The sequence below is a fragment of the Scyliorhinus torazame genome, chromosome 1 (assembly GCF_047496885.1).
Source record: "Scyliorhinus torazame isolate Kashiwa2021f chromosome 1, sScyTor2.1, whole genome shotgun sequence".
Classification (NCBI taxonomy): Eukaryota; Metazoa; Chordata; class Chondrichthyes; order Carcharhiniformes; family Scyliorhinidae; genus Scyliorhinus; species Scyliorhinus torazame.
The window spans coordinates 277,382,500-277,454,588 of NC_092707.1; positions in this window are offsets into that span (position 1 = coordinate 277,382,500).

Below are 72,089 nucleotides of genomic sequence, written 5' to 3' on the forward strand. Positions count from 1 at the left end.
TTCTCACCTTCGATTTTATGGGAGTGGTGATCAGGGGAGAGATTATAGCAATTAAAGCGCATGCAGATATGGATGTGAGGGAGGAGCGATAGAAATTGGTGGATAAGATTTTAAGCTTGGATCGTAGGTATGTGAGGGATCCGACTCCTGAATTGTTGCTGTGCAGGAGGGAACTACAAATGCAGTTTGAACTGTTAACCGACAAAGCGGTATGGCAGTTGAGACGAGCAATAGGGGCAGTATACGAATATGGGGAGAAGGTGAGTCAGCTTTTGGCTTATTGAGTAAGGCGGCGGGAGGTGGATCGGGAGATCGTTCAGGTTGAGGACTGAGAGGGTAAGTTGGTCTCAAATCTGGAGGAGGTGAATGTGGTGTTCAAGGCTTTTTACGAGAAGTTATACTGGTCTGAACCATCTAAATATGGATGCAGGATGGCACAGTTTCTGGGGAGTCTGGGCTTCCCAGAGTGGGTGACAGGTGGCGGGAGGACCTGGAGGCCCTGCTTTATTTAGGGGAGATCCAGGGTGAGTTAAAGCAGAAACAATCAGGGAAGGCACCAGGGGATGGATGGCTTCCCGGTGGAGTTCTATAAAAAGTTCATGGATCAGTTGGGTCCATTGTTGCTGGACATGTTTAAGGACTCTTTGGAGCGGGGTGCTCTCCCAGGGACATTGGGGCATGAGTCCATTTCATTGCTTTTGAAGAAAGACAAAGACCCCAAAGAGTGTGGGTCATGCCGTTCGATCTCCCTGTTGAACACAAGGGCCAAATTGCTGGCCAAGGTGTTGGCTTTAAGACTGGAGTCAGTCCTCCCAGAGTTGATAAGAGAAGATCAGACGGGTTTGTGAAAGGGCGGAGGCTGTCGGCGAATGTGGGAGGCTGTCGGCGAATGTGCGGCAATTGCTAAATGTTGTGCTTTCCCCTGCAATCAGTCCAGTACCAGAGATTATTGTATCTCTGGATGCAGAGAAGGCGTTCGACCGGGTGAAGTGGGGATACCTCTTTACAGTATTGGAGACATTTGGGCTGGGTCCAGGATTTGTGTCCTGGGTGAGGCTGCTGTAAGCAGCTCCATTTGCGAGTGTTTGCACTAATAATAATAGTGTAGATGGGCTTTAGAGTAGTTTCACGGGTCGGCGCAACATCGAGGGCCAAAGGGCATGTACTGCGCTGTAATGTTCTATATTCTAATGATATGACCTCTGAGTCCCTTCATTGACATCGAGGCATTATGCAGGGATGTCCGCTGTCTCCTTTGCTGTTTGTAATGGCAATTGAGCTGTTGGCCATGGGCAATGAGGGCCTCAATGGAATGGAATGGGATAGTTAGAGGGGGTATGGATCATAGGGTATTGTTATATGCTGATGATTTGCTGCTATACGTAAGGGATCCAGAGATATCTACTGGAACATCATGGAGATTTTGCAGTGATTTGGGGCTTTCTCTGGCTATAAGCAGAATATAGGGAAAAGTGAATATTTTGTGGTAGGAACAGCGGGAGGGGGAAGCAGACCAAGGGGGTTGCCATTTTGATTGGAAGGGACCAACTTCTGGTACTTGGAGGTATTGGTGGTGGGGGAGTGGGGACAGTTACAGAAGCGGGATTATACGAGGTTCAATAGAGCTACAGAGGTGGGACAGTCTCCCTTGATCGCTGGCGGGTCTAGTTCAGTTGGTTAGAATGAATATACTGCCTAGATTCCTATTCCTGTTCCAGTGCCTCCCAGTATTTCTACCCAAATTGTTTTTTCAAGACGTAGACTTATTACAGGATTTATCTGGGCAGGCAAGGTCCCAAAGATTCGAAGGGGGTGCTTCAGAGGTAGAGACAGGTGGAGGGCCTCACTCTGCCAAATCTATTAAATTATAATTGAGCAGCTAACGCGGAGAAGGCGTTGAGGAGGGTGAATGGGACATCATCTTGCATGAGGCTGAGCCTCATTCATATAAAGGTAGTTTCTCAAGCTCACCTCACTAAAGTGAGGATGAGCCGCTTTTTTGAAGGGAAGTAAGATGGGTGCGAGCGTTGTTCAAGGGGGCCCGCACATCACACACACATGTTCTGGTCGTGCCCCAGGTTGGTGGAGGTTTGGGGATCCATTTTTGACACCATGTCGACGGTCCTGAATGTGAATGAAACCCTGCCCACTGGTGGCGATTCTTGGGTTCTCCGAAGTGCCGGACCTGCAGATGGGAGCAGGGGCTGATGTCCTGGCCTTGGCTTCATTGGTGGCTCGGAGGCGTATCTTGTTGGGCTGGAGGATGGCAGCACCACTGAAGGCTTCAGCCTGGCTAGGTGATTTGATGGAGATGTGTGCCTCGAGAAGGTCAAGTACACCTTGAGATGGTCGATTGAGGGGTTTTATCGAAGATGGCAACCATTCATAGTGTATTTAAAAGAATTGTTCACTGCTGGAGTTTAAGGGGGGAGGGGGGGCTTACTTATTAACTGGGAGGGTAGCCCAGGTGGGGCGGAGGGGAGGCGGGGTGGAGGTGAGAGTCTTTGGAAAAAGTATTTATTGATGGAATCTTGTTAAAGAGCATTTATTATGGTTCATGTATTTTATATTCTTTTGTATGAAAGGTTAACAATGTATTAGAAATCATTAAAAAACAAAAAGATGAAGGAGCTGCGCTCCAAAAGCTAGTGATTCCAAACAAACCTGTTGGACTTTAACCTGGTGGTGTAACACTTCTTACAGTGCTGTTAAGGAGGGAGTTCCAGGATTTTGACCCAATGATATATTTCCAAGTCAGGATGGTATGTGGCTTGGAGCTTGGAGAGTGATGGTGTTCCCATGCACCTTCTGCTCTTCTCCTTCTAGGTGGGAGAGGTCACATGTTATGATGCTGTTGAAGCAGCATTGGTGAGTTGCTGGAGTGCTACATTACGTGATAGTTGGGGTGTTGTCCTGAATGGTGTTGAGCTACTTGAGTATTGTTGGAGTACTGTGATGTACTTATCCAAGCAAGTATTCCGTCACACTTCTGACTTGAGCCTTGGGGAGTCAGGAGTTACTCGCCACAGAGTTCTCAGCCTCGGACCATATTTGTTGATGGGATGTGGGCATGTTGCACAAGTGAGTAGTGCCAGGTAAGGATGGCAGATTTCCTTCCCTAAAGGGCAGTAGTGAAGTGAAGCAGATGTTTTTTTTCCGATAATGGTTTCATGGTCATCATTAACCTTTGCATTCCAGATTTTCATTGAATTCAAATTTCACCAACTGCAGTGGCAGAGCAGGATTTGAACCTAGAACCCCAGAGCATTACTCTGAGTCTCTGGTTTACTAGTCCAGTGACAACACCACTATGCCACCACCTCCCCACGTATAGGGCTGGTCCAATTCAGTTTATGGTCAATAGGGGCTAAGGCCTGGGGAAATTCTCTTTGAAAGTTGCAGTTGGGATGTCACAACAGGAATGGGATCCCGTCTGGCATATTTAGGCAGCATCCCACCCATTTTGGAAACATTGCCCCAATTAAAGGCATGTCTGAATGGTGATTCAGGTGATACCAACGCTCACAACAACAACATTGCCTTTGAGTAGGTGGTGGTGAGCCATAGGGCGTGATTCTGTGGAAAAGTGTCTAAGCGTGGTAGCGAGCAGGAACTGCCGGGAGCTTCCCGGCGCTTGGCCTAGCAAGCCCGGCAACGCTATTCAATATTAATCAGTTCACTTAACGAGGTCCACAAGCTTCTTGCCGCAAATGACGGCTCACCAACTGATTTGCCGGCACACCACTCGCCAGCCCTCCCGCTAACAAGGTCGAGCAACACTTAAGCAGCATTGGCTCAGCCAATCCCAGAAGCTCGCAAAAATGGCGTCCAAGAGATTGGCCACAAGATTCGGGATGCAGAACTGTGGAGGCTGCTAGACGCAGTGGAGGTCAGTGGAGGGGTGTCCTGTTCCCCCAAGGGTCCAGGAGGGTCAGCGATAGGGCAACCAGTGCTGCTTGGGATGAGGTGGCAGCCGCTGTGAGCGCCGGGAGTGTGACCAGGAGACTGGCCTCCAATGGAGAAAAAATGACTTACACTGGGCAGCACGAGCGAGTACACTCCAACACCCACCGCCCCCGACCCCCAAGACATTTCTGCCCCCATGCGAGCATCCACCCTCATCTCTCCATGTGACCCCCCCAACCCACCTCCACCCCCTTCAACCCTCCCCACCCTTAAGTCGCACTCCCCTCCCACCACTGTGAACCACGTGTGTGTCTAATGATGTTCTCTCCGTGTCTCCGCAGGAAAATCTCTCCCACAATCGCCGGGAGAAGGCCCAGACTGGCAGTGGGATGCCGGACATAAGAATGCTCATCTCCATCGAGGAGCGTGCCCTGTTGGTGACTGGGGCGGCCGAGGACAGGGCAGTCACCAACGAGGAGGCTACTGCTGATGATGCACATCAGGTGGAGGCAGGAGCCCCCAGACGAGGCAGCAGTCGGAGGTCTGTTGGATCCCAGGACCCAGCTGGGTCCCAGCCTGATGCTGAGCCTGTAGAAGAGGTCATCCCGGAGCTGATGGAGATGGTAAGGACCGGCCGGGACATTCAAAGGGAGATGTCAGCGACACTCCAGCAGATCCATAATCGACTGGAGGGGTCCCAGAGGCTACGGGCACAGGAGGTGTTGCCTGCAATGCGTGGCACCAAGACCAACACTGCTAGGGTGGCGACCGCTTGCAGCACCATTAGCGAAGTTGTCCAAGCTGCCGCACAGTCGGTGACAGCCATCGCTGAGGGTCTCAGCAGTATGTCTGCCTCACGAGGAGATGTCACCCAGCACCAGGCTGACCTTGATGATGTTCTGCGGGACATGTCCCGCTCTCAGGTGGGAGTGGCTGAGGTGCTGCGGAGCTTGTCCCAGTCGCAGGTGGACATGGCTGAGACGCTGCAGAGCATGTCCCAGTCCCTGAGGAGCATCGCCAAGGACGTCGACATAATGGTGCCGACCATGGGGGGCCACCAGGGTTGGCAGAGCCAGATGATACAGGGGCATCCAGGGCTTGAACCAGTTGCCCTCCGTCCCAAGGCGAACCCCAGGTCCCTATGGGCACAGACTGGGTTTGGGGGGGGTGGAGGGGGTTGGTGAGGGGTTGGGAGGATGGGGGGTGCGGCCCCTTCGAGAGAGTGGGGAATTATAAAACACAGTAAACAGCCTTGAACACAACCATTATGACGCCTCCGTCACTTTCATCCGCAATGCGGGCCGACATCGAAAACCTTTGCCCATTTCCCCAGGCATCAGCCCCAGAGGACACGCGCCAAGGGCATCGAAGGCCACAGGACGAGGCAGGCAGCTGGCTGCCTCCACCTCAGATGTGCATCCTGGGGAAGCACCAAGACGTAGTAGTAGAGCTAGGAAGGCCAATCATGTTGAGGTAGGTAGGAGGTGGGGGGGTTGGGGATGGGGGGGCGCACCAATGGGAGTGGGGTATCGTACAGCACATTAAACGCCTTTTTGCACAACCATTATGATGCCTCTGTCACTTTCTTCTACAATGCAGGCTGACCTCCGACCCCTTTGCCCACCTCTCCAGTCATCTCCCCCTCCCCGTGGCACCCACCGACCCTCCTGCGGTGGACATGTTCCTGGAGCTGTGTCCTATCCCCTGGATGTTCAGATGTTGTGTGTGTGGTGTTGCCTCCCGCAGTGTTCAAGCACAGTGTCCAGGCATCAAGGTGTAATGGGGATGCTAGGCAATGACTCCCACATGCTACATGGCCCGCCCACCCACGGGAAGCCACTTGGGATGTGAGAAGTACCTACTTAACTACGATTGCCAATTCTCTATCAATAGTAGCCTTCAACCGCGCAGCCAGAGGCCTCCTTAGTTGGTGGGCTTTATGAGTGATCGGTGGGGCCGACAGGCAGGGACAAGAGTTGCCCCAGGAATGGGTAAACACAATCCAGGGGTTGACATCGTGGTACTGCGAATGGTTACCCCCCCCCCCCCCACCAGCGACCCCCCCACCCCCCCCACCCCGCCATGGCGGCCCATCCCGGTGGAGGGTTCCCCACCCCCCACCGAGCATTGGGGTGGGAAACCCAGCGCTCCCGGGATCTTTGCCTGTGAGCAAAGATGGCTACTCACCTCCTCGGCTTCCCACAGAAGCCCTTCCACCAGGTTCACGCTTTTCGAAAGGAGTACTAATCGGCGCCAGCGTGACCACTTGCTGGGGAGGCCGCTGAATGGCGGCAGGCCGCTGGATATGGGGGCGTTCTCGTTAATTGTATAGAAATGGGGCTTAAGCGGCGACAATTGGTTTCTCGCCAAGCTGTGGCGAGATCCTGATTTTGCCTACGGGAGCCAGCCGTTGCATCGCAAACTGTTTGCCGTCTGGCACAGATCTCGTTTTCGGCCTCTCGCTATTCACCGGCTTCATGCTTGAGAGAGAGCGCAACGATATCACTTTCAGGACATCCTGAAACATTTTGCACCCAATGCACCACATCGTGTAGTGCAGTCGCTGTTTGTAGGTGGGTCACACAGTTGGCAGTTTTGTATTTAGGAATCGCGCCCATAGTTTCAAGTCAGAACAATGTGAGGATGGGAATTAGCCTTGCAGGCGGTGGTGTTCCCATGTGTCTGCAGCCCTTGTCCTTCTAGGTGGGAGACGTCATGTGCTAGGAACAACAACAGCAACAATAATAACTTGCATTTATGTAGCACCTTTCAGACAATAAAACATTAACTCCTGATTCTCCATTCACTCTTCAGTAAGTTGGAGAAGAATGAATCTTGTGATATGATTACATTTACAGCTATGTGAGAACGTCACAGGTTAAGCAGATGGAGTGAAAATTGGCAGATGGAATTAAATGCAAATAAATGTAAAGTAAAACATATTGAAACCTGAAGGAAGCAACAAGCGAATAGAAGCAAACTGTTTCTTTGAGCAAAGAGGAAGAATTTGAGTGCAATTATTAATCACATTCCAAAGGTTTACAGTCATTGTGAAGCTGTTATCAACAAAACTATTCAAATACTGCAAAGCGTTTCAAGCATGTTTGACTGTAAGTTAACATTTTAAACAGAACTCAATTGATACAGTTCTTTATTATGTCACGCTCAGAACATCCAGAAACATTTTGCATCCAATGCACCACATTGTGTAGTGTAGTCACTGTTTGTAAGTGGGCCACACAGTTGTCAGTTTTGTATTTGGCAATGGTGTTCTGCAGCGCTCAGCACAGGGCTCCTTGTTCATGGCACATGACAATGATTTAGTCCTCAATATAGGGGGTATGATTAAGAGGTTTGCAGGCAATTGCTGTGTGGTTGGTAGGCAGGAAGGAAGTTGTAATCGGTAGAGACCAGAAATGTTGATGTTTTTCTTTTCAAATTCCAAAACTCCAGTATTTACTGAAAAAAAATGCAAGCACAAGGGTCAGCGGCTGTCTCCCAGTTGTCGGTGTCAATGTCTACCATCTTCATCTCTCGCTCACAGATGTTCGTGTAGCAGAGGTATAAACACCCAGGAAGCCGTGACCCAGTGACCAGTTCACCGTCCAGAAAGTTTCTACCGAATGCAGCTGTCATCCATTGATGAACATGGCTGAACCAGAGCAGATGTCATTGGTTTAAGAATGAATGCATACTGATGGCATTAGCACACTCTTGTCCTGACAAGAGATGTCAAGGAGACATCTAAAGGGACAAGAGTTGCCCCAGGAATGGGTAAACACAATCCAGGGGTTGACATCGTGGTACTGCGAATGGTTACCCCCCCCACCAGCGACCCCCCCCCCCCCCCTGCCATGGCGGCCCATCCTGGTGGAGGGTTCCCCAAATTGAGACGGTCAGGGTAGAAATTGTTCAGCCTTTCCTCCAACCTTCCTTATGTTGTCTCGGTCACACCAATGCAGATGAATGCAGTGAGGGTGCAGGCTTTGTAGATTTGCAGTTTAATGGTTTTTTTTACAGTGCAGAAGTAGGCCATTCGGTCCATGGTGTCTGCACTGCCCCTCCGAAAGAGCACCTTCCCTTGGCCCAATCCCCCCACCCTATCCCCGTAACCCCAGCTAACCTTTAGATACTAGGGAGCAATTTAGCATGGCCAATCCACCTAACCTGCATATCTTTGGACTGTGGGAGCAAACCGGAGCACCTGAAGGAAACCTATGCAGACACGGGGAGAATGTGCAAAATCCACAGACTGTCACCCAAGATCTCAGACAGGTTGCTGTTGTTCCACAGCTGTAGGTTTTGTGATAGGTGTGTTAATATCAGGATCAAGGGTCAGATTGCTGGTGATTGTGGAGTCTAAATATGTGAAGCTATCAAGAATTCCCAGTATTGTAGCCACCTAAAATGGCTGATTCCCGATTAATTTGGCCAAAACCCGATATAAAATGGCTAACCGAAAAGGCTGATGGGAAAAGCAGCCAACAGGACACAAACGGACAGCTGCAGACAGAATAGCGTATTCGGCTCTGGGGAAGTCGGCCCAGATCGATACCTGCAACTATCAGCAGCACATCAACACAGACATTTGCAGTTTACTCGGCTATCCCCGGGAACAATTGCAACATATTAGCAATTGAATGCCGGGCCAGACCTCTTGGCGCCTGCAGTGGCCAAAACAAAGACAGGTGAACGACCACCCCCCGATCGAGGAATCGCCCCATTATTGGAGCATATCGAACCCAGTGATTGGGAACAAGTCCAATCACTTGGGACTCAGGGTCAAGGGCCGCCCCGAGAGGCGGGAAGCTCCTGGGCCCTATAAATCGATGGGCCAAGTTCAGAGCTCTCTCTCTCTGCCTTCTTCTCCTGCTCGCAACCTTCGCAAGAACATCGACCAGAAACAGTAAGTCTGACTCCAGCGATCGCTACTCGATAGAGACTCCTAGCCATCGACCCGTATCAGCCTTTAGAATCCCGCAGGCCAGACCCAATTCGATAAACCATTTGTTTCCCTGACCTGGTGGGCCCTTCCTAAAGTTAGGTATTGGCCAGTAGTGGTAGGTTTTGATATAGACAGTAGGATTATTGTGGAAGTATTTATTGCTGTACATAATAAATGACCGTTGATTTCAATCTTACTAAGCGGTGTGCTGACTTATTAATCATAACTCGAGCTTGAAACACGTGGCGGTATCCGAAAGATACCTGGCGACTCGTGAGCAAAGGTGACATAATCAGAGCTAATAAAACTAAGGCTAAAAAGAGCAGCAGTATCACATTATCAATGCTGATTGATGGCGGTATGACAACATTCTGGACCATGGCGTTTGTCATCCTGATGCTGATGATAAACCAAACTCTTTACAAGTGTGAGGGCACCTGTCCATTTGCCGCAGGAGGTATTCTTCAGTATGGTAAGCTTGTGCGGCATTGTCAGTATAGAGTAACTGTATGATGAGGACTTGGGGTCCCTTTGTCTTGTATCTCAGGCGAATAAGGCTGAACAGTTTTCCATCAGTTGTGGTATGCAAGTAGACACCCTCTGTGGTGACCTGAAGGCATATGACAGCTGCAAAGAGAAGAATATGTCAAAAACTATCAGTGCCAGAACACAACCCTGTTTGACCCCACAACACATCTCGAAGGGTTCCGATGTTGCTCCCAATCATAGCTGACCTTACCCATCATGTTGACATGGAATGAAGAAATCACAGTGAGCAGCTTTGGCAGACAACCAAAGTTTTCTCCAGCAGCTTAAATCAGCCACCTCTCATGCCTTGGTGAGATTGATGAAGCCAGTATGTAAGCCAGGTCTCCTCTGTGTGTGACATTTCCCGTGCAGTTGCTGGACTGAGGTTCAGGTTAATTGCCACCCTTCCAGCTCGGAAACCACCCTGGGATTCAGGTTGGATGTGTTCATCCAGTTGGATCTGCAGTCTGACAAGGGCAACCAAGGCAAATACTTTTCCTACGGAGCTCAGTAGGGAATTGCCTCAGTCGCTGTGATTGCCCTTGTTTCAAAGAATTCATTTGAATCCCCCCCCCCCCCCCCCCCCACAAACACACACACACACACAGACGATCAATTGTCAAGGAAAAACCCGCAGATATAAAGCTCCTTTCACAACCATCAGACATCCTAAAGAGCTTTACAGCCAATGAAGCTCTTTTGAGGTGCAGTCACGGTTGTACTGTGAGAAACACAGCAGTCAATTTGCACACAGCAAGCTCCCACACACAGCAATCTCATAATGTTGATAATGACCAGATAATCTGTTCTTTGTTGAAGTTGATTGAGGGATAAATATTGGCTGGGAGAACACCCCTGTCATAATATACACCAGTATATCATGGTGCAGACACACACACACACATACTGATGGACATGCAGTGGGACCAATCAGCACACACAACACCGCAGCCAATCACCAGTGAGAGCACACGCACTATAAAGACAGGGGACAGGAGAGTTCCCGCTCATTCTAGTAGCAGCCAGCTCGGAGCACAGAGCTCACAGCCTGCAACACAGACATTCATCATGTGCTGAGTGCATCACCTGGTTAGGACTAGGCAAGGGTCAACAGTTAAAGCTGGTATTGCATTTACCCACAGTTCAAGTATGTTAATATAGTTAACCTTATAATAAAATAGAGTTGCACCACTTCCAGTGTTGGTGACCTGTTTGTGATCCAGAACACCCAACACATCAACCCCTGCTTTTCAAAATAGTGCCATGGACCTTTTACATCCACCTCAGTGGGAAGATGGGGCCTCAGTTTAATGTCTCATCTGCTAGGCGTCCCCTCCGACAGTGCAGCACTCCCTCAGTACTGCACTACACTGGAGCGTCAGCCTTGATTTTTGTGCTCAAGCCCTGGAGTGGCCGTGAGACCTGAACCAAGTGACTTGGAGATGAGCAGCTGAGCCATGGCCAACTTTCTCAAGGGCACAGCAAGTTACTCCACTGAATTAGGCACCCATTTTCCTTCAGCCTAAGTCGGGTCTTCTCTGAGTGGCAGGGTGGCACTCCCTATTGCAGCTTCTCAGTCGGGCAGGCGCACAACAGGTTAGCTGGCGAGGACTTGGCGGGGGGGGCGGGGGGGGGGGGGGGGGGCGGGGGGGGGGTGTCTGAGGCAACGGAAGGTAGCCGGTGAAATTTGCCCCCCTGCGCCTCAAAACATTTCTCGTCTATCTTTTTCAATCTTTTTTCTACCCAAAACCCATTTCAGAGTGAGGAAGAAAGTTCTGGACCATACAGAAGCAAAGAAAAGCAGGGCAACCTGCCACGAATGGCTCTTCTGCTTAATCGCTTGGCTTTGTTTAACTCTTTTCATTAACAGCAACCAAAAATCGCTGGTTTAGCTCACTGGGCTAAATCGCTGGCTTTGAAAGCAGACCAAGGCAGGCCAGCAGCACAGTTCAATTCCCGTACCAGCCTCCCCGAACAGGTGCCGGAATGTGGCGACTAGGGGCTTTTCACAGTAACTTCATTGAAGCCTACTTGTGACAATAAGCGATTTTCATTTCATTTCATTTCAACTGGTGATGACATTTCAACTTCTGTGATAGTGTTCCACAGCTAAACTAATCTCATTCATTGAAAGGTCAGACTGCAACACTGGGAGTTAAATACCACTGTCCTCTTTGCCATTTGATTAAAACCTTCAGTGTAAAGCTTAGGCTATTAGTGTACGGTAGATTTGAAGTGTGTAAAAACATAGAAGTTCTTGAAATATTCGATATAGCTTATTATGAATACTAGATTGGGCGAGATTCACACTTCAAAGTTCACTCTCAATTACATCAACAAAGAAAGGTTAAAAGCAAGAATTGAATGTCAGCAAGGATCAATAAATAGAATTTAAGGAACAAGTAATTTCAGCTTAAGTAGGAAACACGGCCATGTGATTGGCCCAGTCGACTTTTCTTTCCGCCAGCTCTTCTTTGGGAAATGAATGCAGACGACTTGGAGGAGGGAAATTTCTTTGAGCAAACTGGAAGATGTGATCACATCAAATCGTAATGCCGAGATTAAATCAATAATATTCACAATTCTGGAAGTTACTAAAAATCGTAAGGAGCTTTTGAGCGCCACAGTAATGTAAAATGAATAGCTGTTTGAGTCGGTGACGATATAATGGCTCAGCTGTTCTGCTCTTCCCTTTAGGCTCCAGAGACTCTGCACCTAGAAAAGGAGATGAATATTCCCGTGTCCAAACACAGAAACCTCCAGCACCCACCACCCCCACACCCTACGTTGTCTTTTCAGGCAGCTTTGACCTTTCTGCCTGCTCCTCTCAAGTCACCTGATTGAGTAGCAGACAACGCCAACACATTCTGATCTCTCTGTGTTTGGCTGCTGACCCCAATATGACTACAGGGAATTTAGGGAGCAGGTCTCTTTAGGGCCCTTGCACCTTGTTTCTAAGACAGCCTCACATTTGTACCATGCTCCATGGTCAAACACTCTGCCTTCCCTTAAGGGGGTCCATGTAACATTCCTGAGCACTGGAAAGGGGAAAAAGAACCAGAATCTTTGACTCTTTTCATCCTTTGTTTGGGTGCAAATCAAAGGAGGGTTGAAGCCTACAATGCGTCTTTAAGAAAGGCAAGGGGAATCTGGCAAGTTAACAAAAGAAGACGTTTATTTACAAGAACAACTATTTATATCTAGCTATTTACACCGGGTCCTCTCTCTGTGTCGATTGGTTCCTGACTGGCCAACCTTTTATACAACCTGGGTATCAGCCTCGTAGTTAGCTGGGGAACTCATACGCCTCGAGCCTGCCCTGTGTGTCCTGTGCAGGTTATTACATCATCACAAATATTAAGAAGACAAATCTATCATGTACACTTGTTGGTTGTGTGACATTTTGACTTTAGTCACTATTCTAAACTTTTAAGTAAAATGGCATAATTGCCACACTTTTAGAAGCTAAGACCTTGGAGGTATTTGACCGACTGAACGCAACAGTTCATGAGAGACTGTCCAACATATGGCTGAGGGGTGATTTCTGTGTACATAATCAGCGAGATCTTCCAGTCCGCCAACGCCAACTCTTCACCTCTCCGCCCCCGGCACGGGTTTCCCGGCAGTGGAAGGTGTAAGCAATGGGAAAATCCGTTGACAGCGGCGGGATTGACAAATCCCACCATTAGCCAATCCCGCTGTTGTCAAGGGGTTTTCCCACCCATTGCTCACACCCTACTCCACCGGGGAACTCTCTGGCACGTGGTCGCCATTGGCGGGACTGGAAGATGTTACCAAATATGTGCACAGCTGTAATTGATTCTGTTCTACTTGTAATGCATGAGCTTTTCCATCATCATCTTACATTACATTATTTTTAAGTTTTCCAATTATGGGGCAATTTAGCGTGGCCAGTCCACCTAGCCTGCACATTTTTGGGTTGTGGGGGTGAGACCCACGCAGACGCGGGGAAAATGTGCAAACTCCACACGGACAGAGACCTGGGGCCGGGATCAAACCCGGGCCCTCGGTGCTGTGAGGCAGCAGTGCTAACCACTACACCACAGTCCCGCCCTTTCTTTCATTACTTTATAAATGGATAGAATTATTGTCAGATTGATGTTTTATATTTGTAATGCTGCAAGGAAGCTCCCGTGAAAATCTTTTTTTTAACTTGTTCCTGTCTGGAAAGATGTTACATGGGTTATGCAGCACATTGACAAGCATGGGTGGAATCTAATGGCAAGGTGTTAGGCACAGACTCGAAACCGCAGTGTAGCTCTCCAGTTGTACAGACCAGTTTTCCCTCGTGGGGCTGGATTCTCCGTTTCAGGGACTATGGGCGGGATTCTGTGATCCTGAGGCTAAGTGTTGACGCTGTCGGAAATGCCGTGGCGTTTCTCGACGGCGTCAACATGGCCTCAGGATCAGCGATTCTGGTCCCCACAGGGGGCCAGCACGGCACTGGAGCGGTTCACGTCGCTCCAGCTGCTGATCCTGTCGTGAACTGGGCGCCGTGGGATCCACGCATGCGCAGTGGCACCGGTGCCAACGCACGCATGCGCAGTGGCTCCCTTCAATGCGCCGGCACCGCGCAACATGGTGCAGGGCTACAGGGGCCGGCGCGGAAGAAAGGAGGCCACTGGCCAGAAAGGCCAACCCACCGATTGGTGGACTCCGATCGCGGGCCAGGCCACATCGGAGCCCCCCCCCCCCCCCCGGGCGTCGGACTCCCCTCTCCCCCACCCCCACCCCACACATGCCGCCCCCCGACCCTTCCACGCCGAGTTCCCGTTGGCTGAGAGCAGATGTGGACGGCGCTGGCGGGACTCGGGTTTTTACGACAGCCGCTCGGCCCAATCTGGGCCGAGAATCAGCGGGGGTCGCGTAGAGCCTGACCGGCGCCGCGTCAACCACGCCGGGGCCAATGGCGGCGATTCGCTGCTCTGCGGAGAATCGCGTGTCGGTGGCGTGGCACAATTTGCGCCAGTCGCAGGGATTCTCTGGCCCAGCCCCAGGCTGAGTGAATCCCACCCTATGTCCCCACGCATTCGTGAAAACTGTGGTCTTTTACACTGGAAAAACTGGCGTCAAAAGGCCACAGATTCACTGCCTTGCAGGGGGCTAGGAGGCAGCTGCCGCGCGCCCGATCCGGACCACCCGCTCAAAAATATCCCAGTCCCGAACGAGGCCCCCCTGTTGTCCGATCGGCCCGCCCCTGACGTGGGATTCCCGAACGGCTGGGACCACATTAGAAATACACCGTTGGGAATTCGGCCGGTCGGGGGTGGAGAATAGCGGGACGGGCCTTTGGCAATGGCCTCAGGTGGTGGATACTCTGCATGGCGTACTCCCCGAGTAAGCCGCTGTTCGGGGGGGTGGAGAATCGCCAAACCGGCGCCAGTCTCGATTTCATGCAGGAAACTGGACTCTCCACTCCATCGCCAAACACGATTTTGGCATCGCGGTGTGGAGAATTCAGCCCATGATCTTGAGCCTCTTTAAAGAAAAAAACGAGTGGGCATTGTTTACGCCATCACACTGGCAGAGCGGGGCCTGAAAGAGGCAGCACCTGGCTCCACAGAGATTGGGCGGCCATCTTTCAAGGGTGCCTCACTCAGCACTGAAACCTAACTGCTTCCAGCCTCCACCTAGGAAGTATCAGGGGCTCTCCTCGCTCCCCCAATAATCACAGACATTCCTGTACCCTGTCCCCACCGGCAATCATCACTGGCACTCCACCTCCCCCACCTCTGTGTCCGCGCTCCCCGCAACACCACAGATAAATTTAACCCCTCCCCACCATGAGGGTTCCATTAGGGCCTACCCCCTGGCCAAACCTGTTGTAAACCTCGGCATCATGAATATTTAGTGAGGGAGGGATCATAAATTAATTAAAATCTATCTAAATGAAGTTTTGCTCTTTGAGGGCATGACATTTATGACATTGCTGGCCAGGGGTGGGGAAAATCAGGAAATGAGATTTCTCTGGAGAGAATTGCGTTTCGCGATTCTCGTTTTGCAATTCTCTCCAATTTTGCGCCCATGTCGCCGATCCCGCGCACAGTTACTGTTGACTCAAAATCGCGCCCATTGTTTCTTAACTAAACCATAAACTGAAATGGCTGCTAAGGGGTTTAGGACAATTTTAAAAGGACCAGGAAACAATAGGCCTCTCTCTCCGTTTCTCATTCACTCTCTCCTGTCTCTCTGCTTAAGCTCTTTCTCCTTTTGATCCACCACACTCTGTTTCTCCATCACTCTCTTTCCCCATTGCTCTTTCATTCTCAGTCTCTCTCCCACCATCAGTCTCTCTCTTTCTCCACAACTCTCTCTTTCTCCATCGCTCTCTTTGTTCCTCCATGACCTCCACATCCATGGAACATTGTGAAATTGAACGTGTGTTCCTTCTGAAGACATTTATGATGCAGTTAGTGGGAGCACCTGATGAATTCTTCTTCCTTCAAAAGTACAGAGACACAAAGTTCCATTTTCCATTGAAGACTTCCTCTAGACATGGAAGGATTGAAGTCAGTGTCTGTTCAAACTTTGGATTACTGAGTTTGTGTACTATTTCAATGCAATGTACAAATGCATTTATTAACTGCATAGTAAGATCTCACAAACAAAAACGTGGAAATGAATAGTTAATCCATTTTAGTGAGGTTGGTGGAGGTAAACACAATGGCCAGGACAGTAGGGAGAAATCCATGGCTCTTTTTCACTTCAGTGCTGTGAAATCTTTTGCATCCGCCCGTGAGAGCAGATGAGGTCTGAGTTCTAATAGTTCATCCAAAAGGCAGCACCTCCAGCAATGCAGCACTCCCCTCAGTACTGCACTGAATTGTCAGCCTAGATTTTGTTCCCAGGGTGTGATTTGAACCGACAACCTCAACACAAAGGTGAGTGTGCTTCCAACTGAGCCACAGCTGGCAATTCATTTGTAATGCACAGCCTCACTCTACAGTTCCAATATGCCTCACACAGTTTCCCCACCTTGTCTAAATTGTGTATTCTACAGAGGCCAGGAAATCAGGCCCCTTATGTTTGTAAAATGCAAATGACTCCTTTTTGAAGATTGAAAAATGTGTGAACAGTAGACATAGCAGATTTATGTGATAATGAACTATTAGGGATTTAATTAAAATGAAGAGAATATTAACATTTTTCTTAAGAACCTTAAAGTGAGAAATCCTTTATCTCGCATTTAAAAACATTCTGGCACCTTCTTCAGAAAATGTATTCAGGATTTTCTCCACAATCCAAAATGGGGGCTTATAATCTGAAAGATCCTGGTGCTCCCAGCAACCATTAAACTCAAACCTGTCAGTATCTGTTTCCATCTGATACACAACTATTCTTAAAAGGTGGGCAGACACCTTGCAGGGGATTCTGATTCACCCAAAATTGAAAGAATACATTGTTCAAACTGCATTGAGAGATTATTCCTTAGCACAAGCTATAACTGCATGATAGAAATAAGACTTTCATACATCAGCTGAGTATAATCATCCTATGTACTGTTAGATTGGTTGAATTAATATGGTTAAGCAGAAATGGTAACAGATTCATCCTCAAACTGTCTGCAGTCTTGAGAACAAAAGTTGAATGTTGTTACTTTTTGAGTTATCTGCCTGTCTCCTCTAATGTCCTCAAACGTTTTAGTGTAGCACAGCTTGGAACTTTCAGCTACATTTCTCAAAGGTAACGTCAAGACAAACTCTGTGTATAAAACTAGTATAGTGCAATTGTTATATCTGCCACAGAGCTACATTTTCAGCACCTGAGTGGTTAATGAACACATTTCTGGCTCTCTACACTTCATCAAATGGTTTCATTTCCTCAAGAGTTAGCAAAATTGCCCATTTTGTTTTATAGAGCTCTACGCATGATCCAAAACTTGAAAGCATTGTGAACTGTGAAGAGGAATGTGTGGAGCTTCAAAAGGAGATAAACAAGTTGGTGGAGTGGACAAACAAGTGGCAGATAAAGTTCAATGCAGAGGAGTATGAAGTGATTCATTTTGGTAGGAAAAACATGAAGAGACAATATAAAATAAAGGGTGCAACTCTAAAGGGTGTGGACGAACAATGTATATGTGCATTTATCATTGAAGATCGCAGGACAGGTAGAGAGCAGTTCATAAAGCAAACAGTATCCAGGGCTTTATTAATAGGGGTATGGAGTAAAGGAACAAGGGGTCATGTTGAATTTGTATAAGTCAATAGTTCAGCCTCAGCTGGAGTAATGTGTCCAGTTCTGGGCACCGCACTTTAGGAAGGATTTGAAGGCTTTAGAGAGAGCACAGAAAGAATTCACGAGAATTATTCCAGGGATCAGAAACTTCAGTTATAAATATGGATTAGCGAAATTAGGACTGTTTTCTTTAGAGAAGAGAAGCTTGAGAGGAGATTCGATCGCGGATTTAAAAATTACGAGGAGGCTGGGCATAGTAGATAGGGGGAAGCTGTTCCCACTTGTGAAAGGATAGAGAACGAGAGGGCAGAGGTTGAATATAATTGGCAAAAGAAGCAAAGGCGATATGACGACTAACGTTTTCACACAGCGAGTGGTTAGGGTCTGGAATGCACTGCCTGGGCGTGTGATGGAGGGAGATTTAATAAAAACACTCAAAAGGGAATTAGATTATCAGAAAGGGAAGAATGTGCAGGGTTACGGGGAGAAGGCAGACGAATGGAACTTGGTGGGTTGCTCTTTCCGAGAGCTAGTGCAGACACGATGGGCTGAATGGCCACCTTCTGCAATTGAGTTGGAGCTCTCTGCTGAGATCCTTCATTTACTGACATACAGGCAGTATGAGAAGATACATCATGTCGGTCAAGTGGCCACTTACACGGATTAAGATCCTTGTGAGATTGACTTGATTCTGCAAAGTCTCAATTGGTTTATTGAAACAAGGGATTTAATTAAACTCTTGTAAAACACAGGTTGGCGACAGAAACTCGGCTGGGATACAGTAAGGTAATACATGGCTTTAAAAATGTATGAGAAGTAAATCAAGGCACATGGATATTCATAGGGTGATTATGAAAATTTTTGTAATATGAAATACCATCTGCAGAAGGATCAGATCTATGCCCACTCATTGGTCTTCTCAAATTGTTTTAAGTAAGCACTTATTATATCTCTTGATTGATTGGTTAGTCACATCTGAGTAGGTACCACGGTGAGCCCAACTGGATAATAAAATAAAAAAGCCTTGGGAAGACTTGCATTTATCTAGCGTCTTTCATGGCCACAGGACGTCTAAAAGTTCTTTGCAGCCAATGAAGTGCTTTTCAAGTGTTGGCACTGTTGCAATATAGGAAATGCAGCAGCCAATTCATGCACAGCAAGCTCCCATACACAGAAATGCGATAATAGCCAGAATTCTCCAGCCGTTGGGATTTTCTTTTCCCGTCAGCAAAGCATCCCCACCCGCGGGTTTCCTGGCGGCATGGGGTGTCTTCAATGGGAAATCCCATTGACAAGTGGCAGGAAGAAAGAATCCCTCCACCGGGACAGCGCGTCACCGAGAAACACATGGCTAGGGGACTGGAGAATCCTGCCCACAGACCGGATAATCTGTGTTTGTGATGATGGATAAATATTGTCCCTTGGGCACCGAGGCGAACACCCCTGCTCTTCCTTGAAATTGTGCCATGGGATCTTTCATATCCATCCGCGTGAGCAGACTGGGCCTCGATTAAAATAGCACTGGACATATTCTTTTACCAGTGTCCTGGTGTGAGACTGGCACCCTCAACCTTCGCAAAGCGAGGGGCATGAAGGCTACCAGTTGAACCACAGCTGACTAATGTGCAATGGTAGCCCCCAATAAACAATGCTGTACTGGGGACACAGTAAAAATAATGGAAACCAGTCCTTCAGAGCAGGCATAGTATGATAATTATGCATTAAACTGTAAATGCTGTGCAAAGAAGCATTTTTTAGACAGCAGTATTTGCAGCGCACAGAATGAAATAGAGAGGCTTGTAATCCATATTGTCAATATTCAGTCCACTGATCGGATGAGAAGCTTTAAATAGATTCAGCACCAGTAACAAAATGAGGATAAACTAATATAAACCCATTATATTAGCAGCTGCTGCATGAAATATAATCAGAGCTACATTAACTACCACTAAAGGACCAACATTTATAGTTCCTTCAAATATTTATGTAATATACAGGCTGACTTGGGTTTGCCTTCATACTGTTCATTTCATAACTTATAGATATAGGCATGTAATTGGTGTTTAAAATTAGATATGACAGGGTAGGTGCAGAAACCCTATTGCCTCTGGTGAGGAAATCCAGGACAGAGAGAGAATAACCTTAAAACATGGTGCGAGCCCATTCAGGGGTGATGCCAGGAATACTTCTTCACACCAAGGTTAGTGGAAATCTGCAACTTTCTCCAGGAGATAGTCATGGGTATTGGGTCAACTGACAATTCAGAATGGCTACTGACATTTTTTTTAGGTAAGGGTATTGAAGTTACAGAAACAAGGTGGGCAGATGGAGTTATCTTGTTGTGAGCTAATTGAATGGTGGAACAGTCTCAAGGGCCTCTCTTGTGGCTACTGTTCTATGTCCATTTAATGCTACCTGTAAATTGCATTAGGGCATTGGGCGCTGATTTCTTTTTCCAACTAAGGGGCGATTTTAGCCTGGCCAACCCACCTGCACTGCACATCTTTGGGTTGTGAGGGTGAGACCCACGCAGACACATGGAGAATGAGCAAACTCCATACGGACAATGCCCCGGGGCCGGAATTGAACCTGGGCCCTCGGCACCGTCAGGCAGTAGTGCAAACCAATGCCCCACTGTGGCTCCCTGGCGACACTGATTTAAATATTTAAATTACCTTCATTTCAGGAGTCAAGAGGGTGGACCGACCCCCCCCCCCCCCACTTTACAAATTAGTAATATCCTGTTGTACCCAGGTTCAGATGCAATGGCCGCGTTTCTCCGTTATCGCGGCCAAGTTCTGACGCCGACGTCAACCCGATCAAAAGTGTGCATATTCTGCGCCATGGAAGGGGCCAGCATGGGCGTCACGGGAAGCGCGACAGCGCGGCCCGGAACGGCGTCACAGATGCGCGTAGCATAATTGACGCCGCGCCGCGTCGCCCTGAAATAGATGCCACCCGCACAGACACAGGCCAACGCGAGAAGGTGGCCGCCCGCCGCGCAGCGCCGTGGTTCCAGGATCGTGACATGGCAATGCTCCTGGATGCCTTGGAGCAAAGGTGGGAGGTCCTGTACTCCGGGCGCGGCCGCAGATTCTCTGCCAACACCAGCCGGCACCTGTGGAGGGAGGTGGGAGAAGCTGTCAGCGCCGTGGGCATAACATGCAGGACAGGCAGCCAGTGCCACAAGAAGCTCAATGACCTAGTCAGGGCAGCCAGGGTGAGTACACCCCACTGTGCCCATGGCACCAACCCCTTACCGCCCACAGGTGACCCTGCCCCCCTTCCGCATGGGGGGGGTACAACCCTAGCTGAGACCCACATGGCTGCACCCACCCATGGAAGCTGCATTGGCAAGATGGCATGTGAACCTACGCCAACATACACCCAACCGCTGGGCTGCAAATATATGTCTGCCTAACACTGTTGATCTGTTTGTGCCCCCCACCAGGAAAAGTGTGCCCATAACAACCGGGAGTGTGCCAGGACCGGAGGGGGTCCACCTGAATTGCGCCCCCACACCGTGCATGAAGAAAGGGCCCTGGACCTCGCAGGCGGACCCGAGGAACGGGAGGTTGCGGATCCCGAGATCGGGGATGCACCACCAAGTGAGACCCCTCCTGCCTGCCCCCCTCCCCTTCCCAACTCCCTTCCTCCCCTCCTTCCATCCCCCCTTCTCCCTCCCATCCCCCATTCCCCCCTCCTCCCACCCTCATTCCCCCACCACCCTTCCTCCCCCCATCCCCCTTCTCTTGCCCCTCCCATCCCCCTTCTCCCACCATCCCCCATTCCCCCCTCCTCCCACCAACCCTCCTGCACCCTCCACCATTGCAGAGACTCTCACCTCGATTGGGCACTTTAGCGATGAGGCTTCTGGGACACTCACTGGTTCGCACCACACAGCCGTCCCGCTACAGCAGGTGGAGATAGGAGCAGCCGAGGGGCCGAACGGTCAGAGGGCAGCCCGGCCCCAGCAACCATCTGTCGCCCAGACGGGTCCCGGGTTCCTGGAGTTCACACACCCACCCATAGACCCGATGCAGTCACGGACCCAGGGACAAGTGAAGGGGATGACGGCCGGCTTGCGGCAGCTGCAGACGCAGGTGGAGGAGTCCACCAGCGTCCAGGAGCAGGGAATAGTGCCCGTCATGCGTGCCACCCAGGCCGACACCGCACGAGTGGCGTCCACGGTGGAGGCAATGGGGGCGACGGTGTCAGGCATGGGTCGCAGTATGCAAGGCCTGGGGCTTTCTGTGCAGGTGGCGTCCGTGGCCCAGGACATGACTGCCCTCTCACAGGAAGCCATGAGCCAGCTGCAGATCGCAGCGGTGCTCACCACCATGGCCCAGTCTCAGCAGGCCATCGCTGAGGGCATCGGAGCCATTGCCCAGGTGCTGGCCGGCATCACACGGACACAGACAAGGATGGCCAACTCCCTGAGCTCCATGGCTGCAAACTTGCAGACCCTTGTTGATACCAGGGCGCGCCTCCAGGACTGGCAGCACCAGGTGCTGGGGCCTCGGGTGCTGGATCCGTTCACATCCCAGTCCTATAGAGAATCCCGGGGGGCATCGGGCACCCCGAGGGAGGAGGAGGTGCTGGGGCCCGTTCCGGGTCTCCATGCAGGGGAGTTCCCAGAACACCGCGACACCTCGGATGCCCCCCCTCCCCCCCTTCCGTCCCAGGTGCATCTGGTGGGCAACGTGCAGAACAGGCTGGCACCACACCATCCTGCTCGCCCGAGGCGCAGCCTGGCCCATCCAGGCAGGGCCGCCCCAGAAAACGGCTGCCAAAGGGGACCCTAGTCACAGGGCAGGAATCACACGGGTCCGCCTCCAGTTCTGCTGTACCGTCTGGGGAACCACCTGGACGTAGTCATAGGGCCCGTAAGGCGAGAAAATTAGACACTGAGTAAGTTGGCACGGGTGCAGGGCACAGACTAGTTATACGAGTTAGGGCACGTGTCTGAACTGTTTGTCATTAAAGTCACTTTCACATCTACAGAAGCTACCCCTGTGCTCTGTCCAATGCGTGTGGGGGTGGGGTGGGAAGAGAGCGCCAGTGTGTGTGAGGGGTGATAGGAGGTCGAGCTCAGGTGAGTGTGGCATGCGCCCCTCCCCAACTCCCCGGGTCGCCCTCGCCGGGCAGACGACGGGTCCGCGCGCTGCAGTGTCCAGGCCGCATGCAAGGACCACCCAGATGGAGGGAGTTACTGTGGCCATGAGTCAGACATTGTCTAACGATGTAGAGCCCGGAGCTCATCGCAGAGCGGGTTGTCATCATCCTCCATGGCATGCAATAGACCCGCTTCCACTAGCGACCGTGTGAACCCTGCCCGTGTGCCGCAGGTGCCCCCTCCCCTCCACATCCTCCTCATCTGGGGAGGCCTGCCCTTTGTTGTGATCCACCCCCTCCCCTTCCTCCCCCTCCTCTGCCTGCAGTACATCGCCCCTCTGCTGGGCTATGTTGTGCAGGATGCAGCACACCACAATGATGCGGCCGACCCTCTCCGGCGGGTACTGGAGGGCCCCTCCAGAGCGGTCCAGGCACCTGAAGCGCATCTCAGTAGCCCAAAGCACCTTTTGACCACGCCCCTAGTCTCTGAATGGCCATCATTGTAGCGGTTCTCCGCATCAGTCCGTGGCCTCCGTATAAGCGTCATCACCCACGACCGCAATGGGTAACCCTTGTCGCCCAGCAACCAGCCCCGCAGTCGGGGGGTGTCCCTCGAACATGGCTGGGATGAATGATTGGGCCAATATGAACAAGTCATTTACACTGCCCGGGTACCGGGCGCAGACTTGCAGGATCTTCATCCTGTGGTCACAGACCACCTGCACGTTCATGGAGTAGGCCCCCTTCCTGGTCGTGAACACGGCCCTGTTATTCGCTGGTGGCCGCATGGCGATGTGCATCACATCGATCGCACCCTGGACCATGGGCATCCTGGCCATGGCAGTGAAGCCCGCTGCCTGGGCATCCTGGTGGGCGCGGTCCACAGGTAACTGAGGGACTGGTTTAGCACAGAGCTAAAGAGTTGGCTTTTAAAGCAGACCAAAGCAGGCCAGCAGCACGGTTCAATTCCCGTACCAGCCTCCCCGAACAGGCGCCGGAATGTGGTGACTAGGGGCTTTTCACAGTAACTTCATTTGAAGCCTACTTGTGACAATAAGCGATTTTCATTTCATTTTCATTCATTTCATGTAGCGCTCCGAGATGTCGTAAAGGGCGTCGGTCACTGCACGGATGTGCCGGTACACCGATGCCTGGGAAATGCCGGACAGGTCAGCACTCGGTGACTGGAACGATCCCGTCGCGTAGAAGTTGAGGGCGACCATCACCTTGATGGCCACCGGGAGAGGATGTCCATCCCAGTCCCACGCAGTGCCAGCTGTGCCATCAGGTGGCAGATATGGGCGACGGTTCCTCGGCTCATCCGGAGTCTCCTCCTGCATGCCCTGTCCGGGAGGTCCTGGTACGACGTGCGACGCCAGTACAGACGAGGCCTCATCAGGCGCCTCTGTCATCGTGGCACTGCCACCTCCTCCTCCTCCTCCTCGTCCTGTCGGGCAGCCGGACCTCCAGCCTGAGTGGCTGCCACCTGCCCTTCTGCGGCATGCTCCTCAGCGGCAGCCTCCGCCGCCTCCCTGGCACTCCCCTGCTCCAGCTCCCTTAGGGCTACATGCAGGGCAGCGGCCCCCACCACGGCGGCGGCAGGTGATGGCCAAACAGAACGGTCTGCAGGTGGTGGGGGTAGACGACATTTCAGCATTGCACATACTCCCCTCTGCAACCTGGTGCCATGGGCTGCATGGTCGCCACTGTTGCCAGCTGGCACCTATCCACACAAACCCCCCCACCAACCCCGACCCCCTCCCCGACACTCCCCACCACCCTGCCCGCACCCCTCCCCACCACCCTGCCCGCACCCCTCCCCGGCCCTCTCCCCGACACTCCCCACCAACCCCCCCCTCCCCGACACTCCCCACCACCCTGCCCGACCCCCTCCCCGACACTTCCCACCACCCCCCCTGACCCCCCCAACACTCCCCACCAACCCCCCCCTCCCCGACACTCCCCACCACCCTGCCCAACCCCCTCCCCAGCCCTCTCCCCGACACTCCCCCTCCCGACACTCCCCACCACCACCCCGCCCCCCCCCCGACACCTCCCCCCCCCCGACACTCCCCACCAACCCCCCCCTCCCCAACACCCTCCCCGACACTCCCCACCAACCCCCCCTCCCCGACACCAACAACGACAACTGCACACCCGGCCCTGGGCAGCCTCTGCCCCCGACAACCACACCTTCCGCAGCCACGGCTATGCCGTCCCGACATCTGTGGCGTCCCCCCCACGCCAACACCTACCTCCTCCAGCACGACTGGTTGACGCCGTCCAAAAGAATGTTTCATTCACGCCAGTGTGAGCTGCAGTCACGTCGGCGGGACTTCGGCCCATCCAGCCCGGAGATTCGCTGCAGGCCCAGGTACCAGCACGTCGCGGCAATTCTGGCGATTCTCCCACCCGCGCGGCGCTCTCCACATTGGTGTGGTTTTTCCTTGGTCGGAGCATCGGAGTTCCGCTGTCGGAGCGGCCGGTGGGATTCCCCCCCCCCCCCCAGCGATTCTCCGGCGCGGGATCGGAGAATCCCAGCCAATGTCGATTTACCCTGACATTGCTAACTTCTCCAGGTTGAGATGGAGAAGGTTGGGAGTGGAGAGAAGGGTGGAAGAGGTAGAAAAAACAGAGTAAACATTCCCAACACGCCACATATTGCCTTTATTTTTCACGCCGAGCAGCCAATCTTGTGTGACCTCTGCATCCCAAATCTCCCTGGTTGTTACCTGTCTGATATCCGGCTGCCAGGCAGAAAGTAGAGGAAAAGAAAATGATAATGAGGTTCCCGCCATTAGATTGGGCAGGACCCTTTGGCGTCCCAAATCATGGCAGGCTCCTTAGCCAGTCTTTGTTTCCCCTCTTCCCGTGTGAACCCCCCCCCCCCACAAAAAAAACATTGTAGCCTGAGCTTCTCAACGTTGTAATCATACCGTAAATTCAGACTGAATCCTGATCTATCAGGTATAGAGTGCGGAATATGAAGAAACGAGATACCAAAGATTAAACAGACTCACTCCATATTACTTTAATGATATTTTGGGTTGTGGCAACTGCTAGCACTTGTATCAATATATCATGTCTCTGAGATATTCTTCCTGTCTGTCAAAGTATATTTTTCTATTTTAAATCTCCAATGCCCAATATTGTACACAAGAACCCGATTGAGGATATTCATCTCCAGTTTTTATTTTTCTTTGGTAACCCTTATTATTAAATCAGCAGTGGTTCAGTAGGTAGCACTTTCATTTCTGAGTCTGAAGGCTTCATGTTCAAGTCTCTTTGCACAGGCTTGAGCACAACATTCAGGCTGGTACTCCAGTGCAGTACTGAAACAGTGCTTCACCGTCAGTGACCATGGGCGAGATTCTCCGACCCCCCGCCGGGTCGGAGAATCGCCGGGGGCTGGCGTGAATCCCGCCCCCGCCGGTTGCCGAATTCTCCGGCACCGGATATTCGGCGGGGCGGGAATCGCGCCGCGCCGGTTGGCGGCCCCCCCCCCCGGCGATTCTCCGGCCCGGATGGGCCGACGTCCCGCTGCTAGAATGTCTGTCCCGCCGGCGTGGATTAAACCACCTCTCTTACCGGCGGGACAAGGCGGCGCGGGTGGGCTCCTGGGGGGGCGCGGGGCGATCTGGCCCTGGGGGGTGCCCCCACGGTGGCCTGGCCCGCGATCGGGGCCCACCAATCCGCAGGCGGGCCTGTGCCGTGGGGGCACTCATAGATTATCAGAGAATTTACAGTGCAGAAGGAGGCCATTCGGCCCATCGAGTCTGCACCGGCTCTTGGAAAGAGCTCCCTACCCAAGGTCAACACCTCCACCCTATCCCCACAACCCAGCAACCCCACCCAACACTAAGGGCAATTTTGGACACTAAGGGCAATTTAGCATGGCCAATCCACCTAACCTGCACATCTTTGGACTGTGGGAGGAAACCGGAGCACCCGGAGGAAACCCACGCACACACGGGGAGGATGTGCAGACTCCGCACAGACAGCGACCCAAGCCGGAATCGAACCTGGGATCCTGGAGATGTGAAGCAATTGTGTTATCCACAATGCTACCGTGCTGCTCACTCTTTTCCTTCCGCTTTCACCACGGTCTCCACCATGGCAGAGGCGGAAGAGACCCCCTCCACTGCGCATGCGCGGGGATGCCGTGAACGGCCGCTAACGCTCCCGCACATGCGCCGCCCGGCAATGTAATTTCCACGCCAGCTGGCGGGGCGGAAATCAGTCCGGCGCGGGCCTAGCCCCTCAAGGTTAGGGCTCGGCCCCCCAAGATGCGGAGGATTCCCCACCTTTGGGGCGGCGCGATGCCGGACTGATTTGCGCCATTTTTGGCGCCGGTCGGCGGACATCGCGCCGATACTGGAGAATTTCGCCCCATAAGACATAGGAGCAGAATTAGGCCACTTGGTCCATCGAGTCTGCTCCGCCATTCAATCAGGTCTGATATTTTCTCATGCCCATTCTCCTGCCTCCTCCCCATAACCCCTGATCCCCTTATTAATCAAGAACCTATCTCTCTCTGTCTTAAAGACACTCAGTGAATTGGCCTCCACAGCCTTCTGTGGCAAAGAGTTCCACAGACTCACCTCCCTCTGGTTGAGGTGTAGGGCGTCATTCTCCGACCCCCCGCCGGGTCGGAGAATGGCCGTTGGCCGCCGTGAATCCCGCCCCTGCCGAAGTCTCCGGTACCGGAGATTGGGCGGGGGCGGGAATCGGGCCGCGCCGGTTGGCGGGACCCCCCGCTCAATTCTCCGGCCCGGATGGACTGAAGTCCCGCCCAGAAATTGCCTGTCCCGCCGGCGTAAATCAAAGCTGGTATATACCGGCGGGACCAGGCGGCGTGGGCGGGCTCCGGGGTCCTGGGGGGGCGCGGGGCGATCTGACCCCGGGGGGTGCCCCCACGGTGGTCTGGCCCGCGATCGGGGCCCACCGATCCGCGGGCGGGCCTGTGCCGTGGGGACACTCTTTCCCTTCCGCCTCCGCCACGGCCTCCACCATGGCGGAGGCGGAAGAGACTCTCCCCACTGCGCATGCGCGGGAAACTGTCGGCGGCCGCTGATGCTCCCGCGCATGCACCGCATTTCCGCGCCAGCTGGCGGGGCACCAAACGCCATTTCTGCCAGCTGGCGGGGCAACAAACGCCATTTCCGCCAGCTGGCGGGGCGGAAATCCCTCCGGCGTCGGCCTAGCCCCTCAATGTTGGGGCTCGGCCCCCAAAGATGCGGAGCATTCCGCACCTTTGGGCCGGCGCGATGCCCGTCTGATTGGCGCCGTTTTTGGCACCAGTCGGTGGACATCGCGCCGTTGGGGGAGAATTTCGCCCATTGTCTTTTAGATGAAATGTATGTTTTTTTAAAAATGTTAAAAATAAATTTAGAGTACCCAATTTTTTTTCCAATTAAGGGGCAATTTGGCGTGGCCAATCCACCTAGCCTGCACATCTTTGGGTTGTGGGGGCGAAACCCACACAAACACGGGTAGAATGTGCAAACTCCACACAGACAGTGACCGAGAGCCGGGATCGAAACTGGGACTTCAGCGCCGTGAGGCAGCAATGCTAACCACTGTGCCACCGTGCTGCCCCTTCGATGAAATGTTAATCCCTTTTGTCCTCTCAGGTGAACGTGAAGGTTCCCACGGTACTATTTCAAAAATGAATTGGGCGTTATAGCCGGTGCCATGGCCAATATTTATCATTCAATCAACATCGCAAAAAAAAAATATCTGGCTGTTATAACATTGCTGTCTGTGGGAGCATGCTGCGCACATAACTGGCCATGGTGTTTCTGACATTACAATGGTAACTACATTTTACAAGTACTTCATTGGCTGTAAGAGGTTTTGAGATAACCTGAGGTTGTGAAAGGCGCTACAGAAATGCAAGTCTTTTGTTGTATGTAGCTATGACCCTCCGAAGGGTAATTGGGGATGGAGAATGAATGCTGGCCTTGCCAGCGATGTTCATATCGCATGAGAGAAAAAATATCATTTGATATTTTATGGTCAGGTTCAAAGTCAGAGAGATCCCCTGGATTTGTTTTGATCATCGAGGTGGGGGTGTGGGCGTGGGCAGGGATGGGTTAGCATTTCTGGGGCTGTCGGTGGGCTTGTGGGAGGGGTGGGTTCGACATAGGGGGGTGTTGAAGCGAAATTTCTCAAAATACTTTCTCCAAATTTGCCTGGGGTTTTTACCTGTTTCTTCTCGTCCAGGAGAGGACATGGCTTTTGGGTGGGGGTGAGGAGTATATTTATTATAATAAACAAGTTATTGCCATTGAGTGAATGCAACAAAGGTGCGGTTCCTGATAGTCATTGTTTAACAAGGGCCTTTATGTGGGGCCTCCAAAGCCATTGGAAACTCGCAATTAAGATAAAAAGGGATGGTACAAAAGCTGAGAGACTACGAGCCGGATTCTCCGATTCGCCAGCTGCGTTTTCCTGGTTGGCATGCCCTCACCGACAGCGGGATTCTCTGTTCCCACCACTTGCAATAGGATTTCCCATTCTGGCCACCCCATACCACCAGGAAACCCGTGGGCATGGGTGCGCTGTCGGCGCAACGGAGAATCCAGTTGGCGGAGAATCCCACTGCACAGCTATCGGGAAAGGTTGAACAAGTTCTTTTTTGAAGAGAAGTGCTTAAGAGGTGAACGGGTTCGACATGGGAGATGTTGAGAGAATGTTTCCACCAGGTGGGAGAATCCAAAACTAGGGATTTAAATTTAATTTATTTCTTACTCAATGGGTTGATAATTTTGGAAAAATGGGGCGGGATTCTCCAATAATGGGGCTATGTCCCTACGCCGGCGTGAAAAGTGGCGCCAACCACTCCGGTGTCAACGGTCCCCGATAATGGGGAATGCTCCCCTTCCTAGGGAATTAGGTCGGCGCCGGAATGGTCCCTGCAGCTCCAGCCGGCGCGGAACAGCCGACGTGATCCCGTGCATGCGCGCTATGGCTGGCGTGATTCCACACATGCGCGGGGGTTCCCTTCTCCGCGCTGGCCCCCGGGCATTATGGCAGAGCCCCACAGGGGCCCGGCGCAGAGAAACATCGGCTCCCATGCAACCAGCCCACCCGCCGATCGGTAGGCCCCGATTGCGGGCCAGACCACCGTGGGCCCCTCCCCGGGGTTGGATCCCCCCCACCCCCTTCCAGGACGGCCCCCGCAGACACACCTTCCAGGTCCCACTGTGTGGGACCCGAGTAACCCACGCCGGCGGGACTCGGCCGCCGGCGGGACTCGGCCGAACTCGGCAGCCACTCGGCTCGTCGGGGCCCGGAGAATCGCCGGGGGGGGGGGTCCGCTTTCAACGTCCCCGACCGGCGCGGCGGGAATCCTGCGGGCAGCCGACAATTGACTGGGAAGAATCAGGAAGCAGGCGGCGGGGCGGTGGGGTGCGAGTCTCACATCCCCCCGGGGATTCTCCAACCCGGCGGGGGGTCGGAGAATCCCGGCCAAGATTTGGCACAACATTAACAGGAATTTATTTAAAAATAAATATCGTAGTCACAATTTTATCATTAAAAAAGTGTAATTAATAAAAATAACCATTAAAGAGTGGCAAGCAGGGATGGCACAGTGGTTAGCACTGCTGCCTACAGCGCTGAGGACCCGGGTTCGATACCGGCCCTGTGTCTCTTTCTATGTGGAGTTTCACCCCCACAAACCCAAAGATGGACGGATTAGGTAGATTGGCCACGCTAAATTGACCCTTAATTGGGAAACAAATGATTGGGTACTCTAAATTATAAAACAAAAAGTGCAAAGCAGCAGAGCCAACCAATAAAACCTTTTTCATCTTTTTACTTAAGAAGCAAAGCTAGAGATAGACAAGGCCCCAGGTCCTGGTCAGCAGGGATGGGAATGGGCAGGGCCGAGCTAAGGAGTTGGGTTTAACTAACATTGATCTATGACTCTGGCAGTGCACAGTCTGAGCTGGACTCGCCAAAATGCATAAGAAAATGAGGGTCAGAAGCAGTTTGCCTTTCAGCCTGGGTTTTTATTTCTCTCCTGATCTGCTTTCTCAATAGACGTTTGGGGAGAGAGAAAGACGGGGAAAGGTAAGTGTGTGTCCTGTTCACTCCAAGTCTGAGGGTTCTTGTTCTATCACACACACACACTCACACAGACCCATGCACACACTCACACAGACTCACTCAAACACTCACTCACACAGTCTCACTCACTCACACAGACTCACTCACTCACACAGTCCCACTCTCATAAACTCAAACAAACACACAGACTCACTCACACACACTGATGTACCATCAATAACGACAGAGGACGAGTTGAGAGTGAAACTGTGGCTTTAATTAAATATACCTGTTGGCAGCCGGCCCAGACTGAAGGCAGGGCCGGAGGTTGGTCACCTTTATACCCGAGCTTGAGGCTGAGGAGCCACAGGAGGAGCCAGCAGGGGCAAGCCCACCAATTCTGGAGCCCCAAAGTGCTACTTCTGTGGCCAGGGTAAGCATCCCAGACAACGCTGCCCAGCGAGAAGTGCGACCTGCAACGGGTGTTACATACAGCAGGTATAATACAATACAGTGGTTTACCACATTTACCCCCTGTTTAAAAAGGGGTACGGCGGGGGTGAAGCGGACGGGTTGAATTATATATCGAGTCTGTCAGGGGCTTTGACTTTCCGCTGTGACCGCCACAGTCCCGGCTGTGGTGTGGATACCGGTGTCGGATGAAGTGTTGAGGCCTGCGTGTCGGCTGGTTTAGCACACTGGGCTAAATCGCTGGCTTTTAAAGCAAACCAAGGCAGGCCAGCAGCACGGTTCGATTCCTGTACCAGCCTCCCCGAACAGGCGCCGGAATGTGGCGACTAGGGGCTTTTCACAGTAACTTCATTTGAAGCCTACTTGTGACAATAAGCGATTTTCATTTTCATGAAATGAAACTCGCTTATTGTCACAAGTAGGCTTCAAATGAAGTTACTGTGAAAAGCCCCTAGTCGCCACATTCCGGCGCCTGTTCGGGGAGGCTGTTACGGGAATCGAACCGTGCTGCTGGCCTGCCTTGGTTTGCTTTCAAAGCCAGCGATTTAGCCCTGTGCTAAACAGCCTCTAACAGCGTGTCATCTTCTGCGTCACCAAGTAGATGAGTGCCTGGCGGCGGACTCTGAGGCTCTGGTGTGCCATGCACTGGGACTAGCGGAGTATGCCGTGGCCCTGGTGCACCATGGGTAGCAATGGAGGGTGAAGGTGTAGGGTCGGGGGTAGTGGTGATGGTCGCTGGGTTTAAAAACAGATCGGGCCTGGCAGACTTTAGCGAAATGGCCCTTCTTTCCGCACCCGTTGCAGGTCGCACTTCTCGCTGGGCAGCGTTGTCTGGGGTGCTTACCCTGGCCACAGATGTAGCACTTTGGGGCTCCAGAATTGGTGGGTTGCTGCGCAGCACTGGCTTGTGGCGCCCCCGGGTCGGGTGATGGCGGCGCCTACGACGTTCACAAGGGTGCTGCGTGGTCGGAGGTGTAGGCATCCATATTGTGGAAAGCCACTTTTTAAAAAATATATATATTTATTAAAGTTTTTTAACACAATTCTTCTCCCTTACAAACAATAACCCCCCCCCCCCCCCCACCCCCCCCCGTAACAAAAAAAAACGAGAAATCGATCAGAGCAAGATATATACATGGCAAAATGATATATTTACACAGCTTTGGACACTGGCCCTCACCCGTACGTGCCAGTTTCCCCAACCCTTCATGTTATCTCTTGCTCATCCACCCTCCCAGGCAGTCCCCCCTTCCCCCCCCCCCTTCACCCCCCCCCCCCCCCGCCTCCCAGGACGTCCCCTCCACCCCCCGCCCCCCCCAAGGATGCTGCTGCTGACTGATCTTCCTCTAACGCTCCACGAGATAGTCTAGGAACGGTTGCCACCGCCTGTAGAACCCCTGCGCAGACCCTCTCAAGGCGAACTTAATCCTCTCCAACTTTATGAACCCAGCCATATCATTTATCCAGGCCTCCAGGCTGGGGGGCTTCGCCTCCTTCCACATTAGCAAGATCCTTCGCCGGGCTACCAGGGCCGCAAAGGCCAGAATGCCGGCCTCTTTCGCCTCCTGCACTCCCGGTTGGTCCACTACTCCAAATATAGCTAGCCCCCAGCTTGGCTTGACCCGGACTTTCACCACCTGAGATATTGCTCCCGCCACTCCTCTCCAGAACCCCTCCAGTGCCGGGCATGACCAAAACATATGGACATGGTTCGCCGGGCTCCCTGAGCACCTTCCACATCTGTCCTCTACCCCAAAGAACCTACTCAACCTCGCCCCCGTCAAGTGCGCTCTGTGGACCACCTTAAATTGTATCAGGTTGAGCCTGGCACACGAGGAGGAGGAATTAACCCTACCTGGGGTATCAGCCCACAGACCTTCCTCGATCTCCTCCCCCAGCTCCTCCTCCCATTTACCCTTCAACTCTTCTACCAGCGCTTCCCCCTCTTCTTTCAACTCCTGGTGTATTTCCGACACCTTGCCCTCCCCGACCCATACACCCGAGATCACCCTATCTTGAACTTCTTGTGCCGGGAGCAACGGGAATTCCCTCACCTGTCGCCTCACAAAAGCCCTCACCTGCATATATCTAAAGGCATTTCCCGGGGGAAACTCGAACTTCTCCTCCAGTGCCCCTAGGCTCGCAAACGTCCCGTCGATGAACAGGTCCCCCATTCTTCCAATCCCCGCCCGATGCCAGCTCTGGAACCCCTCTTCCCCCGCTGGGGGCTGGGGTCTGTACAGTTCTTCATAAAAGGCCTTGAATACCTTGTTTATTTTCGTCGCACTCCGAACCGTGGCTCCCCTTCCATCTTTGACTCCCCCTATTTCCCTCGCTTCCATCCTCTTACGGAGCTGGTGTGCCAGCATTCGACTAGCCTTTTCCCCATACTCGTAGGTCGCCCCCTGCGCTTTCCTCCACTGTGCCTCTGCCTTCCCTGTGGTCAACAGGTCAAACTCCGTCTGGAGCCGTCGTCTTTCCCCAAGTAATCTTTCCTCCGGGGCCTCTGCGTATCTCCTGTCCACTCTCAAAATCTCCCCCACTAACCTCTCCCTTTCCATACCCTCTGTCTTCTCCCTATGAGCCCTAATGGAAATTAGCTCTCCCCTGATCACCGCCTTCAACGCCTCCCACACCACCCCCGCCCACACCTCCCCGTTGTCGTTGGCCTCCAAGTACCTTTCGATACACCCCCTCACCTTCCCACACACCACCTCGTCCGCCACCAGTCCCACATCCAGCAGCCACAACGGGAGTTGGTCCCTCTCCTCTCCCAGCTCCCAGAAACAGCTATAGCCGAAGACTCCGTCCCCTCCATCCTCGGGATAAGCGCCCTACCCAGAACAAAGAAATCTATCCGGGAGTAGGCTTTGTGTACATGGGAGAAGAAAGAAAATTCCCTGGCCTGCGGCCTTGCAAACCGCCATGGGTCCACTCCCCCCATCTGATCCATAAACCCCCTAAGTACCTTGGCCGCCGCCGGCCTCTTTCCAGTCCTTGATTTGGAGCGGTCCAGTGCTCTATCCAACACTGTATTGAAGTCCCCTCCCATTATCAGGCCTCCTATCTCCAGGTCCGGAATGCGCCCCAACATGTGCTTCATGAATCCTGCATCATCCCAGTTCGGGGCGTATACGTTTACCAACACCACCCACGTCCCTTGCAGCTTACCGCTCACCATTACATATCGCCCTCCATTGTCCGCTACAATAGTCTTGGCCTCGAATGACACCCGCTTTCCCACCAATATTGCCACCCCTCTATTCTTCGCGTCCAGTCCCGAGTGGAATGCCTGTCCTACCCATCCATTTCTTAACCTGACCTGGTCCGCCACCTTCAGGTGTGTCTCTTGGAGCATGGCCACGTCCGCCTTCAGTCCCTTTAAGTGCGCGAACACTCGAGCCCTCTTCACTGGTCCATTCAGGCCCCTCATATTCCACGTTATCAGACGGATTGGAGGGGCTCTCACCCCCCCCACGCCCCGCCGACTAGCCATCTCCTTTTTTGGGCCAGTCCCGTGTCCATGCCTCCCTCACCCCCCCAGTCCCCCAGGGGGGGGACCCCCGTCCCGACCACCTCTTCTGTGTCCCATTCCCTTTCGGCCAGTGCAGCAGCAACCCTTTCCCCCCTTCCCCCCCTCCCCCCGCTAGACCCCTGTCTAGCTTTTTTGCTCCCCCCATGTCACTCCCGTAAGTCAGCTGACACCTGCTGACCCCGGCTTCCCCCGCTGTCCCATTGACCTCCACGCGTGGGAGTCTCCCAATCCATATGCATTCCTTTGTTCCCCTTCCTGCCTTTCCAAAGCCTGCTCCGCCCCCTCTGGCGCAGCTCCTGTCAATTTCCTGCGCGTGATTGACCCCCGAAATACAACAACCATCACACATCAGACCCCAAAACATCCCCCCACCCTCACAAACCCTCAGTTAGAGTCCAACTTTTCGGCTTGTACAAAGGTCCACGCCTCTTCAGGCGTTTCGAAGTAATAGTGTTGGCCCTTGTATGTGACCCATAGTCGCGCTGGCTGCAGCATTCCGAATTTCACTTCTTTCCGGTACAACGCCGCTTTGGCCCGGTTGAAACCCGCTCTCCGCTTTGCAACCTCCGTGCTCCAGTCCGGGTATATTCGGATCTCTGCATTGTCCCACTTACTGCTCCGCTCCTTCTTGGCCCATCTCAGGACCCACTCTCTGTCCGTGAACCGGTGGAACCTCACCACCATCGCCCTTGGCGGCTCATTTGCCTGGGGCTTCCTCGCCAGCACCCGATGTGCCCCGTCCAACTCCAGCGACCTCGAAGGGGCCTTCGTGCCCATCATCGCCTCGAGCATCGTGCTCGCGTATGCCCCGGCATCAGCCCCCTCCACTCCCTCAGGGAGACCCAGGATTCGCAGATTCTTTCTCCTCGACCTGTTCTCCAGGTCTTCGAGTCTTCCCGCCCACCTCTTGTGTAGCGCCTCGTTCTGCTCCACTCTCACCGCCAGGCCCACGAGCTCGTCTTCGTTCTGACTGACTCTTTTCTGTACCTCCTGGATCTTAGCTTCGTGGGCCTTCTGGGTGATCCCGAGTCCTTCAATTGCTGAAAGCATAGGCGCCAACATCTCCTTGCGCATCTCCTCGCGCTGCTCCTCGAAGCAGCGCTTGATGAACTCCTGCAGCTCCCCTTTGTCCCTGGCCGCCGCCATTTTGTTTTCTTTCCCTCGCTTCTCCCGTTGCTCCAGTGCCGCTCCTTTGGCCGTTACACTTCTGGTCCGTTTCATAGAAGTTGGAGGGGGACCTCTCTCTTCCCTTCCCCATGGGCTGCGTCGAAAAAAAGTTCCGTTGGGGCTCCCCTAACGAGCCTGAAAGTCCGTGGTAGCGGGAGCTGCCGAATCATGCGGCTTAGCTCCGCATAGCCGCAACCAGAAGTCGAGAGGGAATCCTTTTGGCAGTGTTCGCTTCACCAGTCTGCCCCAAAAAGTCTATGGAAACTCCTGAGAAAGGTCTGAGAGTCAGTTCCAGACGGGAGCTGCCGAATGCGCGACCTACTCCTCCATGGCCGCCACCGGAAGCCTCGTCCCTGCTTCTTCAATGGCCTTGGTAGATCTTTTCACAGTTGTTCCCTCTGCTGCTAGAATTCACCTTTGATAGAGTCAAGTCAGATTGCAGCTTTAAGTTTCCCTTCCCCCGCCTGCATGCTGGAAGAGGCCTTTGTCTACTGCTGCAGCTCAAGCCAAATCTTTTACTGTTTCTGCCAGGTCTGGTAGCCAAAAGACATAACATTCCTGGGGGACACTGTCAGGGGAATGCTGCAGTCTTCTTCCCACACCGGGAAATGTCAAACAAATGCCGTGGGGGCCCTGTAAAAGAGCCCAAAAGTCCGTTCCAAGCGGGAGCTACCGAATATGCGACCTAGCTCTGCATAGCCGCACCCGGATGTCTGGAAAGCCACTTCTAACGAGTCCAAAAGCTGTACTGTCTCTTGGAGGTCGAATGCACCCCTTTCTAGTAGGCGCTGGCGGGTGTAATTTGACTTTATGCCTGCGACATAGGCGTCCCGGATCAACAACTCTGTGTGCTCGACAACCGATACCGCCTTACAATTGCAGTTCTGGCCGAGTACCCGCAATAGGCGCAGAAATTCAGCTTGCGATTCTCTGGGGCGCTGTCACCTCGTGGCAAGGAGATGCCTAGCGTACACCTCGTTGACTTTCCTGACATACTGTCCTTTGAACAGCGTTATCGCATCCGTGTCTGAAGCAGCATCCCTGATAATAAGGTATACTTGCGGGCTCACCCGGGAGTTGAGAATTCGCAGCTTGTGGGTCTCGGCGACAGCGATGGCGGAGGATTCGATGTGGGATTCGAAGCAGCTTAGCCAGTGTTTGAACGTGGTAGTGGCATCGGCTGCTTGGGGTCCACTCCAGGCGACCAGGTTAGAGTGATTGATTCATCTTAAAACTTTAAGCTAATTAAATTGATGTACCATCAATAACGACAGAGGACGAGTTGAGAGTGAAACAGTGGCTTTAATTAGCTTAAAGATACCTGCTGGCAGCCGGCCCCAGATTGAAGGCAGAGCCGGAGATTGGCCACCTTTATACCCGAGCCCGAGGGGAGGAGCCACAGGCGGAGCCAGCAGGGGCAAGCCCAGGCATGTTAAATTCAGCAGGTATAATACAATACAGTGGTTTACCACACACACACACATACTCACTCACTAACTCATCCAGACTCTCAACACACACACACTCATACAGACTCACTCACACGCATTCACTTGCACACTTACTCACTCAAAAAAAAACACACACACACAAGCTCACACACACAAACTCACTCCCTCATTTACTCACACACATTCACTCACTCCCGCAGACTCCTCACGCAGACTCCCTCCCGCAGACTCCCCTCCCGCAGACTCCCTCCCGCAGACCCCTCCCGCAGACTCCCTCCCGCAGACTCCCTCACGCAGACTCCCTCCCCGCAGACTCCCTCCCGCAGGACTCCCTCACGCAGACTCCCTCACGCAGACTCCCTCACGCAGACTCCCTCACACAGCTCCCTCACAGACTCACTCTCACCTCACCTCACACACACACAGACTCACTTACACAGACTCACTCCCTCACACAGACTCACTCACTCACACAGACTCACTCACACACACAGACTCACTTACACAGACTCACTCACACACACTCACTCACACACACTCACGCATGGAGTCACTCACACTCACACAGACACACACACACAGACTCACACACACAGACTCACTCACTCACACAGACTCACTCACACAGGACTCACTCACTCACTCACACAGACTCACTCACTTACACAGACTCACTCCCTCACACAGACTCACTCACTCACACAGACTCACTCACACACCACAGACTCACTTACACAGACTCACTCACACACACTCACTCACACACACTCACGCATGGAGTCACTCACACTCACACAGACACACACACACAGACTCACACACACAGACTCACTCACTCACACAGACTCACTCACACAGACACACTCACACACACGGACTCACTCACACTCACTCATACAGACTCACTCACTCACACACTCATTCACACAAACCCATACACACAAGCTCACACTCAGACACTCACACTAACACTGACTCAGTCACTCACACAGACTCAGTCACTCTCACAGACCCACTCACTCACACACGGACTCACTCACACACACACATTCACACTAACCACACACACAAGCCTCACACTCAGACAGTCACTCACACTCACTCACTAACACTGACTCACACACACACACTCGGACTCACACACACACACACGGACTCACACACACACACACGGACTCACACACGGACTCACACACACACACACACACACTCACACGGACTCACACAACACACCCTCACACTCAGACTCATACACACACACGGACTCACACACACACACACATGGAATTACACGCACGCATGGACTCATACACACACACAGACTCACTGGACACTCACTCATACAGACTCACTCACTCACACACTCATTAACACATACCCATACACTCAAGCTCACACTCAGACACTCACACACTAACACTGACTCAGTCACTCACACAGACTCAGTCACTCACACAGACCTCACTCACTCACACAAGACTCACTCACTCACTCGGACTCACTCACACAGACTCACACACAGACTCACTCACACACACAGGACTCACTCACTCACACAGACTCACTCACACAGACTCACTCACTCACACAGACTCACTCACTCACACAGACTCACTCACTCACACAGGACTCACTCACACAAGACTCACTCACACAGACTCACTCACACAGACTCACTCACTCAGACTCACTCACACACACAGACTCACTCACACAGACTCACTCACACAGACTCACTCACACAGACTCACTCACACAGACACAGACTCACTCACACAGACTCACTCACACAGCCACTCACTCAAACAGACCACACACACAGACTCACTCACACACACAGACTCACTCACTCACACAGACTCACTCACACACACAGACTCAATCACACAGACTCACATCACTCACACAGACTCACTCACACAGACTCACTCACACAGACTCACTCACACAGACTCACTCACTCACACAGACTCACTCACTCAGACTCACTCACTCACACAGACTCACTCACACAGACTCACTTACACAGACTCACTCACTCACACACACAGACTCACTCACTTACACAGACTCACTCACTCACACAGACTCACTCACACAGACTCACTCACTCACACAGACTCACTCACACAGACTCACTCACACAGACACACTCACACACACAGACTCCACTCACACAGACTCACTCACTCACACAGACTCACTCACTCACACAGACTCACTCACTCACACAGACTCACTCACACACAAAGACTCACACACACAGACTCACTCACTCAGACTCACTCACTCACACAGACTCACACACACAGACTCACTCACACACACAGACTCACTCACTCACACAGACTCACTCACACAGACTCACTCACTCACACAGACTCACTCACTCACACAGACTCACTCACACAGACTCACTCACAACAGACTCACTCACACAGACTCACTCACACAGACTCACTCACACAGACTCACTCACTCACACAGACTCGCTTACTCACTCACACATACTCACTCACTCACACAGACTCCACTCACTCAGACTCACTCACTCACACAGACTCACTCACTCACACAGACTCACTCACTCAGACTCATTCACTCATACAGACTCACTCACACAGACTCACTCACTCACACAGACTCACTCACACAGACTCACTCACTCACACAGACTAACTCACTCAGACTCACTCACTCACACAGACTCACTCACTCACACAGACTCACTCACTCACACAGACTCACTCACACAGACTCACTCACTCACACAGACTCACTCACACAGGACTCACTCACACAGACTCACTCACTCACACAGACTCACTCACACAGACTCACTCACTCACACAGACTCACTCACACAGACTCACTCACTCACACAGACTCACTCACACACACAGACCTCACTCACTCACACAGACTCACTCACTCAGACTCATTCCACTCATACAGACTCACTCACACAGACTCACTCACTCACACCAGACTCACTCACTCACACAGACTCACTCACACACACAGACTCACTCACTCACACAGACTCACTCACTCACACAGACTCACTCACTCACAACAGACACTCACTCACACACAGACTCACTCACACAGACTCACTCACACACACAGACTCACTCACTCACACAGACTCACTCACTCAGACTCACTCACACAGACTCACTCACACAGACTCACTCACACACACAGACTCACTCACTCACACAGACTCACTCACACAGACCTCACTCACTCAGACTCACACACACAGACTCACTCACTCAGACTCACACATCACAGACTCACTCACACACCACAGACTCACTCACACACACAGACTCACTCACTCAGACTCACTCACACACACAGACTCACTCACACAGACTCACTCACTCACAGACTCACTCACACAGACTCACTCACTCACGCAGACTCACTCACACAGACTCACTCCACTCACACAGACTCACTCACTCACACAGACTCACTCACACAGACTCACTCACTCACACAGACTCACCTCACACAGACTCACTCACACAGACTCACTCACTCACACAGACGCACTCACTCACACGGACTCACTCACTCACACAGATCACTCACACACACAGACTCACTCACTCACACAGACTCACTCACTCACACAGACTCACTCACACAGACTCACTCACACAGACTCACTCACACAGACTCACTCACTCACACAGACTCACTCACTCACACAGACTCACTCACTCACACAGACTCACTCACACAGACTCACTCACTCACACAGACTCACTCACACAGACTCACTCACACAGACTCACTCACTCACACAGACTCACTCACACAGACTCACTCACGCAGACTCACTCACACACACAGACTCACTGACACAGACTCACTCACACAGACTCACTCACACACACAGACTCACTCACACAGACTCACTCACTCACACAGACTCACTCACACAGACTCACTCACTTACACAGACTCACTCACACAGACTCACTCACTCACACAGACTCACTCACTCACACAGACTCACCTCACACAGACTCACTCACTTACACAGACTCACTCACACAGACTCACTCACTCACTCAGACTCACTGACACACACAGACTCACTCACACAGACTCACTCACACAGACTCACTCACACACACAGACTCACTCACACAGACTCACTCACTCACACAGACTCACTCACACAGACTCACTCACTTACACAGACTCACACACAGACTCACTCACTCACACAGACTCACTCACTCACACAGACTCACTCACACAGACTCACTCACTCACACAGACTCACTCACTCACACAGACTCACTCACACACACAGACTCACTCACACAGAATCACTCACTCACACTGACTCACTCACGTCACACCGCCCTCACTCACACGGACTCACTCACTCACACAGACTCACTCACTCACACAGACTCACTCACTCACCACCAGACTCACTCACTACACAGACTCACTCACACAACTCACTCTCACCTCGACTCCACTCACTCACACAGACTCACTCACTCACACTAGACCACTCACTCACTCACTCACTCACTCACACGGACTCACTCACTCACACAGACTCACTCACTCACACAGACTCACTCACACAGACTCACTCACTCACACAGACTCACTCACTCACACAGACTCACTCACTCACACAGACTCACTCACACAGACTCACTCACTCACACAGACTCACTCACACAGACTCACTCACTCACACAGACTCACTCACACGGACTCACTCACTCACACAGACTCACTCACTCACACAGACTCACTCACACACACAGACTCACTCACACAGACTCACTCACTCACACAGACTCACTCACACGGACTCACTCACTCACACAGACTCACTCACTCACACAGACTCACTCACACAGACTCACTCACTCACACAGACTCACTCACACGGACTCACTCACTCACACAGACTCACTCACTCACACAGACTCACTCACACAGACTCACTCACACACACAGACTCACTCACACAGACTCACTCACTCACACAGACTCACTCACACGGACTCACTCACTCACACAGACTCACTCACTCACACAGACTCACTCACTCACACAGACTCACTCACTCACACAGACTCACTCACACAGACTCACTCACTCACACAGACTCACTCACACGGACTCACTCACTCACACAGACTCACTCACACAGACTCACTCACTCACACAGACTCACTCACACGGACTCACTCACTCACACAGACTCACTCACTCACATAGACTCACTCACACACACAGACTCACTCACTCACACAGACTCACTCACTCACACAGACTCACTCACACAGACTCACTCACACAGACTCACTCACTCACACAGACTCACTCACCCAGACTCACTCACACACTCAGACTCACTCACTCACACAGACTCACTCACTCACACAGACTCACTCACACAGACTCACTCACACAGACTCACTCACTCACACAGACTCACTCACTCACACAGACTCACTCACACAGACTCACTCACACAGACTCACTCACTCACACAGACTCACTCACTCACACAGACTCACTCACACAGACTCACTCACACACACAGACTCACTCACTCACACAGACTCACTCACTCACACAGACTCACTCACACAGACTCACTCACTCACACAGACTCACTCACACAGACTCACTCACACAGACTCACTCACTCACACAGACTCACTCACTCACACAGACTCACTCACTCACACAGACTCACTCACACAGACTCACTCACACAGACTCACTCACTCACACAGACTCACTCACACAGACTCACTCACACAGACTCACTCACTCACACAGACTCACTCACACAGACTCACACACACAGACTCACTCACTCACACAGACTCACTCACACAGACTCACTCACACAGACTCACTCACACACACAGACTCACTCACTCACACAGACTCACTCACACACACAGACTCACTCACACACACAGACTCACTCACACAGACTCACTCACACAGACTCACTCACACAGACTCACTCACACAGACTCACTCACACAGACTCACTCACACACACAGACTCACTCACTCAGACTCACTCACACAGACTCACTCACACACACAGACTCACTCACACAGACTCACTCACACAAACTCACTCACACAGACTCACACACACAGACTCACTCACTCAGACTCACTCACTCAGACTCACTCACACAGACTCACACACACAGACTCACTCACTCAGACTCACTCACACAGACTCACTCACACAGACTCACTCACACACACAGACTCACTCACACAGACTCACTCACACAGACTCACTCACACAGACTCACTCACACAGACTCACTCACACAGACTCACTAACACAGACTCACACACTCAGACTCACACAGACTCACTCACACAGACTCACTCACACAGACTCACTCACACAGACTCACACACACAGACTCACTCACTCAGACTCACTCACTCAGACTCACTCACACAGACTCACTCACACACACAGACTCACTCACACAGACTCACTCACACAGACTCACTCACACAGACTCACTCACTCACACAGACTCACTCACACACACAGACTCACTCACACACACAGACTCACTCACACAGACTCACTCACACAGACTCACTCACACAGACTCACTCACTCACACAGACTCACTCACTCACACAGACTCACTCACACAGACTCACTCACTCACACAGACTCACTCACACAGACTCACACACACAGACTCACACACACAGACTCACTCACACAGACTCACTCACTCACACAGACTCACTCACACAGACTCACTCACACAGACTCACTCACACACACAGACTCACTCACACAGACTCACTCACACAGACTCACTCACTCACACAGACTCACTCACACAGACTCACTCACTCACACAGACTCACTCACACACAGACTCACTCACTCACACAGACTCACTCACACTGACTCACTCACACTGACTCACTCACACAGACTCACTCACTCACACAGACTCACTCACTCACACAGACTCACTCACTCACACAGACTCACTCACTCAGACTCACTCACTCAGACTCACTCACTCACACAGACTCACTCACACAGACTCACTCACACACACAGACTCACTCACACAGACTCACTCACACAGACTCACTCACACACACAGACTCACTCACACAGACTCACTCACACAGACTCACTCACACAGACTCACTCACACACACAGACTCACTCACACAGACACACTCACTCAGACTCACTCACTCAGACTCACTCACTCACACAGACTCACTCACTCACACAGGCTCACTCACTCACACAGACTAACTCACTCACACAGACTCACTCACTCACACAGACTCACACACACAGACTCACTCACACAGACTCACTCACACAGACTCACTCACACACACAGACTCACTCACACAGACTCACTCACACAGACTCACTCACACAGACTCACTCACTCACACAGACTCACTCACACAGACTCACTCACACAGACTCACTCACTCACACAGACTCACTCACACACACAGACTCACTCACACAGACTCACTCACACAGACTCACTCACACACACAGACTCACTCACACAGACTCACTCACACAGACTCACTCACACAGACTCACTCACTCACACAGACTCACTCACACAGACTCACTCACACAGACTCACTCACTCACACAGACTCACTCACACACAGACTCACTCACTCACACAGACTCACTCACACACACAGACTCACTCACACAGACTCACTCACACACAGACTCACTCACTCACACAGACTCACTCACACACACAGACTCACTCACACAGACTCACTCACACAGACTCACTCACTCACACAGACTCACTCACACAGACTCACTCACACAGACTCACTCACACACACAGACTCACTCACACAGACTCACTCACTCACACAGACTCACTCACTCACACAGACTCACTCACTCACACAGACTCACTCACACACACAGACTCACTCACACAGACTCATTCACACAGACTCACTCACACAGACTCACTCACTCACACAGAATCACTCACACAGACTCACTCACACAGACTCACTCACACACACAGACTCACTCACACAGACTCACTCACTCACACAGACTCACTCACTCACACAGACTCACTCACTCACACAGACTCACTCACACAGACTCACTCACACAGACTCACTCACCCCACAGACTCACTCACACACACAGACTCACTCACACAGACACACTCACTCAGACTCGCTCACTCAGACTCACTCACTCACACAGACTCACTCACTCACACAGGCTCACTCACTCACACAGACTAACTCACTCACACAGACTCACTCACTCACACAGACTCACACACACAGACTCACTCACACAGACTCACTCACACAGACTCACTCACACAGACTCACTCACACACACAGACTCACTCACACAGACTCACTCACACAGACTCACTCACACAGACTCACTCACACAGACTCACTCACTCACACAGACTCACTCACACAGACTCACTCACACAGACTCACTCACTCACACAGACTCACTCACACACACAGACTCACTCACACAGACTCACTCACACAGACTCACTCACACACACAGACTCACTCACACAGACTCACTCACACAGACTCACTCACTCACACAGACTCACTCACACAGACTCACTCACACAGACTCACTCACTCACACAGACTCACTCACACACAGACTCACTCACTCACACAGACTCACTCACACACACAGACTCACTCACACAGACTCACTCACACACAGACTCACTCACTCACACAGACTCACTCACACACACAGACTCACTCACACAGACTCACTCACACAGACTCACTCACTCACACAGACTCACTCACACAGACTCACTCACACAGACTCACTCACACACACAGACTCACTCACACAGACTCACTCACTCACACAGACTCACTCACTCACACAGACTCACTCACTCACACAGACTCACTCACACACACAGACTCACTCACACAGACTCATTCACACAGACTCACTCACTCACACAGAATCACTCACACAGACTCACTCACACAGACTCACTCACACACACAGACTCACTCACACAGACTCACTCACTCACACAGACTCACTCACTCACACAGACTCACTCACTCACACAGACTCACTCACTCACACAGACTCACTCACTCACACAGACTCACTCACACAGACTCGCTCACTCAGACTCACTCACTCACACAGACTCACTCACACACACTCACTCACACACACTCACTCACACAGACTCACTCACACAGACTCACTCACACAGACTCACTCACTCACACAGACTCACTCACTCACACAGACTCACTCACACAGACTCACTCACACAGACTCACTCACTCACACAGACTCACTCACTCACACAGACTCACTCACACAGACTCACTCACACACACAGACTCACTCACTCACACAGACTCACTCACTCACACAGACTCACTCACACAGACTCACTCACTCACACAGACTCACTCACACAGACTCACTCACACAGACTCACTCACTCACACAGACTCACTCACTCACACAGACTCACTCACTCACACAGACTCACTCACACAGACTCACTCACACAGACTCACTCACTCACACAGACTCACTCACACAGACTCACTCACACAGACTCACTCACTCACACAGACTCACTCACACAGACTCACACACACAGACTCACTCACTCACACAGACTCACTCACACAGACTCACTCACACAGACTCACTCACACACACAGACTCACTCACTCACACAGACTCACTCACACACACAGACTCACTCACACACACAGACTCACTCACACAGACTCACTCACACAGACTCACTCACACAGACTCACTCACACAGACTCACTCACACAGACTCACTCACACACACAGACTCACTCACTCAGACTCACTCACACAGACTCACTCACACACACAGACTCACTCACACAGACTCACTCACACAAACTCACTCACACAGACTCACACACACAGACTCACTCACTCAGACTCACTCACTCAGACTCACTCACACAGACTCACACACACAGACTCACTCACTCAGACTCACTCACACAGACTCACTCACACAGACTCACTCACACACACAGACTCACTCACACAGACTCACTCACACAGACTCACTCACACAGACTCACTCACACAGACTCACTCACACAGACTCACTAACACAGACTCACACACTCAGACTCACACAGACTCACTCACACAGACTCACTCACACAGACTCACTCACACAGACTCACACACACAGACTCACTCACTCAGACTCACTCACTCAGACTCACTCACACAGACTCACTCACACACACAGACTCACTCACACAGACTCACTCACACAGACTCACTCACACAGACTCACTCACACAGACTCACTCACTCACACAGACTCACTCACACACACAGACTCACTCACACACACAGACTCACTCACACAGACTCACTCACACAGACTCACTCACACAGACTCACTCACTCACACAGACTCACTCACTCACACAGACTCACTCACACAGACTCACTCACTCACACAGACTCACTCACACAGACTCACACACACAGACTCACACACACAGACTCACTCACACAGACTCACTCACTCACACAGACTCACTCACACAGACTCACTCACACAGACTCACTCACACACACAGACTCACTCACACAGACTCACTCACACAGACTCACTCACTCACACAGACTCACTCACACAGACTCACTCACTCACACAGACTCACTCACACACAGACTCACTCACTCACACAGACTCACTCACACTGACTCACTCACACTGACTCACTCACACAGACTCACTCACTCACACAGACTCACTCACTCACACAGACTCACTCACTCACACAGACTCACTCACTCAGACTCACTCACTCAGACTCACTCACTCACACAGACTCACTCACACAGACTCACTCACACACACAGACTCACTCACACAGACTCACTCACACAGACTCACTCACACACACAGACTCACTCACACAGACTCACTCACACAGACTCACTCACACAGACTCACTCACACACACAGACTCACTCACACAGACACACTCACTCAGACTCACTCACTCAGACTCACTCACTCACACAGACTCACTCACTCACACAGGCTCACTCACTCACACAGACTAACTCACTCACACAGACTCACTCACTCACACAGACTCACACACACAGACTCACTCACACAGACTCACTCACACAGACTCACTCACACACACAGACTCACTCACACAGACTCACTCACACAGACTCACTCACACAGACTCACTCACACACACAGACTCACTCACACAGACTCACTCACACAGACTCACTCACTCACACAGACTCACTCACACACACAGACTCACTCACACAGACTCACTCACACAGACTCACTCACACACACAGACTCACTCACACAGACTCACTCACACAGACTCACTCACACAGACTCACTCACTCACACAGACTCACTCACACAGACTCACTCACACAGACTCACTCACTCACACAGACTCACTCACACACAGACTCACTCACTCACACAGACTCACTCACACACACAGACTCACTCACACAGACTCACTCACACACAGACTCACTCACTCACACAGACTCACTCACACACACAGACTCACTCACACAGACTCACTCACACAGACTCACTCACTCACACAGACTCACTCACACAGACTCACTCACACAGACTCACTCACACACACAGACTCACTCACACAGACTCACTCACTCACACAGACTCACTCACTCACACAGACTCACTCACTCACACAGACTCACTCACACACACAGACTCACTCACACAGACTCATTCACACAGACTCACTCACACAGACTCACTCACTCACACAGAATCACTCACACAGACTCACTCACACAGACTCACTCACACACACAGACTCACTCACACAGACTCACTCACTCACACAGACTCACTCACTCACACAGACTCACTCACTCACACAGACTCACTCACACAGACTCACTCACACAGACTCACTCACCCCACAGACTCACTCACACACACAGACTCACTCACACAGACACACTCACTCAGACTCGCTCACTCAGACTCACTCACTCACACAGACTCACTCACTCACACAGGCTCACTCACTCACACAGACTAACTCACTCACACAGACTAACTCACTCACACAGACTCACTCACTCACACAGACTCACACACACAGACTCACTCACACAGACTCACTCACACAGACTCACTCACACAGACTCACTCACACACACAGACTCACTCACACAGACTCACTCACACAGACTCACTCACACAGACTCACTCACACAGACTCACTCACTCACACAGACTCACTCACACAGACTCACTCACACAGACTCACTCACTCACACAGACTCACTCACACACACAGACTCACTCACACAGACTCACTCACACAGACTCACTCACACACACAGACTCACTCACACAGACTCACTCACACAGACTCACTCACTCACACAGACTCACTCACACAGACTCACTCACACAGACTCACTCACTCACACAGACTCACTCACACACAGACTCACTCACTCACACAGACTCACTCACACACACAGACTCACTCACACAGACTCACTCACACACAGACTCACTCACTCACACAGACTCACTCACACACACAGACTCACTCACACAGACTCACTCACACAGACTCACTCACTCACACAGACTCACTCACACAGACTCACTCACACAGACTCACTCACACACACAGACTCACTCACACAGACTCACTCACTCACACAGACTCACTCACTCACACAGACTCACTCACTCACACAGACTCACTCACACACACAGACTCACTCACACAGACTCATTCACACAGACTCACTCACTCACACAGAATCACTCACACAGACTCACTCACACAGACTCACTCACACACACAGACTCACTCACACAGACTCACTCACTCACACAGACTCACTCACTCACACAGACTCACTCACTCACACAGACTCACTCACTCACACAGACTCACTCACTCACACAGACTCACTCACACAGACTCGCTCACTCAGACTCACTCACTCACACAGACTCACTCACACACACTCACTCACACACACTCACTCACACACACTCACTCACACACACTCACTCACACACACTCACTCACACACACTCACTCACACACACTCACTCACACACACAGACTCACTCACACAGACTCACTCACACAGACTCACTCACTCACACAGACTCACTCACTCACACAGACTCACTCACACACACAGACTCACTCACACAGACTCACTCACACAGACTCACTCACACAGACTCACTAACTCACACAGACTCACTCACTCACACAGACTCACTCACACAGACTCACTCACACAGACTCACTCACTCACACAGACTCACTCACTCACACAGACTCACTCACTCACACAGACTCACTCACTCACACAGACTCACTCACACACACAGGCTCACTCACACAGACTCACTCACTCACACAGACTCACTCACACAGACTCACTCACTCACACAGACTCACTCACTCACACAGACTCACTCACTCACACAGACAGACTCACTCACACAGACTCACTCACACAGACTCACTCACTCACACAGACTCACTCACTCACACTGACTCACTCACTCACACAGACTCACTCACACAGACTCACTCACTCAGACTCACTCACTCACACAGACTCACTCACTCACACAGACTCACTCACACACACAGACTCACTCACTCACACAGACTCACTCACACAGACTCACTCACTCACACAGACTCACTCACACAGACTCACTCACTCACACAGACTCACTCACACAGACTCACTCACTCACACAGACTCACTCACACAGACTCACTCACACAGACTCACTCACACAGACTCACTCACTCACACAGACTCACTCACTCACACAGACGCACTCACTCACACAGACTCACACACACAGACTCACTCACTCACACAGACTCACTCACTCACACAGACTCACTCACTCACACAGACTCACTCACACAGACTCACTCACACAGACTCACTCACTCAGACTCACTCACTCAGACTCACTCACTCACTCACACAGACTCACTCACACACACAGACTCACTCACACAGACCCACTCACACAGACTCACTCACTCACACAGACTCACTCACACAGACTCACTCACTCACACAGACTCACTCACTCACACAGACTCACTCACACAGACTCACTCACTCACACAGACTCACTCACTCACACAGACTCACTCACACAGACTCACTCACTCACACAGACTCACTCACTCACACAGATTCACTCACTCACAAAGACTCACTCACTCACACAGACTCACTCACTCACACAGATTCACTCACTCACACAGACTCACTCACACAGACTCACTCACTCACACAGACTCACTCACTCACACAGATTCACTCACTCACACAGACTCACTCACTCACACAGACTCACTCACACAGACTCACTCACTCACACAGACTCACTCACTCACACAGATTCACTCACTCACACAGACTCACTCACTCACACAGATTCACTCACTCACACAGACTCACTCACTCACACAGACTCACTCACTCACACAGACTCACTCACACAGAATCACTCACTCACTCACACAGATTCACTCACTCACACAGACTCACTCACTCACACAGACTCACTCACTCACACAGATTCACTCACACAGACTCACTCACACAGACTCACTCACACAGACTCACTCACACACACAGACTCACTCACACAGACTCACTCACTCACACAGATTCACTCACTCACACAGACTCACTCACTCACACAGACTCACTCACTCACACAGATTCACTCACTCACACAGATTCACTCACTCACACAGACTCACTCACTCACACAGACTCACTCACTCACACAGACTCACTCACACAGACTCACTCACACAGACTCACTCACACAGACTCACTCACACAGACTCACTCACTCACACAGACTGACTCACTCACACAGACTCACTCACACAGACTCACTCACTCACACAGACTCACTCACACACACAGACTCACTCACTCACACAGACTCACTCACTCACACAGACTCACTCACACAGACTCACTCACTCAAACAGACTCACTCACTCACACAGACTCACTCACACAGACTCACTCACTCACACAGACTCACTCACACAGACTCACACGCACAGATTCACTCACTCACACAGACTCACTCACACAGACTCACTCACTCATTCACACAGACTCACTCACACAGACTCACTCACTCACACAGACTCACTCACTCACACAGACTCACTCACACACTCACACAGACTCACTCACACAGACTCACACGCACAGACTCACTCACTCACACAGACTCACTCACACAGACTCACTCACACAGACTCACTCACACAGACTCACTCACACACACAGACTCACTCACTCACACAGACTCACTCACTCACACAGACTCACTCACACAGACTCACTCACTCACACAGACTCACTCACTCACACAGACTCACTCACTCACACAGACTCACTCACACACTCACACAGACTCACTCACACAGACTCACACGCACAGACTCACTCACTCACACAGACTCACTCACACAGACTCACTTACTCACACAGACTCACTCACTCACACAGACTCACACACACAGATTCACTCACTCACACAGACTCACTCACTCACACAGACTCACTCACACAGACTCACTCACACAGACTCACTCACTCACACAGACTCACTCACTCACACAGACTCACACACACAGACTCACTCACTCACACAGACTCACTCACTCACACAGATTCACTCACTCACAGACTCACTCACACACACAGACTCACTCACACAGACTCACTCACTCACACAGACTCACTCACACAGACTCACTCACACAGACTCACTCACTCACACAGACTCACTCACTCACTCACACAGACTCACTCACTCACACAGACTCACTCACTCACACAGACTCACTCACACAGACTCACACACACAGACTCACTCACTCACACAGACTCACTCACTCACACAGACTCACTCACTCACACAGACTCACTCACACAGACTCACTCACTCACTCACAAAGACTCACTCACTCACTCACACAGACTCACTCACTCACTGACACAGACTCACTCACTCACACAGACTCACTCACTCACACAGACTCACTCACACAGACTCACTCACTCACTCACACAGACTCACTCACTCACACAGACTCACTCACTCACACAGACTCACTCACACAGACTCACTCACTCACACAGACTCACTCACTCACTCACAAAGACTCACTCACTCACTCACACAGACTCACTCACTCACTGACACAGACTCACTCACTCACACAGACTCACTCACTCACACAGACTCACTCACACAGACTCACTCACTCACTCACACAGACTCACTCACTCACACAGACTCACTCACTCACACAGACTCACTCACACAGACTCACTCACTCACACAGACTCACTCACTCACACAGACTCACTCACACAGACTCACTCACAGAGACTCACTCACTCACACAGACTCACTCACTCACACAGACTCACTCACACAGACTCACTCACTCACACAGACTCACTCACACACACAGACTCACTCACACAGACTCACTCACACAGACTCAGTCACACACACAGACTCACTCACACAGACTCACTCACTCAGACTCACTCACTCAGACTCACTCACACAGACTCACTCACACAGACTCACTCACACAGACTCACTCACACACACAGACTCACTCACACAGACTCACTCACTCAGACTCACTCACTCAGACTCACTCACACAGACTCACTCACACAGACTCACTCACTCACACAGACTCACTCACTCAGACTCACTCACACAGACTCACTCACACAGACTCACTCACACAGACTCACACAGACTCACTCACTCACACAGGCTCACTCACTCACACAGACTCACTCACTCACTCACACAGACTCACTCACTCACACAGACTCACTCACTCACACAGACTCACTCACTCACTCACAGAGACTCACTCACTCACACAGACTCACTCACTCACACAGACTCACTCACTCACTCACAGAGACTCACTCACACACACAGACTCACTCACTCACACAGACTCACTCACTCACACAGACTCACTCACTCACACAGACTCACTCACTCAGACTCACTCACTCAGACTCGCTCACACAGACTCACTCACACAGACTCACTCACTCACACAGACTCACTCACACAGACTCACTCACACAGACTCACTCACACAGACTCTCTCACTCACACAGACTCACTCACACAGACTCACTCACACACACAGACTCACTCACTCACACAGACTCACTCACACAGACTCACTCACACAGACTCACTCACACAGACTCACTCACTCGCACAGACTCACTCACACAGACTCACTCACTCACACGGACTCACTCACTCACACAGACTCACTCACTCACACAGACTCACTCACACAGACTCACTCACACAGACTCACTCACTCAGACTCACTCACACACACAGACTCACTCACACAGACTCACTCACTCACACAGACTCACTCACTCAGACTCACTCACTCACACGGACTCACTCACTCACACGGACTCACTCACACAGACTCACTCACATAGACTCACTCACACAGACTCACTCACTCAGTCACACAGACTCACTCACTCACACAGACTCGCTCATTCACTCACACAGACTCACTCACTCACTCACACAGACTCACTCACTCACACAGACTCACTCACTCACACAGACTAACTCACTCACACAGACTCACTCACACAGACTCACTCACACAGACTCACTCACTCACTCACACAGACTCACTCACTCACACAGACTCACTCATTCACTCACACAGACTCACTCACTCACTCACACAGACTCACTCACTCACACAGACTCACTCACTCACACAGACTCACTCACACAGACTCACTCACACAGACTCACTCACACAGACTCACTCACTCAGACTCACTCACTCAGACTCACTCACTCACACAGACTCACTCACTCACACAGACTCACTCACACAGACTCACTCACTCACACAGACTCACTCACACAGACTCACTCACACAGACTCACTCACACAGACTCACTCACTCAGACTCACTCACTCAGACTCACTCACTCACACAGACTCACTCACTCACACAGACTCACTCACACAGACTCACTCACACACACTCACTCACACACACAGACTCACTCACACAGACTCACTCACACAGACTCACTCACTCACACAGACTCACTCACACACACAGACTCACTCTCACTCACACAGACTCACTCACACAGACTCACTCACACAGACTCACTCACACACACAGGCTCACTCACACAGACTCACTCACTCACACAGAGTCACTCACTCACACAGACTCACTCACACAGACCCACTCACACAGACTCACTCACACAGACTCATTCACTCACACAGACTCACTCACTCACACAGACTCACTCACTCACACAGACTCACTCACACAGACTCACTCACTCAGACTCACTCACTCAGACTCACTCACTCACACAGACTCACTCACTCACACAGACTCACTCACTCACACAGACTCACTCACACACACAGACTCACTCACTCACACAGACTCACTCACACAGACTCACTCACTCACACAGACTCACTCACACAGACTCACTCACACAGACTCACTCACACAGACTCATTCACTCACACAGACTCACTCACTCACACAGACTCACTCACACAGACTCACTCACACACACAGACTCACTAACACAGACTCACTCACACAGACTCACTCACACAGACTCACTCACACAGACTCACTCACACACACAGACTCACTCACACAGACTCACTCACACAGACTCACTCACACAGACTCACTCACACAGACTCACTCACACAGACTCACTCACACAGACTCACTCACTCACACAGACTCACTCACACACACAGACTCACTCACACAGACTCACTCACTCACACAGACTCACTCACTCAGACTCACTCACTCACACGGACTCACTCACACAGACTCACTCACACAGACTCACTCACACAGACTCACTCACACAGACTCAATCACTCACACAGACTCACTCATTCACTCACACAGACTCACTCACTCACTCACACAGACTCACTCATTCACTCACACAGACTCACTCACTCACTCACACAGACTCACTCACTCACACAGACTCACTCATTCACTCACACAGACTCACTCACTCACTCACACAGACTCACTCACTCACACAGACTAACTCACTCACACAGACTCACTCACACACACAGACTCACTCACACAGACTCACTCACTCACACAGACTCACTCACTCACACACTCACTCACACAGACTCACTCACTCACACAGACTCACTCACACAGACTCACTCACACAGACTCACTCACTCAGACTCACTCACTCAGACTCACTCACTCACACAGACTCACTCACTCACACAGACTCACTCACACAGACTCACTCACACACACTCACTCACACACACAGACTCACTCACACAGACTCACTCACACAGACTCACTCACTCACACAGACTCACTCACACACACAGACTCACTCACACAGACTCACTCACACAGACTCACTCACACAGACTCACTCACTCACACAGACTCACTCACTCACACAGACTCACTCACACAGACTCACTCACTCACACAGACTCACTCACTCACACAGACTCACTCACACAGACTCACTCACACAGACTCACTCACACACACAGGCTCACTCACACAGACTCACTCACTCACACAGACTCACTCACTCACACAGACTCACTCACTCACACAGACTCACTCACTCACACAGACTCACTCACACAGACTCACTCACACAGACTCACTCACACAGACTCACTCACTCACACAGACTCACTCACACAGACTCACTCACTCACACTCACTCACTCAGACTCACTCACTCACACAGACTCACTCACACACACAGACTCACTCACTCACACAGACTCACTCACACAGACTCACTCACTCACACAGACTCACTCACACAGACTCACTCACTCACACAGACTCACTCACTCACACAGACTCACTCACAGAGACTCACTCACACAGACTCACTCACTCACACAGACTCACTCACTCACACAGACGCACTCACTCACACAGACGCACTCACTCACACAGACTCACTCACTCACACAGACTCACTCACTCACACAGACTCACTCACTCACACAGACTCACTCACTCAGACTCACTCACTCAGACTCACTCACTCAGACTCACTCACTCACACAGACTCACTCACACAGACTCACTCACACACACAGACTCACTCACACAGACTCACTCACACACACAGACTCACTCACACAGACTCACTCACACAGACTCACTCACACACACAGACTCACTCACACAGACACACTCACTCCGACCCACTCACTCAGACTCACTCACTCACACAGACTCACTCACTCACACAGACTCACTCACTCACACAGACTAACTCACTCACACAGACTCACTCACTCACACAGACTCACTCACACAGACTCACACACACAGACTCACTCACACAGACTCACTCACACAGACTCACTCACACACACAGACTCACTAACACAGACTCACTCACACAGACTCACTCACACAGACTCACTCACACACACAGACTCACTCACACAGACTCACTCACACAGACTCACTCACACAGACTCACTCACTCACACAGACTCACTCACACACACAGACTCACACACACAGACTCACTCACACAGACTCACTCACACAGACTCACTCACTCACACAGACTCACTCACACAGACTCACTCACTCACACAGACTCACTCACACACAGACTCACTCACTCACACAGACTCACTCACACACACAGACTCACTCACACACAGACTCACTCACTCACACAGACTCACTCACACAGACTCACTCACACAGACTCACTCACACAGACTCACTCACACAGACTCACTCACTCACAGACTCACTCACACAGACTCACTCACACAGACTCACTCACACACACAGACTCACTCACACAGACTCACTCACTCACACAGACTCACTCACTCACACAGACTCACTCACACAGACTCACTCACTCACACAGACTCACTCACTCACACAGACTCACTCACACACACAGACTCACTCACACAGACTCACTCACTCACACAGAATCACTCACACAGACTCACTCACACAGACTCACTCACACACACAGACTCACTCACACAGACTCACTCACTCACACAGACTCACTCACTCACACAGACTCACTCACACAGACTCACTCACTCACACAGACTCACTCACACAGACTCACTCACACAGACTCACTCACTCAGACTCACTCACTCACACAGACTCACTTACACACACACACTCACACACACTCACTCACACACACAGACTCACTCACACAGACTCACTCACACAGACTCACTCACTCACACAGACTCACTCACACACACAGACTCACTCACACAGACTCACTCACACAGACTCACTCACACAGACTCACTCACTCACACAGACTCACTCACACAGACTCACTCACACAGACTCACTCACACAGACTCACTCACTCACACAGACTCACTCACACAGATTCACTCACACAGACTCACTCACACAGACTCACTCACACACACAGGCTCACTCACACAGACTCACTCACTCACACAGACTCACTCACTCACACAGACTCACTCACTCACACAGACTCACTCACACAGACTCACTCACTCACACAGACTCACTCACTCACACAGACTCACTCACACAGACTCACTCACACAGACTCACTCACACAGACTCACTCACTCACACAGACTCACTCACTCACACAGACTCACTCACTCACACAGACTCACTCACACAGACTCACTCACTCAGACTCACTCACTCAGACTCACTCACTCAGACTCACTCACTCACACAGACTCACTCACTCACACAGACTCACTCACACACACAGACTCACTCACTCACACAGACTCACTCACACAGACTCACTCACTCACACAGACGCACTCACACAGACTCACTCACTCACACAGACTCACTCACACAGACTCACTCACTAACTCAGACTCACTCACACAGACTCACTCACTCACACAGACTCACTCACACACACAGACTCACTCACTCACACAGACTCACTCACACAGACTCACTCACTCACACAGACGCACTCACACAGACTCACTCACTCACACAGACTCACTCACACAGACTCACTCACTAACTCAGACTCACTCACACAGACTCACTCACTCACACAGACTCACTCACTCACACAGACTCACTCACTCACACAGACGCACTCACTCACACAGACTCACTCACTCACACAGACTCACTCACTCACACAGACTCACTCACTCACAAAGACTCACTCACTCACACAGATTCACTCACTCACACACACTCACTCACTCACACAGCCTCACACACACAGACTCACTCACACAGACTCACTCACACAGACTCACTCACACAGACTCACTCACTCACACAGACTCACTCACTCACACAGACTCACTCACTCACACAGACTCACTCACACAGACTCACTCACACAGACTCACTCACACAGACTCACTCACTCACACAGACTCACTCACTCAGACTCACTCACTCACACAGACTCACTCACACAGACTCACTTACACAGACTCACTCACTCACACACACAGACTCACTCACTTACACAGACTCACTCACTCACACAGACTCACTCACACAGACTCACTCACTCACACAGACTCACTCACACAGACTCACTCACACAGACTCACTCACACACACAGACTCACTCACACAGACTCACTCACTCACACAGACTCACTCACTCACACAGACTCACTCACTCACACAGACTCACTCACACACAAAGACTCACACACACAGACTCACTCACTCAGACTCACTCACTCACACAGACTCACACACACAGACTCACTCACACACACAGACTCACTCACTCACACAGACTCACTCACACAGACTCACTCACTCACACAGACTCACTCACTCACACAGACTCACTCACACAGACTCATTCACACAGACTCACTCACACAGACTCACTCACACAGACTCACTCACACAGACTCACTCACTCACACAGACTCGCTTACTCACTCACACATACTCACTCACTCACACAGACTCACTCACTCAGACTCACTCACTCACACAGACTCACTCACTCACACAGACTCACTCACTCACACAGACTCACTCACTCAGACTCATTCACTCATACAGACTCACTCACACAGACTCACTCACTCACACAGACTCACTCACACAGACTCACTCACTCACACAGACTAACTCACACAGACTCACTCACTCACACAGACTCACTCACTCACACAGACTCACTCACTCACACAGACTCACTCACACAGACTCACTCACTCACACAGACTCACTCACACAGACTCACTCACACAGACTCACTCACTCACACAGACTCACTCACACAGACTCACTCACTCACACAGACTCACTCACACAGACTCACTCACTCACACAGACTCACTCACACACACAGACTCACTCACTCACACAGACTCACTCACTCAGACTCATTCACTCATACAGACTCACTCACACAGACTCACTCACTCACACAGACTCACTCACTCACACAGACTCACTCACACACACAGACTCACTCACTCACACAGACTCACTCACTCACACAGACTCACTCACTCACACAGACTCACTCACTCACACAGACTCACTCACACAGACTCACTCACACACACAGACTCACTCACTCACACAGACTCACTCACTCAGACTCACTCACACAGACTCACTCACACAGACTCACTCACACACACAGACTCACTCACTCACACAGACTCACTCACACAGACTCACTCACTCAGACTCACACACACAGACTCACTCACTCAGACTCACACACACAGACTCACTCACACACACAGACTCACTCACACACACAGACTCACTCACTCAGACTCACTCACACACACAGACTCACTCACACAGACTCACTCACTCACACAGACTCACTCACACAGACTCACTCACTCACACAGACTCACTCACACAGACTCACTCACTCACACAGACTCACTCACTCACACAGACTCACTCACACAGACTCACTCACTCACACAGACTCACTCACACAGACTCACTCACTCACACAGACGCACTCACTCACACGGACTCACTCACTCACACAGACTCACTCACACACACAGACTCACTCACTCACACAGACTCACTCACTCACACAGACTCACTCACACAGACTCACTCACACAGACTCACTCACACAGACTCACTCACTCACACAGACTCACTCACTCACACAGACTCACTCACTCACACAGACTCACTCACACAGACTCACTCACTCACACAGACTCACTCACACAGACTCACTCACACAGACTCACTCACTCACACAGACTCACTCACACAGACTCACTCACGCAGACTCACTCACACACACAGACTCACTGACACAGACTCACTCACACAGACTCACTCACACACACAGACTCACTCACACAGACTCACTCACTCACACAGACTCACTCACACAGACTCACTCACTTACACAGACTCACTCACACAGACTCACTCACTCACACAGACTCACTCACTCACACAGACTCACTCACACAGACTCACTCACTTACACAGACTCACTCACACAGACTCACTCACTCACTCAGACTCACTGACACACACAGACTCACTCACACAGACTCACTCACACAGACTCACTCACACACACAGACTCACTCACACAGACTCACTCACTCACACAGACTCACTCACACAGACTCACTCACTTACACAGACTCACACACAGACTCACTCACTCACACAGACTCACTCACTCACACAGACTCACTCACACAGACTCACTCACTCACACAGACTCACTCACTCACACAGACTCACTCACACACACAGACTCACTCACACAGAATCACTCACTCACACAGACTCACTCACTCACACGGACTCCCTCACTCACACGGACTCACTCACTCACACAGACTCACTCACTCACACAGACTCACTCACTCACACAGACTCACTCACACAGACTCACTCACTCACACAGACTCACTCACTCACACAGACTCACTCACTCACACGGACTCACTCACTCACACAGACTCACTCACTCACATAGACTCACTCACTCACTCACTCACACAGACTCACTCACACGGACTCACTCACTCACACAGACTCACTCACTCACACAGACTCACTCACACAGACTCACTCACTCACACAGACTCACTCACTCACACAGACTCACTCACTCACACAGACTCACTCACTCACACGGACTCACTCACTCACACAGACTCACTCACTCACATAGACTCACTCACACACACAGACTCACTCACTCACACAGACTCACTCACTCACACAGACTCACTCACACAGACTCACTCACACAGACTCACTCACTCACACAGACTCACTCACCCAGACTCACTCACACACTCAGACTCACTCACTCACACAGACTCACTCACTCACACAGACTCACTCACACAGACTCACTCACACAGACTCACTCACTCACACAGACTCACTCACTCACACAGACTCACTCACACAGACTCACTCACACAGACTCACTCACTCACACAGACTCACTCACTCACACAGACTCACTCACACAGACTCACTCACACACACAGACTCACTCACTCACACAGACTCACTCACTCACACAGACTCACTCACACAGACTCACTCACTCACACAGACTCACTCACACAGACTCACTCACACAGACTCACTCACTCACACAGACTCACTCACTCACACAGACTCACTCACTCACACAGACTCACTCACACAGACTCACTCACACAGACTCACTCACTCACACAGACTCACTCACACAGACTCACTCACACAGACTCACTCACTCACACAGACTCACTCACACAGACTCACACACACAGACTCACTCACTCACACAGACTCACTCACACAGACTCACTCACACAGACTCACTCACACACACAGACTCACTCACTCACACAGACTCACTCACACACACAGACTCACTCACACACACAGACTCACTCACACAGACTCACTCACACAGACTCACTCACACAGACTCACTCACACAGACTCACTCACACAGACTCACTCACACACACAGACTCACTCACTCAGACTCACTCACACAGACTCACTCACACACACAGACTCACTCACACAGACTCACTCACACAAACTCACTCACACAGACTCACACACACAGACTCACTCACTCAGACTCACTCACTCAGACTCACTCACACAGACTCACACACACAGACTCACTCACTCAGACTCACTCACACAGACTCACTCACACAGACTCACTCACACACACAGACTCACTCACACAGACTCACTCACACAGACTCACTCACACAGACTCACTCACACAGACTCACTCACACAGACTCACTAACACAGACTCACACACTCAGACTCACACAGACTCACTCACACAGACTCACTCACACAGACTCACTCACACAGACTCACACACACAGACTCACTCACTCAGACTCACTCACTCAGACTCACTCACACAGACTCACTCACACACACAGACTCACTCACACAGACTCACTCACACAGACACACTCACACAGACTCACTCACACAGACTCACTCACTCACACAGACTCACTCACACACACAGACTCACTCACACACACAGACTCACTCACACAGACTCACTCACACAGACTCACTCACACAGACTCACTCACTCACACAGACTCACTCACTCACACAGACTCACTCACACAGACTCACTCACTCACACAGACTCACTCACACAGACTCACACACACAGACTCACACACACAGACTCACTCACACAGACTCACTCACTCACACAGACTCACTCACACAGACTCACTCACACAGACTCACTCACACACACAGACTCACTCACACAGACTCACTCACACAGACTCACTCACTCACACAGACTCACTCACACAGACTCACTCACTCACACAGACTCACTCACACACAGACTCACTCACTCACACAGACTCACTCACACTGACTCACTCACACTGACTCACTCACACAGACTCACTCACTCACACAGACTCACTCACTCACACAGACTCACTCACTCACACAGACTCACTCACTCAGACTCACTCACTCAGACTCACTCACTCACACAGACTCACTCACACAGACTCACTCACACACACAGACTCACTCACACACACAGACTCACTCACACAGACTCACTCACTCACACAGACTCACTCACTCACACAGACTCACTCACTCACACAGACTCACTCACACACACAGACTCACTCACACAGACTCACTCACACAGACTCACTCACACACACAGACTCACTCATACAGACACACTCACTCACACAGACTCACTCACTCACACAGACTCACTCACTCACACGGACTCACTCACTCACACAGACTCACTCACTCACATAGACTCACTCACTCACTCACTCACACAGACTCACTCACACGGACTCACTCACTCACACAGACTCACTCACTCACACAGACTCACTCACACAGACTCACTCACTCACACAGACTCACTCACTCACACAGACTCACTCACTCACACAGACTCACTCACTCACACGGACTCACTCACTCACACAGACTCACTCACTCACATAGACTCACTCACACACACAGACTCACTCACTCACACAGACTCACTCACTCACACAGACTCACTCACACAGACTCACTCACACAGACTCACTCACTCACACAGACTCACTCACCCAGACTCACTCACACACTCAGACTCACTCACTCACACAGACTCACTCACTCACACAGACTCACTCACACAGACTCACTCACACAGACTCACTCACTCACACAGACTCACTCACTCACACAGACTCACTCACACAGACTCACTCACACAGACTCACTCACTCACACAGACTCACTCACTCACACAGACTCACTCACACAGACTCACTCACACACACAGACTCACTCACTCACACAGACTCACTCACTCACACAGACTCACTCACACAGACTCACTCACTCACACAGACTCACTCACACAGACTCACTCACACAGACTCACTCACTCACACAGACTCACTCACTCACACAGACTCACTCACTCACACAGACTCACTCACACAGACTCACTCACACAGACTCACTCACTCACACAGACTCACTCACACAGACTCACTCACACAGACTCACTCACTCACACAGACTCACTCACACAGACTCACACACACAGACTCACTCACTCACACAGACTCACTCACACAGACTCACTCACACAGACTCACTCACACACACAGACTCACTCACTCACACAGACTCACTCACACACACAGACTCACTCACACACACAGACTCACTCACACAGACTCACTCACACAGACTCACTCACACAGACTCACTCACACAGACTCACTCACACAGACTCACTCACACACACAGACTCACTCACTCAGACTCACTCACACAGACTCACTCACACACACAGACTCACTCACACAGACTCACTCACACAAACTCACTCACACAGACTCACACACACAGACTCACTCACTCAGACTCACTCACTCAGACTCACTCACACAGACTCACACACACAGACTCACTCACTCAGACTCACTCACACAGACTCACTCACACAGACTCACTCACACACACAGACTCACTCACACAGACTCACTCACACAGACTCACTCACACAGACTCACTCACACAGACTCACTCACACAGACTCACTAACACAGACTCACACACTCAGACTCACACAGACTCACTCACACAGACTCACTCACACAGACTCACTCACACAGACTCACACACACAGACTCACTCACTCAGACTCACTCACTCAGACTCACTCACACAGACTCACTCACACACACAGACTCACTCACACAGACTCACTCACACAGACTCACTCACACAGACTCACTCACACAGACTCACTCACTCACACAGACTCACTCACACACACAGACTCACTCACACACACAGACTCACTCACACAGACTCACTCACACAGACTCACTCACACAGACTCACTCACTCACACAGACTCACTCACTCACACAGACTCACTCACACAGACTCACTCACTCACACAGACTCACTCACACAGACTCACACACACAGACTCACACACACAGACTCACTCACACAGACTCACTCACTCACACAGACTCACTCACACAGACTCACTCACACAGACTCACTCACACACACAGACTCACTCACACAGACTCACTCACACAGACTCACTCACTCACACAGACTCACTCACACAGACTCACTCACTCACACAGACTCACTCACACACAGACTCACTCACTCACACAGACTCACTCACACTGACTCACTCACACTGACTCACTCACACAGACTCACTCACTCACACAGACTCACTCACTCACACAGACTCACTCACTCACACAGACTCACTCACTCAGACTCACTCACTCAGACTCACTCACTCACACAGACTCACTCACACAGACTCACTCACACACACAGAATCACTCACACAGACTCACTCACACAGACTCACTCACACACACAGACTCACTCACACAGACTCACTCACACAGACTCACTCACACAGACTCACTCACACACACAGACTCACTCACACAGACACACTCACTCAGACTCACTCACTCAGACTCACTCACTCACACAGACTCACTCACTCACACAGGCTCACTCACTCACACAGACTAACTCACTCACACAGACTCACTCACTCACACAGTCACTCACACAGACTCACTCACTCACACAGACTCACTCACACACACAGACTCACTCACACAGACTCACTCACACAGACTCACTCACACACACAGACTCACTCACACAGACTCACTCACACAGACTCACTCACACAGACTCACTCACTCACACAGACTCACTCACACAGACTCACTCACACAGACTCACTCACTCACACAGACTCACTCACACACAGACTCACTCACTCACACAGACTCACTCACACACACAGACTCACTCACACAGACTCACTCACACACAGACTCACTCACTCACACAGACTCACTCACACACACAGACTCACTCACACAGACTCACTCACACAGACTCACTCACTCACACAGACTCACTCACACAGACTCACTCACACAGACTCACTCACACACACAGACTCACTCACACAGACTCACTCACTCACACAGACTCACTCACTCACACAGACTCACTCACTCACACAGACTCACTCACACACACAGACTCACTCACACAGACTCATTCACACAGACTCACTCACACAGACTCACTCACTCACACAGAATCACTCACACAGACTCACTCACACAGACTCACTCACACACACAGACTCACTCACACAGACTCACTCACTCACACAGACTCACTCACTCACACAGACTCACTCACTCACACAGACTCACTCACACAGACTCACTCACACAGACTCACTCACACAGACTCACTCACACACACAGACTCACTCACACAGACACACTCACTCAGACTCGCTCACTCAGACTCACTCACTCACACAGACTCACTCACTCACACAGGCTCACTCACTCACACAGACTAACTCACTCACACAGACTCACTCACTCACACAGACTCACACACACAGACTCACTCACACAGACTCACTCACACAGACTCACTCACACAGACTCACTCACACACACAGACTCACTCACACAGACTCACTCACACAGACTCACTCACACAGACTCACTCACTCACACAGACTCACTCACACAGACTCACTCACACAGACTCACTCACTCACACAGACTCACTCACACACACAGACTCACTCACACAGACTCACTCACACAGACTCACTCACACACACAGACTCACTCACACAGACTCACTCACACAGACTCACTCACTCACACAGACTCACTCACACAGACTCACTCACACAGACTCACTCACTCACACAGACTCACTCACACACAGACTCACTCACTCACACAGACTCACTCACACACACAGACTCACTCACACAGACTCACTCACACACAGACTCACTCACTCACACAGACTCACTCACACACACAGACTCACTCACACAGACTCACTCACACAGACTCACTCACTCACACAGACTCACTCACACAGACTCACTCACACAGACTCACTCACACACACAGACTCACTCACACAGACTCACTCACTCACACAGACTCACTCACTCACACAGACTCACTCACTCACACAGACTCACTCACACACACAGACTCACTCACACAGACTCATTCACACAGACTCACTCACTCACACAGAATCACTCACACAGACTCACTCACACAGACTCACTCACACACACAGACTCACTCACACAGACTCACTCACTCACACAGACTCACTCACTCACACAGACTCACTCACTCACACAGACTCACTCACTCACACAGACTCACTCACTCACACAGACTCACTCACACAGACTCGCTCACTCAGACTCACTCACTCACACAGACTCACTCACACACACTCACTCACACACACTCACTCACACACACTCACTCACACACACTCACTCACACACACTCACTCACACACACTCACTCACACACACTCACTCACACACACAGACTCACTCACACAGACTCACTCACACAGACTCACTCACTCACACAGACTCACTCACACACACAGACTCACTCACACAGACTCACTCACACAGACTCACTCACACAGACTCACTCACACAGACTCACTAACTCACACAGACTCACTCACTCACACAGACTCACTCACACAGACTCACTCACACAGACTCACTCACTCACACAGACTCACTCACTCACACAGACTCACTCACTCACACAGACTCACTCACACACACAGGCTCACTCACACAGACTCACTCACTCACACAGACTCACTCACACAGACTCACTCACTCACACAGACTCACTCACTCACACAGACTCACTCACTCACACAGACAGACTCACTCACACAGACTCACTCACACAGACTCACTCACTCACACAGACTCACTCACTCACACTGACTCACTCACTCACACAGACTCACTCACACAGACTCACTCACTCAGACTCACTCACTCACACAGACTCACTCACTCACACAGACTCACTCACACACACAGACTCACTCACTCACACAGACTCACTCACACAGACTCACTCACTCACACAGACTCACTCACACAGACTCACTCACTCACACAGACTCACTCACACAGACTCACTCACTCACACAGACTCACTCACACAGACTCACTCACACAGACTCACTCACACAGACTCACTCACTCACACAGACTCACTCACTCACACAGACGCACTCACTCACACAGACTCACACACACAGACTCACTCACTCACACAGACTCACTCACTCACACAGACTCACTCACTCACACAGACTCACTCACACAGACTCACTCACACAGACTCACTCACTCAGACTCACTCACTCAGACTCACTCACTCACTCACACAGACTCACTCACACACACAGACTCACTCACACAGACCCACTCACACAGACTCACTCACTCACACAGACTCACTCACACAGACTCACTCACTCACACAGACTCACTCACTCACACAGACTCACTCACACAGACTCACTCACTCACACAGACTCACTCACTCACACAGACTCACTCACACAGACTCACTCACTCACACAGACTCACTCACTCACACAGATTCACTCACTCACAAAGACTCACTCACTCACACAGACTCACTCACTCACACAGATTCACTCACTCACACAGACTCACTCACACAGACTCACTCACTCACACAGACTCACTCACTCACACAGATTCACTCACTCACACAGACTCACTCACTCACACAGACTCACTCACACAGACTCACTCACTCACACAGACTCACTCACTCACACAGATTCACTCACTCACACAGACTCACTCACTCACACAGATTCACTCACTCACACAGACTCACTCACTCACACAGACTCACTCACTCACACAGACTCACTCACACAGAATCACTCACTCACTCACACAGATTCACTCACTCACACAGACTCACTCACTCACACAGACTCACTCACTCACACAGATTCACTCACACAGACTCACTCACACAGACTCACTCACACAGACTCACTCACACACACAGACTCACTCACACAGACTCACTCACTCACACAGATTCACTCACTCACACAGACTCACTCACTCACACAGACTCACTCACTCACACAGATTCACTCACTCACACAGATTCACTCACTCACACAGACTCACTCACTCACACAGACTCACTCACTCACACAGACTCACTCACACAGACTCACTCACACAGACTCACTCACTCACACAGACTGACTCACTCACACAGACTCACTCACACAGACTCACTCACTCACACAGACTCACTCACACACACAGACTCACTCACTCACACAGACTCACTCACTCACACAGACTCACTCACACAGACTCACTCACTCAAACAGACTCACTCACTCACACAGACTCACTCACACAGACTCACTCACTCACACAGACTCACTCACACAGACTCACACGCACAGATTCACTCACTCACACAGACTCACTCACACAGACTCACTCACTCATTCACACAGACTCACTCACACAGACTCACTCACTCACACAGACTCACTCACTCACACAGACTCACTCACACACTCACACAGACTCACTCACACAGACTCACACGCACAGACTCACTCACTCACACAGACTCACTCACACAGACTCACTCACACAGACTCACTCACACAGACTCACTCACTCACACAGACTCACTCACTCACACAGACTCACTCACACAGACTCACTCACACAGACTCACTCACTCAGACTCACTCACTCAGACTCACTCACTCACACAGACTCACTCACTCACACAGACTCACTCACACAGACTCACTCACTCACACAGACTCACTCACACAGACTCACTCACACAGACTCACTCACACAGACTCACTCACTCAGACTCACTCACTCAGACTCACTCACTCACACAGACTCACTCACTCACACAGACTCACTCACTCACACAGACTCACTCACACACTCACACAGACTCACTCACACAGACTCACACGCACAGACTCACTCACTCACACAGACTCACTCACACAGACTCACTTACTCACACAGACTCACTCACTCACACAGACTCACACACACAGATTCACTCACTCACACAGACTCACTCACTCACACAGACTCACTCACACAGACTCACTCACACAGACTCACTCACTCACACAGACTCACTCACTCACACAGACTCACACACACAGACTCACTCACTCACACAGACTCACTCACTCACACAGATTCACTCACTCACAGACTCACTCACACACACAGACTCACTCACACAGACTCACTCACTCACACAGACTCACTCACACAGACTCACTCACACAGACTCACTCACTCACACAGACACACTCACTCACACACACAGACTCACTCACACAGACTCACTCACACAGACT